Below are 60948 nucleotides of genomic sequence, written 5' to 3' on the forward strand. Positions count from 1 at the left end.
ACCAGTATGTTAGTACCAATCATCATTACGGCCCAGTTGGTATACTGCGGTCCTAATATAATTGATCACTTTTTTTGTGACATGGCTCCATTACAAAGCTTGGCGTGTTCTGATCCTTTCATTAGCAGTATGTCAACAAGCTTAGCGGCTCTCATGGACATTGTTCTACCTTTCCTCGTAATAATAGGATTCTATGTCTGTATTATAATGACTGTCAGCAAGATCAAGAGTAAAGATGGGAAACAGAAAGCCTTCTCCACCTGCACGTCTCATCTCACTGTAGCCAGTCTCTTCTTTGGCACGGCCATGATTGTGTATATCAAACCTAGAGGCAGCCATTACGAAAAGTACCTCTCTTTTATGTACACAGCATTCACCCCAACCATTAATCCTTTCATTTATACCTTTAGGAACAGGGATGTGAAGGAGGTTTTTACCAATTTAATAAACCGAGTCATGAGACCAACTTAAAATGATTTTGAAAATAGTTTTCTATTATTCAGTGATTTCAATTTCAGATTAATTTTTACATCTTGTTTATACTGTATAGTGTTGCTCGCGAATATTCGCAATACGAATTTTATTCGCGAATATCGCATATTCGCGAATTCGCGAATTTTCGCGAATATAGCGCTATATATTCGTAATTACGAATATTATGAATATTCGCTCTAATACCACTGTTTGAGACTGACGTGCAAAATTTCGATTATGCCAATTTTTGTTTATGCAAATTTTCGCATATGCTAATTTTCGCATGCGCGAATTTGCGCATATGCGAAAATAAAACGCGCATATTACGAATATGCGAATTTAGCGAACATATGACGAATATTCGTCCATATATTCGCGAAATATCGCAAATTCGAATATGGCCTATGCCGCTCAATACTAATACTGTATATACATTAGAACAGTACTATAAACACTAATAAACTTTTAATTCCACCAAGATTATTGCTTTGACCTTTCTGCTATGATTCTTTAGATTTTTTCAGATTAATAGTTAAAATGGTAATTTCACCTATATTATTTCTAATATTATTACTAAAGATGAATAAACTTTACGAGAACAGGTTTTAAGAAAATCATCAATAAAATAACCCTCAAAACATGTATACAAAACTGCCAAATTGCTCTAAAGCCCTACGGTCACCTAGGAATGTATTCACATAGCTTTAAAGTGGTTTTTAGGTAATGTCAAGGTTTTGGTGAAACTAACAGCACGTTTGAAAACATACTGTGCTAGGGGATATAAATGCTTTTTAACACTAAAATAAAGCTGCATAAGATATTCCTTTTTGTTGGCTTGTCAGTGTTGAAATGCACACAGAGGTATCAGAAGACCCAACGTGTTATCCAAGCATTCCAACAATCCTCCCTTTTTGAGAGTTGCAACAGGACAGGAAAAATAGCTTTTGTAAATATTGAAAAGTTGAATAAATATAAAAAATTCTCCCTTTTAGGGAGGTGCAAAAGGATTGGTGATGGTGTCTCAAAATATTGAAGAGCTTGTTGATATTTAAGAAATAGCTTATGTATATATAGAAAAGTTTGAAAAGTTGCAACAGGATTTGTTTTCTGGAATGGTAAGAAGAAATAATTTTGTATGAAAACTCAAAAGAAACATTTTCCCTTTTTTATAATTAGAGGTTGTCCAAAAATTCTCTCATTATGGGAATTGCAACAGGATTTGTGTCCAGAAATGGTGAAGACAAAATAGTTTTTGTATGAAAAGCCAAAAAATCCTTTTTTTAGGATTATGGGTTGTTTTTATGTGTAGGCCTGACTGGTAGTAGCAGCAGCTATGGTGGTGGTGGACTGATGTTATAATTAGTAGCTAGCAGAAATCAGGGGGTGGTAGACTAGCGCTAACTGTAGCCAGTGGACAGCAGGCAGTGGTGGACTGGTGTTTGTGGTAGTAGCCAGCAGATAGGTAGTGGTGGACTAGTGATATTTCTAGCTAGGCCTTGGGATGTTGCTCCATGTGCTTATGTAGTTTCTTAATTCCTAAACTTGGAGCCTGGCTATGCCTTACTTTCTTTTTGCAGTTTATCCCATTTATACATTATATATATATATATATATATATATATATATATATATATATATATATATATTGCAGTTTATCCCATTTCTTTTTCCCATTTATACCCCTGCAGCCCATACATCCCCAGCCTGTGCACCTTGTCATCCTACCCTTCAGATAACACACTTATCTTCTCTGTGTTCCTTCTCCTGTGCAGACCTGCGTCCTCAGAAGACAGGGCAGGGGGAGGGGAGGTGAGGAGCTGTGTATTATGGCTTCTCATGCAGACCTCCTGGAGGAGTGAGATGAGGGGGCGTGGCTTATTTCTCTTATGCAGAGAAAAAAAAAAGCACTGACGTCTTGTCCACAGCAGACTCAGAACTGTGGACAACAGTAAAAGAAAACACTCTGAACTACAGAACTTCCTGTCCAACAAACAGGTAAGCAAAACACACAAATGCTGCCAAAACATATAACACATGTATATTGCAAAAAAAACAAAACTTACAAAGAAGATGCAACATAGTCAAAAAAATTAACCACCGGAGTACCCCTTTAAGCACAAAGTAGAAATACTATACGTTTGATTTAACCCAGAAAATACAAACAACTTGGCCTTAGATGGCAATTTGGCATTTGCTCTCAATGCTTTTAAATGTGTATTTATGTTAAACCTAGGTAGAAATACTATATGTTGGTTTTCTCCCATCATTCTTCACTTAGTACCCTATAATGACATATTCTGAAAACAGAATGTTAGAAATCTTTGCTGTTTATTGAAAAGAAAAAATGAAAATATTGACATAAGTTTCCGAACCCTTAACTTACATGAAGCAGCAATTACAGCCTCCAGTCTTTTTGGGATGATGCCACTAAGTATGGTCACCTGGATTTGGGGATTTGTTTCTTCTCTGTTGATTCTTTCAAGCTCTAACAGGTTGGATGGGGACCATCTATAAAAGCCATTTTCAGGTCTCTTCGGAGATGTTCAATTGAGTTTCAGTCAACGCTCTAGATAGGCCACTCAATGACATTCACAGAGTTATCTCCAAACTACTCCTGTGTTGTGTTGCCTTGGCTGTGAGTTTTGGGTCATTGTCTTGTTGGAAGGTGAACCTTCGGCTCAGTTTCAGTTCCAGAGCACTCTGGATCAGGTTTTTATTAATGATATATTTTTACTTTTATCCATTCAGTTTTCCCTCAAATCTGACCAGTCTTCCTGTCTCAGCTGCTAAGAAAAACTCCCACAGTGTGATGCTTCCCCACTATGCTTTACTGTAGGGATGGTATTGGGCAGGTGATGAGCAGTGCCTTGTTTCCTCCAGACATGACACTTAGGATTAAGGGAATCGGGAATCAGAATGATTGATGAGTAAAGCTGTGGAAAAGGTGAAAGGGTATGAGGACCTTCGGAATGCATTGTATATTTACATACTCTTAATTGTTTACATCAATTCTTCTAGGGGCTGGATAGTAGGTTGCTGCCCAAAGAGTGGTCACAATATGGGTCATGATTGGCTAGGCAGGCCAGACAGGCCTAACGCCAGGTACCAGGGATACAGGCAGAGGTGAGGCTGGTGCAACAGGTCAGCAGCTTGGTGGTAATTGCAGGAGACACAGCGCAGTCCAGTGTGGGTTAAACAGGCAGTAAGCAGTTCCAATAGGTGATGATGATTAGCAGTAGGGGATTAAGAACAGCAAGGGTTAAGCAACTTCAAACTTAAATATGTATCAGAACTAAACATATTCTAGTAACATCAGGATGAATAACTGAATAGATACAAGCTGTTTAATGTATTGCTTTTACAAAATTATACAACTTGGTAACTAACTTTTATAAAAATTTTGCACATATTCTTGTTGCTACTATATTCTCTCAGGTGTACAGAGCTCCGACACTGTCTCTCTGATGCCCCCCTCAGACTTATCCCCACAGCTTCACCTAGGCAAGCTTGCTACTGTATTTGAATGATGTAAATAAAACAAAAATAAAACAAAAACAACACACACCCCATCACCCCTTAATTTCTCCTTAAAGGAGTTCTCCGGTGCTTACACATCTTATCCCCTATCCAAAGGATAGGGGATAAGATGCCTGATCGCGGGAGTCCCGCAGCTGGGGAAGCCCGTGATCATGCACGCGGCACCCCGTTTGTAATCAGTCCCCGGAGCGTGTTCGCTCCGGGTCTGATTACGGGCGACTACAGGGCCGGCGGCGTGTGACGTCACGCCTCCATCCCAGTGTGACGTCACGCTCCTCCCCTCAATGCAAGCCTACGGGAGGGGGCGTGATAGCTATCATGCCCCCTCCCGTAGGCTTGCATTGAGGGGCGGAGGCGTGACATCACACGCCGCCGACCCTGTAGTCGCCGGTAATCAGACCCAGAGCGAAAACGCTCTGGGGACTGAATACAAACGGGGTTCCGCGTGCATGATCACGGGCGTCCCCAGCTGCGGGACTCCCGCGATCAGGCATCTTATTCCCTATCCTTTGGATAGGGGATAAGATGAGTAAGCACCGGAGAACCCCTTTAATGACCAAGTATTGCTGAAACGTGTTTTTTTCCTACATTCTTTGCTTCTGCATTTCTCGCATAACCTAACTTTATCGACCAGGTAAAGCAATGCCCCTTTATCAATTTCTCAGCACCATCAATCATGCAAGGAAAAGAAGATTAAGTAATAAACCATTACATTTCTGTCCAATATTCATATTCCTCTGGATGACTGCTGTTTTTAGCTGTGCTACTTGCTGATACCCTGCAGGACATCAACTTGTAGCACAGTTGAAGGATAGCAGAAAAATATATCACCGCAAGCTTGCTAAGGGGACTTATCTAAAAAACATGAATAACCCCCACATAAGATATCCACGTGGAAATGTAGAGGACAGCACAGGAACAATCCTCCGTGCCCATTGTCAACCGGAGCTCCACTCCAGCATCAATACATATCCAAGCAACAGGCCAAAGTACCAACAGACAGAAGACTCCTCTTGTTCATGCAAAGGGCAGTGATTTATTGTTTCCCCACATTGCATGTGGGGAACCAATACATAATTGCTCTTTGTATGAACATGAGGTGTCTTCCATCTTTTGGACCTATGGCCTGTTGCTTGGATATACCCCATATAAGAAAATTACACTCTATCTGGATCTCGTGTGAAACTGGTCCACAGACCAGCAAGAACTCATATGACTTATTTGGATATAAAAGCAGAAATGACAATGCAATAAACCAAGCTCTCGACAAAAATGCACAAATTAGAGATGGGGAAAAGTTAAAACAAGTTTCAACACCTCTACAGTTGGCACCAGTGCGGTATAAGGGTAGGGTCACACGCGGCTACTCCGCAACGTTTGACTACAAGCGTCGTCTCGCCTCCTTCTCATTTTTTTTTTATATTATTATTATTTTATTATTTATTTATTATTTTAATATATGATGTTATATATTTTTTTTACATATTTGGTATTACCACACACAGAATCACCCAAACTATTATAGAAGAGGAATATGCAAAGCAGCTCATTAATATGCCACTGCTCCTTGTGACCTTCCCTTAGAATTAGTGTATCTATTCACTATGGTGTCTGGCTACCTTAGTGGGATTTCGCCAAGCTTAACACTAGAGATGAGCGAACTTACAGTAAATTCGATTTGTCACAAACTTCTCGGCTCGGCAGTTCATGACTTATCCTGCATGAATTAGTTCAGCTTTCAGGTGCTCCCGTGAGCTGGAAAAGGCGGATACAGTCGTCCTAGGAGACTCTTTCGTGACGAATCGAATTTACTGTAAGTTTGCTCATCTCTACTTAACACCTTTCCAAAAGTAAAGATTGCAGTGTGAGAGTCATATCGAGGTAGGTAAGGCTGGGTTCACATATCTCCGGCATCCGAAATCTCGATGCAACTTATGACAACCTGCATCATTGTTTCTGGATGCCAGACAGCGGTACGCAAGCTGCGTTGCCCTGTATGGTGCTGTCCGGCATGTCCAACCATCCAGCATCAAAATTGAGAAGCTGGATCATTGTGAACTGTCCCATTCAAATGAAATGGGATCAGTTCTACCATCTGTTTCCATCCGGCGCACACCGAAGGGAAATTATGCCGGACGCCTGATATATGTGTGAACCTAGCCTTAGCATGTGTGTGTTCATCTTGCAGAGAGCACGAAGTGTGGCATAAAATTCTTCACTCTTCGTGCTCTCTGCAAGCAGAACACCCCCCACCCCCTTACAAAATATTATATTCATTCATATTCCTGCAATAAAAATGCAATAAAATTCCAAACTCCAAAATCACTGATTTTGGTCACATCACATCTCATTAAAATGGAATGAAAAAGTGTCCAAAAAGTACAAACTACAAAAATGAACTCGCATGCAGATCAGTAAATGCAAAAAAAAAAAAGTTACAGGGATCAGAATATAGCAATGACAGTTTTCCTGTAAAACAAACAAAAAAGGGTTTAGTTGGAATTACACTGACCCATAGAATAAATTTAGTAGGTCAGTATAACCACATTGATTGCATATGATTTCTCCATAAAATTGTGTAAATTCAAAACCCCAAAAGATCAACTTTAAAGGGGTACTCCACCCCTAGACATCTTATTCCCTATCTAAAGGATAGGGATAAGATGTCTGATCGCAGGGGTCCCGCCGCTCGGGAGGCCCGCTATCTTGGCCGGTGCACCCCAGACATCCGGTGCACGGAGCAAACTTGGCTCAGTGCCGGATGACTGGCAACGTGAGGTGGAGGCTCGTGACATCATGGTCACACCTTCTTGTGATGTCACGGCCATGCCCCATCAATGCAAGTCTATAAGAGGGGGCGTGACAGCTGTCATGCCCGCTCACATAGACTTGCATTGAGGGGGTGTGGCCATCACGTCACAAGCCTCCGGGGCTGCACCCAACGCTCTAAACGAATGCTGGGTGCTGCAGAGAGATCGAGGGGGTCCCTAGATCGGGGATAAGAGGGCTAGGGGCACAGTACCCCTTTAAGTCCTGGTGGTAACATAACAAAACAGGAAATACACATAAAAGGGGGGGGGATATTTTTGTACCTAATGGTGGGTGTTTCACTGTTTCTATTTTCTCTGTTCTCACACATACAGTACCCTGGGCACTGGGCATCAGGTCATCGCAAAGATGCTGGCATAAATGGTAACAACAGTCACTATAACAAGGAATTTTTCCCTTTTAACTGTTGCAAAATATAAAATACTTAAGTAAAAAAAAGAAAGTTCCATTAGTTCCAGAGCATTGTGGGACACGCAGTTATGTGAATGGTTATAGGTGCGATGATTAGATACTGGGTTTTGCCACAAGAGGATGTCAAAGAGGTTTTCCCGCTGTCCTATAAAAGGCTATTAGAGGCTACTTTTGGGTAGTGTAGTTCTTGATGAGACATAGTTGAGTGCTAAAAATGTCTTAAGACATTTTGTCAAGTTGACAGACTTTGAGAGCGTGCGCGTAATTGGACTGAGAGAAGCAGGATTGGGGGTTTGACAAATTGCTTTCCATCTAGGCCATATTAACCAAGCTTGTTTGTAGGAAAATGTGCCGTAGGATGTCATCCAAACCTGTATGCCTCCGTGTCCAACCATATCTCATCTTCTATCCAGGCTAAAGGTGGAACAAAAGGGTACTGGAGCCGCCGTATCTTTTTTTTTCTTTTCTACTTTTTGCAAATTTAGAAATATAACACATCTGTTATCCATCTTTGTTATCCATCTCCTTAATTCTTCATTAGAAATTAGCGAAAATACCAAAAGTTTCAAAGTTTCGAAAAGTGTTGGATTTACAGTGGGCTATCAGCAATGAAAATGAGTTTAAAAGGAAGTCTAGTATCAAAAAACCTATCCCCTATCTGCAGGAGTCACATCACAGGGACACCTGCAATCTCCTACTGGCTCTCTGCATGAATGCAGTTTTTTGGCCACGGTACAAAGCTCCCCCTTCATGTATCTCTATGGGAAAGCCATGATCTGACACTTATCCCCTATCCTACATGTCTTTTGATACTGTATAACTCCTTTAAGTTGTGCTGCTATGCAAAGCAACTTAACTTTTATCTGTATAGTTTCCTGTTTTACTCTTACAGTGCTGAGCTGAGTGCTTTGTGCCCCCAGCATGGAAAGAGTGAACTAACGCTATAAACAAAGTTTTACATACCCACCTTGTTCCTGCTGCAGCCTCTTCTTCTGTAGTCCATCCTCTAGTGATGACATCACTAGAGGCGGAGCTACACAAGAAGAAAATCACAGCCTGGAACAAGGTTGGTAAGTATTAGTCTGTTCACATTATGCATTTTAGCATGCCTTTTTGTTTTAAAAAGGCATGTTTAAATTTATAATGTGATAAGACCCTTTCTGGCAGTGTATTTCCAGGGACAGGGTATTTATTAGGGAGCCTCCAGCTGTTGCATGCCTTGGGCTGTCTAGGAATGATGGAGGTTGTAGGTTAGCAACGCTCCCCATTTGGGAAAACACTGCTTTATGAAACCTCTCCCCAGGAGACAGTGCCAAAAATGTACTAATCCATTTTTTGTGTTTTTCTTTTTTATTATTTTCATCATGCGTATGCGGAAGACTTCTTTAGATTCAAGGACTAAGTTGATGACCTGCATTTTAAAAAAATTAAAATTAAATGGTTAACAATGACTTGTGAGGGAGTGTTTTCTGTAATAATTTTTTTCTTTTAAATATACTTTATAGGCTTAGTAGTGGAAGCCATCTCATAGATTGAGTCCATTACTAAGCCTTGGCTTAGCGCAAGCCCCAAATGCAGCTAGCGCTATCCTTCAAATAATATTCTGGTATACAACACCACTGGGGTACTGAGAAGAGCCTGTAAGTACAGGTCAGGAGTGTAAAAAATGGCACTTCTGAGCCTTGGCGGTAACAGGCAGGTGTTATTTAGGCTGCGGAGGGCCAATAACAATGGTCATTGCTTATTAGGGTAACATCAGCCTGTTGCTGCTTGGTTGGTATCTGGCTGTAAATGAAAAGACGGGGAACCCTACATGTCATTTTTTTAATATAAATAAATAAATAAAAAATGTGTATGATAAACGAACCTGGCAATGTACAGAGTCCAGCAAGCCCTAGTTTTTCCGAAGTTAATTTTTTCATTTTAGTATTTGATTAAATATAAATAATAGGCCACAACTAATTCTCAATAGAATGTTAATATAAAGTCACTAAGGGCCTTGTTGGGATTGTACATTGCCGAAAGTAAAAAAAACACATTATCGTTAAGAAAATGTATATATAATTAAAATAGAAGTTTTCCCTTGTGTAAATTATTATTATAACAGTGGGGTATATAAGATTGAATGACTGCACCTAATTGTAACATTCTCAAGACAAAGAAATAAAAGAATGAATTGTTTGCATTTTTCCCGATACATATATAGAGGTACAGTGTAAAGGTGCTGTAGTAACTGTAAATGGATAGACAGGTAAATAGATAAATAAATAAGGCGAGCGCTGCAGTCTTTTTTTTTTTTTTTTTTGGATAGATAGAAGATAGATAGATAGATATGAGATAGATAGATAGAAGATAGATAGATATGAGATACATAGAAAGATAGAGATGAGATAGATGATAAATAATAGATAGATAGATGAGATAGATAGATAGATAGATAGATATGAGATAGATAAATATGACACAGACAGATAGATAGATAGATAGATAGATAGATATGAGATAGATAGAAAGATTGATAGAGATGAGATAGATATGAGATAGATACATAGATTGATAGATAGATAAATAGATACATAGATAGATATGAGTTAGATAGTGAAATAGATAGATAGATATGAGATAGATAGATATGAGATAGATAGATAGATAGATAGAAGATAGATAGATATGAGATAGATAGATAGATATGAGATAGATATGAGTTAGATAGATATGATAGGTATGAGATAGATGATAGATATATAGGAGATAGTTAGATAGACAGATAGAGGAACGCCCCCTCCCATAGACTTGCATTGAAGGTGCAGGGCCGTAACGTCACGAGTCCCTGGCGCCGGCTCTAAGCGTTTGGAACATTTTGTTCTGAACGGTGAGCAGCGGAATACTCCTTTAAGAATAATATTATGCTTATTTAAATTTGAAAGCATCCATTGCTATACATGATCTGTTTTGACAGTCTGTGAAGAGATATCACATTTATACATTACTATAGCGCCATCTATCCACCTATGGTTTCAGGGCATATTCCCACAGTATGTTAACCTTACTAAGTATTTAAAGTTGAGCACACATACACTGTTTCTCTACTTTTTTCCATTAGCTCAGTCTTATTTTAAGTAGTGTGATAGAATCTCAGCTAATGCAGGCTGTCCCATAATCTTCAGTGTCTTCTCTGCTTGTCAGAGGAGAATGCCATTGTGCATGCTTATTGTCTCTTCTGACAAGTAGAGAATATGCTGACAATAGCATTTTCCATCTATAAGAGCAGAAAATATACTAAGAATTGTAGAAAACCTGCAACCAGTAGGGATCATTGAATGCTGCCAAAGATGATGGGTCAAGGCAGAAAATGTGCTATTAGGAGAAGCACTGAGATACTAGGGGGCACTTTAATAAGCTTATTTTGTCACATAAATATTTTCTTTTTCATGAGCATCAATTCAAAGTTTAGTTTTATTTTTTTTACTAAACATATTATTATTAACAATATTTTTATCATTAATAATATAAACATGTTTTATTTATATATTAACTTGTAACAACATTTTCAGTACAATGCCACAGAAAAATAATTCCGCGGTTGAAGAGTTTGTGTTTTTGGCTTTTGCTGATTTGCACCGTGTCCAGAATTTAATTTTTGTGTTTTTTCTTCTGACTTATACCACTTGTATTATGGCAAACATTGCTATCATCACTGTTGTTAAAATAGAACATTCACTCCATAAACCAATGTATTTCTTCATCAGTGTGCTCTCCACTTTAGAAATCATATTTGTCTCGGTCACTGTCCCGAAGCTCTTGGCCATTCTAATTGCAGCCAACAACAAAATATCCTTCAGTGGATGTATAATCCAGATGTATTTCTTAAACTCTCTTGGTGTCACCGAATGCTATCTACTCATGGTGATGGTGTTCGATCGACATATGGCCATTAATAACCCTTTACGTTACCATATTATCATGACTCCTACAGTTTGTGTTGGACTAGCCATATTCCCATGGATCTTTGGATTTAGCTCTTGTTTCGTACTGGCAATCCTTACGGCACAGTTGGAATTCTGCGGTTCTAATGAGATTGATCACTTTTTTTGTGATTTGGCTCCGTTGCAAAGTTTAGCATGTTCAGACATCTCCATTAGTAGTATGTCAACAAGCATAGCTACGGCCATTAATGTTGTCCTGCCTTTTCTGATCATCATGGGATTTTATATCCGTATTTTAAACACAGTTACAAAAATCAGGAGTAATGATGGGAAACAGAAAGCCTTCTCCACCTGTACGTCTCATCTCATCGTAGCCAGTCTCTTCTATGGTGCGGCCATGATCGTATATGCTAAACCTAAAACTAACCATTATGATAAGTACCTCACCTTTATGTATACAGCCTTTACGCCAATGATTAATCCTTTTATTTATACCTTTAGGAACAGGGAAGTGAAGAAGGTTTTTATGAATTTAATAAACCGAGTCATGAGACCAATGTTAAATGATTCTGCTTATGGTATTATGTGTCATTCAACTTAAGAAAAGCTGGAAAATATGAAAAATATTACTTCATCATCTGATTAATTGAACAACCTGCTCAAATGAATGATCAGCACTCAGCAGGATAAGAGATTGACTAAAGTATCTATTCCTTATGTATAGAGCAATACTGTTATTAACTTCTTTAGGACCAGGCCTGTTGTCATATACATACCTGTCTGTGTGGTGCAGGAGGGTCCGTTATTGAGTCACATGGTCAGCATAGTCAAAGTTGGGAGCATCAGGCCAAACAGCTGTTGCTCCAGTGATAACGCCTCCTGGCAGTGGGAGATTTAGAATAGTATGCAGTGATTGTTAATTCCCTCACTCACGTTCCTTGTACTATTCCATGTACAGTGTATGCCTTGCTGCTTAGTAAGTATAGAGCAGGGATTTCTTTCTTTGTTAGGACTACCGTCTCCTGTACATACTTTCTGTTATTTCACAGAAACTACTTCAAGTGCAGGGACTCCTGTCAAAGAAAGGAGTCCCTGTTGCTGAACAGGAAGCCGTGAAAGCATTGCCACTTACTAAGTACAATGTATGCCTTACTGCTCGGTGTACTTCTATTTTTTACTGGAGTCCCTGCTCTTTAAACCCTTACGGAGGGACCTATTTTTTACCTTAATGACCAGGTTTTTTTTTTTTTTTTTTTTATGTGGCTGGGTCTCTTTAAATGGTAATAACTTTAGAACACTTTTTCTCAGCGGAGCAATTTTGAGATAGTTTTATCGTGACATATTGTACTTTATATAAGTGGTGCATTTTTGTTGACACATGCAGCATTTTTAGTGAAAAACTCCAAAAGATTGTGACAAACTGGAAAACACTGTGCGGTAAAAGTGATGTTATATTTATTCTATAGGTGAGTACGATTATGGCGATACCCATTTTATATATTATTTATGTTCTTTTTCCTTTTCTGAGAATTTTTTTTTTCTGTCATTTGTTTTACAACAGCCGTAACTTTTTTTATTTTTTGTCTGACGCCATTGAGTGAGGGCTTATTTTTTGCGTGATGAGGAGTACTTTTTATTGGTACCATATCATTTTTGCGATATGTGCTACCCTTTGATCTTATTTATTCCGCTATTTGTACCCAAATTGGCGAATTTTGCGTTCTTTTTTCGCAGTTCTTTTTACAGCGTTCACCGTGCGGGATAATTTACATTATAGTGTTATAGTGCACATCATTACGGACATGGCAATACCTATTATGTTTAGGATTTGTGTTTTTGATCTTTTTTGTTGATAATTAGAGATGAGCGAATCGAATCTGACGAATCCGAATTTGTTACGAATTTCATGAAAAAATAGCAATGAATGTGAATATCACCGCGATTCTATCACGCAAATTGCTTAAATAAACTCCATTTAGTGCAGTTCAGGCTCCAGGGCACCTAAAATGGCAGATCCACATGTGAGGACATGGGGCAAGGAAATCTGGGAAAGCGGGAAGGCAAGGCAGGAATGCAGGTAGGCGAGGTGACCCTGATTCACATGCAGGATGCAGCCTATCAGCAGCCAGTCACCCCTGTGATGTCACTGCCCTATATAATCGACAGCCATATTCCGGCTCTTCACTTCATCCTTTCACTGCAGCGAGATAGGACAGCCCTGTGTGTTACACAGACAAGCTTTTTACAGCAGTGTTTCACCTCATAGTCACATCAGCATTCTGGTGGACAGAGAGCAGTGCATTTTTCACAGAAAATAATTTTTACTGCAGTCATTAACCTTCGAGAGGGGGGCAGAGAGCTGTGTGTTGCTTCATACATTTGAACAAGCTGGCTAAGCTTGAGAAATAGCAGAGGATGGAGGAATAATTTTTCTTCACAACTCTGTGTCTTTGTTCCACAACAAATGGTCTGCTGGTTAAACTAGTCTGTAGACGGTATAATACCCAGCAGCCCATTCCTAATAGTCTTTGAAAGGGTGAAATTTTAGTTTAGTACACAGCGACAGTGTGCTGCAGCACTGTTGTGTAAGTGTGCTGTAGAGCATTTTTCTGCCCTCATAAGTGCAAACCACATACGTACATCTAAGTAGTGTACTATTTTGTACCTTATAATCTGTCAAGGGCCTAGATTATGTGAAAAGCCAGACAAAAGTTATCACCGGCTGGTGTTTTACCTCACTAATTCTTTAAGTGTACTGTAGCGAGTTTTTGTGCCCACATAAGTGCATGCCACATACCTACATCTAAGTAGTGTACTATTTTGTACCTATTAATCTGTCAATGGCCTAGATACTGTGAAAGGACAGTCAAAAGTACTCACCGGCTGGTGTTTTACTCCAATTTTTTTAAGCGTACTGTAGCGCATTTTTCGGTCCTCATAAGTGTATACCACATATGTACATATAAGCAGTGTACTGTTTTGTACCTTATAATCTGTTAAGGGCCTGGATACTGTGAAAGGCCAGGCAAAAGTAATTACCGGCTGGTGTTTTACTCCAATACGTTTTTTAAGCGTACTGTAGTGCATTTTTTCTGCCCCTACAAGTGCATACCACATACCTACATCTAAATAGTATACCATTTTGTACTTGTTAATCTGTCAAGGACCTAGATACTGCAAAAGTCCAGGCAAAAGTAATCACCGGCTGGTGTTTTACTCCACTAATTCTTTAAGCCTACAGTAGCGCATTTTTGTGCCCACATAAGTGCATAGAACATACCTACATCTAAGTAGTGTACTATTTTGTACCTGTTAATCTGTCAAGGGCCTAGATACTGTGAAAGGAAAGGCAAAAGTAATCACCGGCTGGTGTTTTACTCCAATAAGTTTTTTAAGCGTACTGTAGCGCATTTTTCTGCTCTCATAAGTGCATACCCCATACGTACATCTAAGTAGTGTACTATTGTGTACCTTATAATCTGTAAAGGGCCTAGATACTGTGAAAGGCCAAGCAAAAGTAATCACCGGCTGGTGTTTTACTCCAATACGTTTTTTAAGCATACTGTAGCGCATTTTTCTGCCCTCACAAGTGCATACCACATACCTACATCTAAATAGTGTACTATTTTGTACCTGTTAATCTGTCAAGGGCCTAGATACTGTGAAAAGGACAACCAAAAGTACACACCTGCTGCTGTTCTAGACAAATACTGTTTTAAGCCTAGTGAGGCGTTCTGTACTCCCCCTCATATACGCACTAAGTATGTCAGGCAGAGAAGTGCCAGGACATGCTCCCTGTATCAGCTTACAGTCATGTCTCGACCAGAAATCCATCTGCCGTCATCGATCGGTTAACAACATGGTCATCAACTTCATCACAAGTGACATATGCTACTCCCAGTCAACAGTCGGTGGGTTGCTCAGACACAACCCTCAGTTGGCATGGCCTGGGAGCAATTCCTGTCCTCCCATTGCCTGTCCTATGCTGTTCCCTCCAATAAATAAGTATCTTAAGCTGTGGGTTCAGCTCCACTATTCAGTGAGGATGATCTAATAGAGGACAGTCAGCAGCTACTACCCAGCCAAGAACTGGAGGAGACATCCGCAGCTTCCTCCGCTAGATGGGCAAGTAGTAATGAGGAGAGTGACATCAGTGAGCCTGAGGAGGACATCAGTGACGTGCAGACACTTGTTGATGATGAAGCCGATTGCAGTTGGGAGACGTGTGCAGAAGGGGCTTCACCATCATCAGGAGAAGAGGGTTGCAGGTTGCCTGTGAGGCAGCAGCTGAGCCAGCAAGGTGGTAGCATGGTTGGCAGTCAGCATGGTGGCAGAAGTGAAAATTCTGGAACCAAAAGTACCCAGGGGAGACCACCTGCTTTGTGGCACCCTACCTTCCCGGGAGGTAGTGGAACAGCGGTTCCTGGAGACGGCGGAAGTAGCAGTCAATTAGTGCGGACTGTTGGTGGGAAAATCAGCTACTCAGCGGTGTGGCAGTTTTTCATGAAGCATCCGGAGGAGGTTAACAGAGCCACATGCATGATATGTCAGCAGAAGGCGAAGTGTGGTCAGGTTCCCAATGTTGGCACAATGGCCCTGCGTCAACATTTGCTGCCCCACCATAAAGTGGACTGGGAGAACCGTGGCTCTGATGTAGTGGTCCAGCCTGCCATATAACCCAGTGGCACGCCGGTCCCTCTTTCAGTCAGCCAAGGCTCCATCACCTCAGCCGAAGGGAGCAGTGTGTCATACCCACTTCTGTCCTGCTCCTTCTTTTAGTCAGTCCACCAGCAATCCATCGGCGAAGCCATGTCCAAGAGATAACAGTATGCGCCCATTCATCCAACGGCGCAAAAGCTGAATGTGCTCCTGTGCAAGTGGCTGGTGCTGCAGTCCCTCCCTTTTCAAGTGGTTGACTCTGCACCTTTCAGAGAACTGATGGCTTGTGCCGAGCCGAGGTGGAGAGTGCCAAGCCGTCATTTCATTGCGAAGAAGGCAGTACCAGCCCTGCTCAATTTTGTGGAAGAAATGGTGGGCCAGTCCTTGAGTCTGTCGGTGTGTACCAAAGTGCACGGCAGTGCCGAGAACTGGAGCTGTAACTATGGTCAGGGACAATACATGTCCTTTACGGCCCACTGGGTGAAAGTGGTTCCTGCACAGCCACAACACCAACTTGGACAGGTCAAACCGCTTCCGCCTCCACGCACTCAGGCCGTTGGTCCTGTGACAGTGTGCGACTCTGCCTCCTCATCCTCCACCGTGTCCTCAGCCTCCACTGCACAGACAAGTCTCAGTATCCCTTTAGCATACCATGTGTGCAGGGCACGGTGGTCTTATTTGTGACATTGCCACATGTTGGAATTCCACCCTCCATATGTTGGACCTACTATATGATCAGAGAAAAGCCATCACCGATCTCTTAATGATCCAAGCGGATATGGGGACTCCCCTGTGTAATCTTAATGTCAACCAGTGGCCGCTCATACATGACACTTGCCGTTTGCTCAGGCCCTTTGAGTAAGCCACATTATTAGTCAGTCGCCAGGATTACAGGATGAATGATGTAATTCCACAGTTTCATCTACTACAACACATGTTGGAAACGATGGCTGGTCAGGGCACTGAAGACAGGGCGCCTACATCTTACTGCCACATGAGCCCTGTGGGGGCTGAACCAGAGGAGGAGGGGGAGGGGTACAGTGGAGTACAGTTTAAGTTACAAGAGATGGGCGGTTTTTCTAGTCATCTGACAGGAGAAGCAGGAGCAGCTAGAGGAGCTAGAGGGTTATGAGCAAGGCGAGACACAGGACCCAGAAACACTGTGGCAGTATGCAGTGGAGATGGAGGCAGGAAGTCACTCCGAGTCACTTGCACAAATGGCATGATGCATGCTCACTTGCTTGAGGTGACCACCGAATTGTCACCATTCGGCAGCGGGATGACTTCTGGCTCTCCACCTTATTGGACCCTCGCTACCAGAACAAAATAAGGGCCTTTTTTACACCCACTGAGAGGGAGGACAAACCGACCTATTCCAGAGACATCCTATGTAGTCAGTTGACCAATGCCTATCTGCGCCATCGTCCATCCTCTCGCAGGACTGACTCGGGGGGCCCTCTGGGCTCACCTTTCACTGCCAGGGTCAGTATCAGCTCCATCAGCAGCAGTCTGAGTCTACAGTTGCTGATGAGTAGCTCTCATCACCCGCATAGTGAAGCAACTCATCATCAGCAGCAGGTACACCTGGAGCAGGACCTGAACCAGCAGGTGGTGGCATACCCGGACTTCTGGGCAGCCAAACTTGATTTGTGGCCACCCGGCCAGAGTTTAACCTGGAAAAGCTGTCCTGCCCGGCCAGTAGTGTGCCATCAGAGTGGGTGTTTAGTGCGGTGGGGGCCATAGTAACCCCAAGGAGAATTTGTCTGTCCACGAAAAATGTGGAGAGACTGACCTTTGTGAAGATGAATCAGGCATGGATCAGCCAGGATTTTCACCCACCAATGCCTGATGCATCAGAGTAGATTGACCATGGTGCCACACTAACACATCACAATTATGGATAGAGCAAAACATATTTAAGGTGCTGCTCCCATGTTACAGACATTCCTAACCATCAGACCACAAGTAAGTATTAAGGATATTCATTAGCTAAAACTTAATTTTTGTTAGGATAAAATGTATTTACTCAATTTTTTTTTAAACAAAAGGAAAGGTGTGCAAAAACACCATGTGCCACCTTCACCACCAAGTATTGATGTGATGCAAAGACCTCTAAAAGGTGGAAGGTAACAACGTATGGTCCATTGTAACCGCTGGGGGTAAAAACTTCCCCTGTAAGGCCCTACTCTCGCATTATTAATTCCCTTCTTGGCAAGTGTTACTCGCCCTAAAAAGGGCAGCAACACACATGAAGCTCTCCCTATTTCCCCATAAAAACACTGCCATTTCCCAGGGTTTTTAGGGGAAATAGTTAGAGGTTCCTGTGTGGGGCCACCCTTTTTAGGGTGAGCAACACTTGCCAAGAAGGGAATTAACAGGAAATAATATATTTTATCCTAAGCATATTATTAAAAGTTAAGTTTTACGTAATGCATATCCTCAATACCTACTTTTGATAACACTTTTAAAAAAGAGACCGTTTTCTTCTGCCTATCTGCCTCAGCTACTATTTATTCACCCACCTTCATCACCGGGTACTGGTATTGCCACCCACCACACCACTCTGTCACTGGGTCACTTTCAGGACTCCTGATGCTGCTGCTGTCACCTCGAGGCGATCTCATTCTGCCACCATATGTTCTCCTCATGCTTATGCCAACTCCAGGCTGTCTAATTCTGCCACCATATGTTCTCCACATGCTGATGCCAGCTCCAGGCTGGCTCATTCTGCCACTATATGTTCCCCTCATGCTGCCGCCAACTCCAGGCTGTGTCATTAAGCCACTATATGGTCTCCTCATGCTGCCGCCAACTCCAGGCTGTGTCATTTAGGCACTATATCGTCTCCTCATGCTGCCGCTACCTCAACGCTATGTCTTTCAGGCACTATATTGTTTCCTTATGCTGCTGCCACCTCCACGCTGTGTCATTCAGCCACTATATGCTCTCCTCATGCTGCTGCCAACTCCAGGCTGTGCCATTCAGCTATTATTTGCTGCTGCCAACTCCATGCTGTGTCATTCAGGCACTATATGGTCTCCTCATGCTGCCACTACTTTTATGCTGTGTCATTTAGGCACTATATGGTCTCCTCATGCTGCTGCCACCTCCGCACTGTGTCATTCAGCCACTGTATGTTCTCCTCATGCTGCCGCCAACGCCAGGCTGTGCCATTCAGTCACTATATGCTGTCGCCATCTTCACGCTTTGCCATTCAGGCACTATATGGTCTCCTCATGCTGCCGCCACCTCCATGCTGTATTATTCGGCCACTATATGGTCTCCTCATGCTGCTGAGACATTACTTAAAATATTTTATGGTAACACTGGCTACCATAAATCTTCAATTACAATTTGAAAATGTATCTTTTAATCTTAGAGATTGTGATGCTCTATGGTCTCATCATACTGCTTTGGACATTACCTAAAAATGTTTATGGTAGCACTAGCTACCAAAAATCTTCAATTAAAATTTGAATATGTATCTTTTAGTCTTTGGAAGTGTGAGGCCCTGTGGTCTCATCATGCTGCTGCCACCTCCAGGCTGTGTCATTGTGCCACCATATGGTCTCCTTATGCTGTTGGCACCTTAGATTAAACTTTAAAAAATTTACTAAATATCTTTAATCTTTTCTATTGTGAGGCCCTATGGTCTCGTCTGGCTGCTGCCACCTCTAGGCTCTCTCATTGTGCTGCCATGTGACTCCTTGTTAGATTGGGTTTTGAGGTCATATTAGTTCAAAGTAAATGCTGGGACATTAAACTTGGGAATCTAATATAAATCTTACATTTAAATAAAAAAATCAATGTAATCTTTTCATGACTGAGGCCCTATGGTCGTCAATGTCATATTACGTGTGGAATTACCACAAGAATCCAATTAAACAACTTGGAGCGATAATAGTGAACCATAACTGATTAAATGAGACATTCACACTTTCAGAGTCATGGGGCGCTGAGAGGCAGGGGCTTGAACAGTTGGTATCTTGCATGTCATACTGAATAACATTATTATTTCACTAACACAGCACACACCCTATGCGTGTTACAGCAAGGCAAAGTGTTCTACACCCCTATTGAGGCTCCCTGTAGGCCAAAAATATCAGTTTTTAATAGCGATTTGTCGCAAATAAATTCAGAGCGAACCAAATTTTTTTCGGAAAATTCGGCAAGTCAGCCGAATCAAATTTTTCAAAAATTTCCTCATCTCTAATAGTAAATAATAATATAGAACTTTAGAACTTGGCAATGTTATGGATTTAATGAATTTTCATTTTATTTAGGGGCTGTGCTTTAAACCTTATCAACCTGTCATACCTCCAAAGCTCTTCATCATTTAAAGAAAGCAATATGAAGGATAATACATAGGGTGCGAGTAGGTGTCAAATGCAGATTTTGCTCAGGGATTTCATTGAAAACCTTCAATTATGTGAACGGGAACTATAATTATATAATTATACCGTCAATGGAAAATGTTACATGTGCCAAGAGAGTCCTACCTTCAACTTCTTATAGTTTAAAAACATTTCTGAATGGGTTGAACATTTTTTTGCCTTAATTATTTCCTTAAAACCTAATTCCACTCATAAAAATGTTGGTATTTATGCAGGTATGAGTCTAGTAAGCTTAAATGTTACAATCAAAAATCTATACATCAAATGGGGTATTGTGGGAGGTTCACTTATCTCTAGCACTAACCACTGAGACACCAGGCTCAACCTCCTGCATGTAGACAGCAGAGAGATTCCCGCCAATAGGAACCAGAGTATTAGAAGGTAAAGTTGTTGTTTTTTCCAGATTTCAAAACATATTTTATTGCAATAAAACTCCAGAACCTCAAATTGGCAAAAAAAAAAATGTAATTCTAAATAAGATGTGGTTTTTACACAAAGGTTATTCTAGTATTGGGGAATGGGCGAAACTAAGGATAAACAGGATAAACTAAGGGGACACTCTGTAATAAAAATGTTTTGTAAAGTATGGGACGCAGTAAAGAAAAGATGTAATATTCAAGGGAGCTTTATACACTCGACTATAGTTACATAGTTAGTTTGGCTGAAAAAAGACATACGTCCATCAAGTCCAACCAGGGAATTGAAGGGAAGGGTGTAAGGGGATAAGGGGAAGGGATGTAGTTTTATAATTCTGCATAAGCATTAATGTTATTTTGTTCCAGGAATGTATCTAACCCTGTTTTAAAGCTGTTAATTGTTCCTGCTGTGACCAGTTCCTGAGATAGACTGTTCCATAAATTCACAGTCCTTATGGTAAAGAAGGCGTGTCACCCCTTTAGACTAAACCTTTTCTTCTCCAGACGGAGGGAGTGCCCCCTCGTCCTTTGGGGGTGTTTAACCTGGAACAGTTTTTCTCCATATTTTTTGTATGGGCCATGGGATGATAGGAATTTTAAATATTTTTTTGAGAGCACTACCAAAGAGTTTTGGAATAAATTGTGTTTAGTTTATGTACATCGGTTAGTGGAGAATAACTGTCTTAAAACTTTTGAAAATATGATTAGAGATTTTGGGCTTATGGTCACATAGAAAATTTGTATTATCCAATTAGCAGAAATAGTTAGATACACAATGAAGGAGATTCTTTTCTTCATATTACTACACTCAATGATAGAATATATCGCACATGAGGACACACAAAAAAGCACGAGTAGCACTATATATAAGATGTTGATAACAGAGGCTAGATCTCTATATATTGAGAAGATAAAGCAGAAATTAGTAGACATACAAGAGGAGTCATGGGTAAGAATATTTAGAAATACAAAAAGCTGTACCTCAAACAAACAGTATCAATTTACCCAATTGAGGCTAATATACCGTTTATATTATACACCTAAACAATTAAAAAATATGGATTATATGAATTAAACTTGTTGTCCGAGATGTGGGGATGAGGGCGCAGGATTTTTGCATTTGATTTGGGAATGTGCACTTATTAAAAATTTTTGTGATAAAAGTGATCAAAAGTGTTTTTCTTGCAAGAATAACAATTTTGAGATATTGGTGTAAACCAATTCAACCTCGTAATGAAATGTGGTTTAATCTGAGTCAGAAGATTCAGAAATATGAAGGTCATAGGAGCAGGGAGTCTAAACGGAAAGCTAAATGGTTTCAAAATACTTGGGCATTGTGGGTTTAATTGTGACTGATATATATATATATATATATATATATATATATATATATATATATATATATATATATATATATATTTTTTTTTTTATTTTTTTTTCCTGGTGGGCACTAGGGAGGGTGGGAGGGTTGTAGGGCTGATATAATTATCGTTATATGGAATTGTATGTACGTAAATTTGTAATTGAAAATAAAATTTAAATATTGAAAAAATGTTACCTTTTAACCCCTTAAGGACTCAGGGTTTTTCCGTTTTTGCACTTTCGTTTTTTCCTCCTTACCTTTTAAAAATCATAACCCTTTCAATTTTCCACCTAAAAATCCATATTATGGCTTATTTTTTGCGTCGCCAATTCTACTTTGCAGTGACATTAGTCATTTTACCCAAAAATGCACGGCGAAACGGAAAAAAAAATCATTGTGCGACAAAATCGAAAAAAAACCGCCATTTTGTAAGTTTTGGGGGCTTTCGTTTCTACGCAGTGCATATTTCGGTAAAAATTATACCTTATCATTATTCTGTAGGTCCATACGGTTAAAATGATACCCTACTTATATAGGTTTGATTTTGTCGCACTTCTGGAAAAAATCATAACTACATGCAGGAAAATTTATACGTTTAAAAATGTCATCTTCTGACCCCTATAACTTTTTTATTTTTCCACGTATGGGGTGGTATGAGGACTCATTTTTTGCGCCGTGATCTGAAGTTTTTATCGGTATGATTTTTGTTTTGATCGGACTTTTTGATCACTTTTTATTCATTTTTTAATGATATAAAAAGTGACCAAAATACGCTTTTTTGTACTTTGGAATTTTTTTGCGCGTACGCCATTGACCGTACGGCTTAATTAATGATATATTTTTATAGTTCGGACATTTACACACGCGGCGATACCACATATGTTTATTATTTATTTTTTTTACACTGTTTTATTTTTTTTATGGGAAAAGGGGGGTGATTCAAACTTTTATTAGGGAAGGGGTTAAATGACCTTTATTAACACTTTTTTTTTACATTTTTTTTGCAGTGTTATAGGTCCCATAGGGACCTATAACACTGCACACACTGATCTCTAATGCTGATCACTGGCGTGCATTAACACGCCTGTGATCAGCATTATCGGCGCTTGACTGCTCCTGCCTGGATCTCAGGCACGGAGCAGTCATTCGTCGATCGGACACCGGGGAGGCAGGTAAGAGCCCTCCCGGTGTCCGATCAGCTGTTCGGGACGCCGCGATTTCACCGCGGCGGTCCCGAACAGCCCGACTGAGCAGCCGGGTCACTTTCACTTTCACTTTAGAAGCGGCGGTCAGCTTTGACCGCCGCTTCTAAAGGGTTAATACCGCACATCGCCGCGATCGGCGATGTGTGGTATTAGCCGTGGGTCCCGGCCGTTGATTAGCGCCGGGACCGACGCGATATGATGCGGGATCATATCGCGGGAGCCGGCGCAGGACGTAAATATACGTCCTGCGTCGTTAAGGGGTTAATAAAATTAATTATATATATTAGTGTATAAATAGATAAGAGATAGATAGGAGAGAGGGAGAGAAAGAGAGAGGGAGAGAGAGAGAGATTACATAGATAAGAGATAGATAGATAGATAGATAGATATGAGATAGATAGATAGATGAGATAGATAGATAGATAGATAGATATGACATAGGTATATAGATAGATAGATAGGTAGATGAGATAGATAGATAGATAGATAGATAGATAGATAGATAGATAGATAGGAGATAGATAGATATGAGATAGATAGATAGATCTGAGAGAGAGAGATAGATAGATAGATAGATAGATAGATAGATATGAGATAGATAGATATGAAATAGATATATATATATATATATATATATATATATATATATACATACATATATATAGATATGAAATAGATATGAGATAGATAGATATGAGATAGAGAGATAGATAGATATGAGATAGATATGAGATAGATAGATATGAGATAGAGAGAGAGAGATAGATAGATGTGAGATAGATATATATGAGAGAGAGATAGATTGATAGATAGATAGATATGAGATAGATTTGAGATAGATAGATATGAGATAGATAGATCTAAGTAAGATAGATAGATATGAGATAGATAGATCTAAGATAGATAGATATATTGACATAGATGCAGCACACCACGAAGATAGAATTAACATGAATAATTTATTCCCTGATGTATCACAGACAACATTTAAACAGCCTCACTCTGGTTTTCTCACTTGTAGGGTTGATATAATTATTGTTATATGGAATTATATGCACTTAAATTTGTAATTGAAATAAAATTTTTATTACATTTTTTTTTTCATTTTTGTTAAAATAAATTATATGTATGAGTGGATGGATAGATAAGAGATAGATAGGAGATAGATAGATAGATAGATAGATAGATATGAGAGAGGGAGAGAAATAGAGGGAGAGAAATAGAGAGAGAGAGAGAGAGAGAGTGAGAGAGATTACATAGATAAGAGATAGATATAAGAGAGAGAGAAAGATAGATAGATGATAGATAGGTAGATAAATAGATAGATAGAAGATACATAGAGATAGATATGAGATAGATAGAGAGATAAATAGATAGATAGATAGATATAAGATAGATAGATATGAGATAGATAGATATGAGATAGATAGATATGAGATAGATAGATATGAGATAGATAGATAGATATAAGATAGATAGATATGAGCTAGATAGATATAAGATAGAGAATGAGGAAGCCAGCGTGAGGCTGGTGAAATGTTGTCTGTGATACATCATGGAATAAACTATTCCCAATAATAAAAAATTTTTTGTGTGCTGCATCTATGCTGATATTTGGAGAAAGGAACCAGTGACCAAGGCTCCATTATGCATGCACCCCATTTCTACTTGGACTTTTTACTCCATTTGATGCTTATATTGGGACAGTAGATAGATAGATTTCCTTTGAATAGGTGTAAAAGGTGCAAGTGGGTCCTGGAGTTAGGGGCCCTCCACTTCAGACAGTGAACAAAATCTTCTGACAGCACACAAATTGGTGAAAATATTGTGGGTGTTAATTTCATGGCAAAAAAAAAAACCAGTGTCTAACCGCAGGCTAACTTTCGACCGGCTCACCCAATTATTTTGTGATGACCCAGAAGTTTTTGGGGTCTGGGCTCATGGTATCTGTCAGAGAAAGGGCACAGCTTATTTGGTGGCTGGCTTTTTAGATGGTGATGTACATCCTACTGAGGATGATTCATATCAGGGTGGAATACCAGATGTAAAAACTTCATTATGCTGTACTCCAATGTGAAGGTTCCGCTGCTGCAGCCTCTTGCATGGGTAGTGCCGGCAGAGGGATTGGAACGTTGACTTAGCAGGGAGAGGAGAGTGGACCCCTGTTCAGCAGGTCTTTGGTTCTGAAAGGAGGTGGTAAGTCTGGGCTGGAAATTAGACAACATTTTTAAGCTCAGCATACCAGCTGGTTTATGTCTGGTACATTTGACAGATGTTCTGGCCCTACCACTGCTACTCTACCCATGTCCTGTCCTAAGCTACATCATCATCAAACTACCCCTTCCTGACACTCCTTTCAACATAAACTTTTGATGACTGATCATGGGCTCTTTGCTCCTCCTCAGCATATTCACCATGGTGACTTACAGTATCTCAACCCCGGCCTACCACCACTAGTGACTAGCAGCAGCTGCCATATTTGAATTCACAATATTTCACGAATATATGGACGAATATTCATCCTATGTTCGCGAAATTCGCATATTCTCTATGTTTTTTCACTTTTTTCCATGAAAAATTTGCATGTGAAAAAAAATGAATATTCCTCATTACAAATATATAGCGCTATATTCTAAATGTCCGCAAAATCGTGAAGTGTCGATATTCACAATAAAAATTTGCATTTCAAATATTCGTGCTCAACACTAACCACCACCATCCCCACTTGTGCTATGCTCAGTATGCTGGGCAACAGCTTCTATCTCTACCAAAGGACATAGCAGGGGTACTCTTTCCGCTACCCCTTTTTTGTCAACCACTCCTTTAAGGGACATGCTTTTCTTTATAAAAAAAAAAAATGTAGGAGATTATTCTTATGTTTTGGCATAATTTGGCCCTCACCAAGTAGTCAAGTGGCAGAGAAGCTGTAAGTAAATTTTCACTGTCAATGCATATAATGCATATTTATGTTAAACCCAGATAGAAATACTATTTGTTTGAATAATCTCATAAAATACATGTAACTTGGTCTCAGAAGGCTATTCCCCATCCACTCTCAATGATTTTAAATGCATATTTATGTCAATGTCAGGTAGAAATACTGTGTTTTTTTAAACCGAGAAAATACACGTAACCTGGCCTTACATGGCCATTCAAGTTTTATTCTCAACTATTTTTAATGCATAGTTATTTTACACAGAGGTAGAAATGCTATATGTTTGTAATGTGACTATTTTATGGGCTCTATCTACAGTGATACTGATGGCTGGGTTTTATAGTGCACCAACTGGACATAGTATTGCAGATGACAAGAAGTCACTTTCTCAGGTCAGCACACTAAATAATGCTTTGCTCAGCTTACTTTCTTTTTTTCTCATTTTTTTTTTGGGTCAAATTTTTTTTCGGAATGGGCAAAAAAATAAGCAACAGCCCCCTGGGTGGGTCAGAAACAAGAAAGGTTAATAAAGATAACACATATACACACACAAAGTTGGTATCTCTATAAAAAGAACAACCCCTACACTAAAGTTAATGTGTTATTTATGGTGCACATTGAGCAGAATTGTGTATTAAATTCCGTAACAATCATCAATCATATTGGCAATATTATAATAAAAATTATCATCATCAATATTATAATTCTGGTCAGTGTAGCTCAGAGATTACATTTTTTTTACATGCTTTAGAGATCAGTAATGTTTCTAGAGCACTCTTTCCAAATGCTATGCAGTCCTATAGGAATGCAGTATGTCATCCTTAGGGCATCCCTGGATGCTTCAGTTACATGGGACTGCTTAGCTATGGAGAAATTTTCTCAGTCAGCACAGTGACAATTGCCATAATTAAAATTAACCCTGTCATTATATCGGTGCCTCTCCATCAGATTGTTACACCTGAAGAAGTGCTGATATATTTAATTATAATGATTATCTGTAATAACACAGTATAGGCTGTCATTGAACAAGGGTATAATCATGTCTGCTGATAGCTGATATGTGGATGTGAACCAGGTGGGGATATACATATATATATATATATATATATATATATATATATATATATATATGACCTTCTTTCCAGAGTATCAGGGTAGTAGAATTCATATAGCTGAGTGTATAGCTTAACATTAGAGAAACAGATAGTTAAAGAATTTAAACTGCTTTCTTTTTACTTACTGTAGAAATATTACAAATATAGATTATCATTGTTAAAGGCAGAAAATAACCAGGCAGTGTGTTAAACCCCATGTATTATCTATGAAGAGATTGGATTATGGAGATATTTTCCTGAAATATTTAACTTTTTATTAAGAGGTAAGCAGCATGAACCTAAAAATGTATATATATATATATATATATATATATATATATATATATATATATATATATATATAATTTTATCTATCTATCTATATATATATATATATATATATATATATACCTCTATCTTTCTAATATCTATCTGTCTAACATCTGTCTATTTAATATCTATCTCATATCTATCTATCTCATATCTATCTATCTCATATCTATCTATCTCATATCTATCTATCTCATATTTATCTATCTCATATCTATCTATCTCATATCTATCTATCTATCTCATATCTATCCATCTGTCCCATATATATCTATCTATCTCATATCTATCTATCCATCTATCTCATATCTATCAATCTATCTCATATCTATCTATCTATCTCATATCTATCTATCTCATATCTATCTATCTCATATCTATCTATCTCATATCTATCTACTATCTATCTATCTATCTATCTTTCTATCTATCTCTCTATTATCTATCATCTATCTAATGCTAAGGATATATCTGTTTACATATCTATCAGTCTATCTTCTATCTATCTATCTATCTCATATCTATCTATCTCATATCTATCAATCTATCTCATATCTATCTATCTATCTATCTTGTATCTATCTATCTATCTATCTATCTATCTATCTCATATCTATCTATCTGTCTCATATCTATCAATCTATCTCCTATCTATCTTTCTATCTATCTCATATCTATCTATCTAGCTCACATATATCTATCTACTATCTATCTATCTATCTATCTATCTATCTATCTATCTATCTATCTATCTATCTATCTATCTTTCTATCTATCTCTCTATTATCTATCATCTATCTAATGCTAAGAATATATCTGTTTACATGTCTATCTATCTATGTTTCAGTCTATTATCTATTTATGTTTAAAATATCAAATTCTGTTTCTTCACAGTAATCTCTATCCAATCGTTTGTTATCTCTCCATAGCTATATTTTATTATATATCTTTTTTGCATGTATTACCTTTTTTGACAGATTTCTACATTTTACTATGTTTAACACACACACACAAATACCTATTCATATACAATTTATTAATACAATTAAAATGATTAACACTATAAACTAGAATGTACCTTAGCTATTTCATTCCTTAGAATACAGCATTGTATTCCACTCATTTAGAAGAGCTGACTTGGCAGATACAGGTCTGGAAATAAGTGAACACATTTACTCCCGGTTCACATTATCATCTGTGAAGAATTAACCAGTGGGATTTGTCTGTGAAGTTACTAAGACAACAGGCACTGTAGACATCATACTCTTCGTACATTGACTTAGCACCAGGTCAGGATAGTAACATATTGTAAAAAGGTTGTCACTATAGTAAGTGAGGCAAAGGGGAACAAAATAAATGATATGGTTAAATTGCCGGAATATTATTGTCGCAGTGTGCAGTATTATGCAGTATTATTGGCGCAGTGTGCAGTATTATGCAGTATTATTGGCGCAGTGTGCAGTATTATGCAGTATTATTGCCACAGTGTGCAGTATTATGCAGTATTATTTTCGCAGTGTGCAGTATTATGCAGTATTATTGCCGCAGTGTGCAGTATTATGCAGTATTATTGGCGCAGTGTGCAGTATTATGCAGTATAATTGCCGCAGTGTGCAGTATTATGCAGTATTATTGTCGCAGTGTGCAGTATCATGCAGTATTATTGCCGCAGTGTGCAGTATTATGCAGTATTATTGCCGCAGTGTGCCGCAGTATAGTACTAAATAATGGTTTCAAACAGAGCCTACATATCTTAGAGTTTGGGTAGATATATAAATATATATATATATATATATATATATATATATATATATATATATATGTATATGACCTTCTTTCCAGAGTATCAGGGTAGTAGAATTCATATAGCTGAGTGTATAGCTTAACATTAGAGAAACAGATAGTTAAACTGCTTTCTTTTTACTTACTGTAGAAATGTACAAATTTAGAATATCAGTGTTAAAGGCAGAACATAACCAGGCAGTGTGTTAAACTCTCTCTCTCTCTCTCTCTCACTATATATATATATATATATATATATATATATATATATATATATATCCAAGAGTGATAGGGGATAATATGTCTGATCGCGGGGGTCCCAGAGATTGCGGGGTTCGCTGGGTATGGGCGGCTGAGGTCGTGACGTCACTCCCTTGTGATTTAAAGCCACACCCCCTCTATTCAATTAAATGACAGTAAATGACTCATAATCTCATAATCTTGTTAAATTATATAATCCTCACTGCCCACATTATGATAAACCACCTCCTGCCTTTATTTTTTATTATTTTTTAGTTTTCTACATTGATATGGTTCTGTATTTTCTGCTCAGTCAGATTTACAGACTGGGAAGGGGCATTCCCCAGCAGGCGTGACATCATCTGAAGCCATACAGGGGAGAACTTCCTCCCTCACTCTGCTACACGCAGCCCAGAGCAGTTCATTGTGTGAGATGAGCTATGATTGGCTAAGGCTGCATACACACCCCTCAGCACTCCAGACTGCATTTCCTGATTTTGGAATTCTGCCAGGCCAGCAGGAGTCCAAAGTCTAGACAAGAGATGGGGGGAAATGTGCTCTGGACAAGTATGAAGACACCTAGTGGCAGCTTGTTTAAACACAAATAAAACATAGAAAACTAGAAACTAGAAAATTAGTTTTAACCCCTTAAGGACCTAGGGCGTATGGATACGCCCTGGCTTTCTGGTACTTAAGGACCCAGGACGTATCCATACGCCCGTGGGAATTTTGGTCCCTGCCGCCCGCCGGGCGGGGACCGGACCGGGATGCCTGCTGATATCGTTCAGCAGGCATCCCGTGCAAATGCCGAGGGGGGTCATCAGACGGCAGATCGTTAGTGAATTCACACTAACGATCTGCCGGGATTCGGGTCATACGGGTCACGTGTGACCCGATGACCCGGAGATACAAGGTGATCGGGGGTGTACAATACACCCCCTATCACCCACTGTATCTATGGGGAGGTGGCGATTTCGTCACCCCCCCAGGAGCGCTGCTATTGGCTGGACGATCGCCTAGCCAATAGCAGCCGGCAGGGGAGGGGTTAACTGCATCTTCTTGCAGCTCTGCCCGTTAACTGAATTCAGTCAGCGGGCAAAGCTGCTCGAAGGTGCCAGGAACCCCCCCTCTGTGCGATCAGTGCCCCCTCAGGGAAGAAGATCTGCAGGGACAGAGCAGGGAAAGAATATACTTCAGGGCAAGGTAGGAGTGAGTAAACCCCCCCCCCTGACCCCTAATATGTCCCCAAGGATCCACCACAAATTTTTCAGTGTGACCCGGGCCCTATTAGGGGTTCAGGGCGTTGCATTTGCCCCCCCATTTTTTTTTTGTCCGCAATTTTTTTTCCTCCCTTATATAACGGTGTGTGATTTCTAATCACACACCGTTATATCTAATAGTTACACCAAGCACTCACTACATACATCTGTATGCTGGTCAGGTATAAGGATAAGAGGGATGTCCTTATACTGACCACAATTCATGACAACGGCAGCTCACCTGTCCCTGTGCGAGGTACCACAACAACGGTCCTCAAGCCCGATTGTATTCTGGACTACAATCGGTATATGGGGGGAGTTGATCTTTCTGATCAAATCCTGAAGCCATATAACACCATGCGGAAAACACGTGTATGGTACAAGAAAGTTGCGGTCTACTTGGCACAGGTTGCCATGTACAACTCTTTTGTACAAAAATAAATGAAAAGAACCCTGGGGGTATTTTTAAAAAAAACAGGTCATGGGTCACTGAGTCACTATCATTGGGGACTTTTTATGTTGCCTCAAATGCGCAGCACTCTCTCTCCACCTGAGCGGGGTGCGCATTTGAGGCAACAGGTTAGGGACGGCCACACACATCACATTCCCAGAATGATGATTCAGAGCATATGGTTGGGGGTGGGCATATTCTTTAGTTTTTGCTATGCTCTGGGTCATCATTCTGGGAACATAACCTGTTTTATAAATGTATGTCCCACTGTACCCCATTTTAGTAACTTACCCCATGTAACGTTTATTAATTACCCAATGTAATGCCCCTTGAGGGGGGGGGGGTCCCACTGCTCTGGCTCCACAGGCAGCGATTTTGAAGCTCAATGCCCCTTACTGCACTCCTGTTCTTCTGTGACCAGTCCAGATATGAGGTATGTCCGTATTCCAAAGAAATGTATTTACAAATAAAAATTTTTTTTTGCTGTTCTGGCACTAAATGCGACATGCCCCCCCATTTCAGCAAAATTAGCAAATGTGACTCCTTCTCTTCTGAACATTGTAGTATCCACACATGGGATATTACCATACTCAGAAGAGATGGGGTTACACATTTTGGGGGGCATTTTCTCCTATTACCCCTTCTAAAAATCTAAAATTTGGGGAAAAAACTGCATTTTAGTAAAAAAAAAAAAAAAATTATTTACACATCCAAAGTAGTCAAGCACCTGTGGGGTGGTAAGGCTCACTGGACCCCTTGTTACGTTCCTTGAGGGGTGTAGTTTCCAAAATAGTATGCCATGTGTTTTTTTTGCTGTTCTGGCACCATAGGGGCTTCCTAAATGTGACATGCCCCCCCAAAAACAATTTCTGCAAAATGTGCTTTCCAAAAGCCAAATGTGACTCCTCTTCTGAGCATTGTAGAGCGCCCGCAGTGGACTTAAAGTCCACACATGGGGCATTACCATACTCAGAAGAGATGAGGTTACAAATTTTGGGGGGCATTATCTCCTATTACCCCTTGTAAAAATGTAAAATTTGGGGGAAAACCAGCATTTTAGTGAAAAATATTTTTTTTTTCATTTACACAGCAACTTTAACAAAAAGTAATCAAACACCTGTGGGGTGTTAAGGCTCACTGTATCCCTTGTTACATTCCTTGAGGGGTGTAGTTTCCAAAATAGTATGCCATGTGTTTTTTTTTCTACTGTTCTGGCACCATAGGGACTTCCTAAATGGGACATGCCCTAGAAAAACCATTTCAGCAAAATGTGCCTTCCAAAAGCCAAATGTGACTCCTTCTATTCTGAGCATTGTAGTGCGCCCGCAGTGCACTTGACGTCCACACATGGGGTATCACCATACTCAGAAGAGATGGGGTTACGAAATTTGGGGGGCATTTTCTCCTATTACCCCTTGTAAAAATGTAAAATTTGGGGGAAAACCAGCATTTTAGTGAAAAATATATTTTTTTTCATTTACAAATCCAACTTTAACGAAAAGTCGTCAAACACCTGTGGGGTGTTAAGGCTCACTGTACCCCTTGTTACGTTCCTTGAGGGGTGTAGTTTCCAAAATAGTATGCCATGTGGTTTTTTTTAACTGTTCTGGCACCATAGGGGCTTCCTAAATGCGACATGCCCTAGAAAAACCATTTCAGCAAAATGTGCTTTCCAAAAGCCAAATGTGACTCCTTCTCTTCTGAGCATTGTAGTGCGCCCGCAGTGCACTTGACGTCCACACATGGGGTATTACCATACTCAGAAGAGATGGGGTTACAAATTTTGGGGGGCATTTTCTCCTATTACTCCTTGTAAAAAAAAAAATATTTGGGGGAAAACTAGCATTTTAGTGAAAAAAAATTATTAACACATCCAACTTTGACATAAAGTCGTGAAACACCTGTGGGGTGTGAAGGCTCACTGTACCCCATGTTATGTTCCTTGAGGGGTGTAGTTTCCAAAATAGTATGCCATGTGTTTTTTTTTTTTTTTTTTGCTGTTCTGGCACCATAGGGGCTTCTTAAATGTGACATGCCCCCCAAAAACCATTTCAGAAAAACTCACTCTTCAAAATCCCATTGTCGCTCCTTCCTTTCTGAGCCCTCTACTGCGCCCGCCGAACACTTGAATTACACATATGAGGTATTTTCTTACTCGAGAGAAATTGGGTTACACATTTTAGGAAGATTTCTCTCCTTTTACCCCTTGTAAAAATTCAAAAACTGGGTTTCCAAGACCATGCAAATGTAAAAAATGAAGATTTTGAATTTTCTCCTTCACTTTGCTGCTATTCCTGTGAAACACCTAAAGGGTTAACACACTTACTGAATGGCATTTTGGATACTTTAAGGGGTGCAGTTTTTATAATTGGGTCATTTCTTTGGTATTTTTAATATGAAGGCCCTTTAAATCCACTTCAAAACTGAACTGGTCCCTGAAAAATTCCGATTTTGAAAATTTTGTGAAAAATTTGAAAATTACTGCTGAACTTTGAAGCCCTCTGATGTCTTCCAAAGGTAAAAACATGTCAACTTTATGATGCAAACATAAAGTAGACATATTGTGTATGTGGATCAATGTATAATTTATTTGGAATGTCTATTTTCCTTATACGAAGAGAGCTTCAAAGTAAAAAAAAATGCAACATTTTCAATATTTTCATCAAATTTTGGAACTTTTTACGAAGAAATGAAACAAGTATCGACACATTTTTACCACTAACATAAAGAAGAATATGTCACGAAAAAACAATCTCGGAATCAGAATGAATGGTAAAAGCATCCCAGAGTTATTAATGCTTGAAGTGACAGTAGTCAGATGTTCAAAAAATGGCCGGGTCCTTAAGGTATATTTGGGCTGGGTCCTTAAGGGGTTAATGATAGTGCCCATTTAAGAATGGAGAATTTTTCAGTACTTTTATGGGTGAAGACAATGTGAAGATATGGACACATAGAAGAAGGAGAGACTGCTTGTTACAGAGTGCTGAGTGTATTATATTAAGCCAGCAGCAGATATTTAAATTAGGGTCCCCAAAGCAGTCAACATTGTGACAGGTGGATGCAGCAGTTATGACAGCACAAAGGTATGGACATAGGGTTGGAACATGCCACAAGACTGGATCATGCTCAGACATAAACAGGTGCCAGGAATGAGAGTAGAACTGCAAATTCCTGACCAGATACCCAAAGGACAAGGCAGGAACATAGTCATGTGAAGGCCAAGATCAGTAGTGTACAGCTACAGGAACCAGTTAGACAATCCAATGGGTTACGCAATAGGCAGAATACAGGAACAGAGCAAAGTCAAACAGTCAAACACAGGCAATCAATATGCAATATATCTGATGAGACAGAGACTTGCCTGAACGGATGCTAAGGCAAGGGATAGATTTACTAGCTGGTTAAACATAGGAGATCCTTTTACACTCATTAGGAAAGCTGCAAGACAACAGGGCTTTTATTAAGGTACTCCACTTCCCAGTGTTCAGAGCATTTACTTCCGAACGCTGGGTTCAGGCTTCAGGGGTTGCCACGTCCCCTTGTGACGTCACACCCTGCCCCCTCAATGCAAGTCTATGGGAGGGGGTGTGATGGCCATCATGCCCTCTTACATAGACTTGCATTGATGGGGTGGGGCATGAGATCACGAGGGGTCGTGGTGACCCCGATGCCCACACCCAGCATTCGGAACTAAATGTTCTGAATGCTTGTGAGTGGAATATCCCATTAAAATAAAATAAAAGGGATGCGGTCATCATTATCACCCTTACTAACCTTGGTTCAGTCATGTAGTGTGGGTCACACTGATGATAGTGATACTTACCTATTCCTGATCTGTGGTCCCATTCACTGGTTTTCCTTCTTATTTGGGTGGCAGCCTAGGTATGCAAGTGGTATTCCAGGAGCTGTTACTGTTACTTCTTCAAGCCTGCTCAAGGCCGAATGAGAAAGCTTCAGCGGTGAGGTCAGCATGGAGTGTCCCCCAAGTAAGGAGAATGGGTAAATGGGACCACGGATTGGGTTAAGTATCATCAGTGTCATCTGCACTACCAGCCTATACCAACAGGTTAGTGAGGGTGAGAGAGAGATTCCCCTCACCCCAAATAACATTTACAAGCTTGTCTCTAAAATAGATGTATTTTCTCTCTTAAAACAGAATGAAGTGGAGTCTGCATGTTCTTTGCTCTTTCTTTTCCTCCATCTGTCTTTTGCTATTAAGAAACTGTCATAATATAAGTGGAAAAACTCTAGATGGATGCCGACTTACTCATGAGGATGTGACTGGTTACTCGCTGGAAGGTGACATCATCCTTGGAGGACTCCTTGCTATTCATCTGGATGTAGAATATCCAAAAGTAACATTTCAAGAACAACCACCATCACTTAAATGCCAAACGTAAGTAATTGTGGGGCCGTCAAAAAATTTAGGAAAAATAACTGTAACAAAATAGAATATTAAAAAGTTGGTTTCCACTACCGCTATTAATCCTTTCCCCTGGCATGACTTTGGGGCCCCAGTGGTAAAAAACTTTTTTTATCCAAATATCCTTGGTAAAATGAGGATGCGTGTTATAGGCCGGTGCGTGGTATACCCTGATAAATACAGTGTATATATATATATATATATATATATATATATATATATATATATATATTTTTTTTTTTTTTTTTTTTTTTTTTACTACATTGCCATAATAGAGATATTATAAAATAAAAAATGATTAGTGCTGTTGGACCCACAAGACATCTTATCCGGAAGCGTTCTCTGAAATGACGGGTTAGTTATAGAAGTTTTGCCGTACAATCAGACAGGAGCTCTTGATACATTTTGAATAGTGCTATTTAGGCAATGATTGCTGTATATACTGCAAAATGTAACTCCTTATGTACATTTGTAGTACTGTAGCTCTTTTTTCCCTGTCTGCATTCTAAACAAGAAGTTTTATGATACAGTATATGTTTATGTTTATCTATGCAAACACGGCAGGAACTGTAATTAGTAGATTATGTTATGAATTGGCATTTGCACTTGGTACATTTTCATTGTCTGTGTATTTGCATATTTAAGTGCATGTTCATATTAGGTGCGGTTTTCCTCGGTCCTTTTAGAATGGTATTAGGTTGTTCTTTATTGTATTTTAATCCACATATGTGTAGTAATGACATAATACACTCCACCTCTTCCTTTTCCTTATTTAAGGAGGACGAGGTGTTAGTTTTTGTTATCTGTGATAAAGAGTGGTGATCTGCTGGAAACGCGTCCGGATGGTTCTGTCCTGTGCATATTGGTGTTAACTTTGATTTTCATGGATGAAAATAAAGCTGGAATTTTTACTCAAGCGCTGGGTCAAACTTTTTTGCTTTCATATAGAAGCTTTGTCCATAAAAATGTAGTAGTACAGAAATGCATAAACATCCTCATCTTTTATAGGACATTTTGTTCTTTTGTGCAGATTTCACATACGGTATTACCGCTACCTCCTAGCTGTGGTTTATGCTATACAGGAAATCAACCAGGCATCCGACATTCTACCAAATATCACTTTGGGTTTCAAATTGTATGACTCCTGCTATCATCAAGTAAGGTCTTTGATGGGGACAACCTGGATCTTATCAGGAAAAAAGCAAACTGTGCCAAACTTCAGCTGCTATAAGGAAAGAATGCCATCTGCAATCGTTGGTGACATGCCTTCAAAGGCATCTATACCAATGGCTAGGATTCTTGGCTTGTATAGATATCCTCAGGTAAGTTTATAAAAGAAGAATTCATTTTTTTTTTTTTTTTTTTTTAAGGTTCAGACTAGTTCATTCTACGTTTAGATTGGGTTAGAAAAAAATTTAAATGTACAAATCTTTGGTAGAAAGTTTTACTGTGTCCATAGCAAAGTAAATACAGCTACAGAGATTGAAGTGTATAGTAACACCCCAACGGGTGGGAACACTCTGTGTAGTTTACCAGTTTTACTTTGTGCAAGTATTTACCCTTTATCTAGCGCCAGGATGTTACTGCAAGAGTGGTCCCAGTTAGGGGGTGGCTGACCTGACAGGCCAGAATACCCTAGTGCCAAGCCCCGTAAATAAAGGCAGAAGGGGTAAGCTGATGTGGTAGGTGGTATTAGTGCAACAAAGCAAAGTAAAATTTAGCAGAGCGGAGGTTGTAGAACAACAGAGCTTAGACGGTCAGTTGCGCCCAGGTATTGCAAGCTTGATGACAGCACAGGCATGGTCAACAGTGCAGGTTGTTAACTGAAGAAGCAACAAGGTACAGAAGGATCAGGCAGAGGTTTGGTTGAGATATTACACTTACGGCAGGTACAGGAACACAACGCAGATAAGATACTTTTGTAGAAACTTCAATGTTGCTTTGACACCAGCGAACGGGTGGATGAGAGTTATATAGGTGTGTCTGGTAAGGGTTGGAGGAGGGCAGGTATCAGGGATGTCCATGAACACTACAGGATGCACCAGAAACTGTTGGCAGCAGTACAAAGAAGGAATTATGGAGCCCGCAGCAGAAAGAAAAGCTAAGCATGTGGCTCAGTGGGACACAGAGGGACGCACTGCATGCCAACAGCTACCAACCACCATGTTACATGTATTAAAAGGGTACTCCAGTGGTGAATGTGTTTTTGCATTCCTAACTTACCCTTTCTGTGTTGTTTCCTTCTTCTTCTTGGTGTCTTGGCTACTCTCTTTCCGTTCTTTGTGGTCTTTATTTCCCCCAGTTTGTTTTTGTACAGCAGCTTCTATTTCCTTTTTCTGCCTGGGCTGCAAACTACAAATCCCAGCAGGCACAGTGTGCACAAGGAAAGTGATAATATGTATGAGAGAACCGAGTCCCATGCCCGAACACGCCTTCTACAGTGTGATTGGATGGCCATCCAGTGCGTCACTACGGACAGAGAGAGAAGCACGTATGCATCCGAAAATAACAGCCATCTGCGCCGGAAGCTGATGGGAGTTACGAAACTAATGATGCGGCAGACAAATCAAACCAGTCCCAGCAAAACAAACTCTATAAATATTAAGGAGGATGGTGTGGAAAAAGCCACCCACTCATGAAGGCTGGCAATTGTCCACATCATTGACAGAACATGGCAGACCAGGTAGACAACAGTCACAACAACAATTCAAAACTATTGAATTTCCTGGCCAGCAAACAGGTAAGTAAAAAACACACTGCACAAACATCTAACATATGTAAATTACAAAAGGCAACGCAATAGCAAAAAGACGCTACATCCGCAAAGAAATTAACAACTGGAGTACCCCTTTAATTCAAGAATTGAAAATGTAGAAATATAGCTTTTTACAGGAAAGTACTATAGTAAGAGATTGTTAATTTAACAGTGAATTATCCCGGCCGTAATGTTCACACCGATTATTAAAATTAAGCTAACACTCATCTGACCGATTCCCTGAATTGTCCTCATATCTCTGTAAAGGGAAGGTGTATCAAGAAACTGTAAAAAGATGTATGATCTGGCCCTCCTTAGCTATTTAACTAACGTCTACATTTTTTGGGCTTGGCCACAGGTCCTCTTCAAAATGAGTTGGAACACTACTAAAATTGCCTACTGACATTTGTTCCCTTCTTCTAGATAAGCTACGCTTCAGCTCATCCAATCCTGAGTGATAAATTGCAGTTCCCATCTTTCTTTAGAACTATACCCAATGATGACTATGAAGTTATTGAAATGGCTCATTTGGTAGCTTACTTTAACTGGACCTGGGTAGGAATCATAACTACAGACAATGAATTGGGAAGATCTGGTTCACAATTACTAACAAAGAAGGTTGAAGAGAGTGGAGGTTGTGTAGCCTTTTTAGAAATTCTTCCCATCCACAACTCTATAGAGTCAGTTTTACGCATCATAGATGTTATCAAGAACTCAAAAGCCACAGTCATTGTTGTGTATTCCACAATGGAGAACCTTATTCCTCTCATGGAGGAAGCTTCTTATAACAATATTACAAGTAAAGTATGGTTCGCCTGCTCCAGTTGGTCCATAACTTCAGATTTCCCAAGAGTTGACATTTTAACAACTTTAAATGGCAGTATAGGCATAGCCCAACCCAGTGGGGAAATTTCAGGTTTTAAAGAATTTATTCAAAGCATACATCCGTCTAAATTTCCCAATGACATTTTCATCAAAACATTTTGGGAAAAGGCTTTTGGTTGTGTTTGGCCGACAGGAAATCCTTCTAATAATTATTCCTCTACAAATGCTTCTCATGGTCAAAGTGTTTGGTGTACTGGAGAAGAAAAGTTAGACAGTATTGATCCTAATGTATATGATGTTTACAATTTTAGATATAGTTACAAAATCTATAATGCCATTTATGCTATTGCCCATGCGTTGCACCAGATGCATACATGTATACCAGGACAAGGGCCCTTTGTCAATGGATCATGTGCAGATGTTTTACAACATAAACCTTGGCAGGTAAGGCTTCAAATATATGACATTGTTTGCTGATGTTATGTTTGTAAGTCTTTAAATTTAACAAAGAATCTATAGAAAAAGGTGCATCAGAAAACTTTGGGGACCATCAATGTAGTCACATATCAATTCCTATTGCCAGGCATGTAAACACTATACACAAATTTTCTAAGTATCTAACAAGTATCGATACTGCAGAGCACCACTATTATAGCAAATATTCATTACCTAGTCAAGACATCTTATTAGCACCCATAAGCACTCCATTATCACCCTGACATGTGTTTGGTTTTTAGTGGGTAGATCCATCTTCACTTTTATATCGCCCTGCTGTTTAATAGTCTATGCAGAGGCTTCAGGACAGCATCCAGGATCTGGAAGTGATAGATCAGATGGCCAGAGGAAGGTAAGGGGACACTCCGCTGCCATGTGAGCTCATCAGACCTCCGCAGGGGTCTGATGTGCACCCTAAGCTGACTAACAAGTGGGAATTGATACTTTGGATGATGTGATTGTCATTGATCATGTTGTCTAAAGGGTTAATGGGGTGTCTAAAGGGGTCTGATGTGCACCATATGCTGACTAGCATGTGGGAATTGATACTTTGGATGATGTGATTGTCATTGATCATGTTGTCTAAAGGGTTAATGGGATTTCTTTACAATAGCATTTTTGTTTGAACAGGACTTTTTGATCAATTTTTTTGTATTTTTTTTCTGGTATATAAAGTGAACCAGAATCTGCAACTCTAAACTTATTATTATTATTTTTTTTTTACATTTATGCCATTCACTCTCCGATTTAATTAATATTATATTTTAATAGATCTGATGTTTATATATGTGGTTAGTTATTTACTTATAAATATATGGTTTAGGAACATCATGATAACTATGTATAAATATATCAGTGGGCAGTACAATTTTGAACTGGACTGATCTTAATCCTGCTACTGCCAGCTTCCAATGAATTTTGGACCAAAAAAGGACATAAAGGGGTAAATTTTGTTCCAAACGCTTAGAGCGGGTGAGGAAGTTGACATCACGGCCACGCCCCTCATGGCCATGACGTCATGAGGGGCATGTCCGTGTCGTCACGACCCCCGGCGCCCGTGTTCTAAATGAACGGCAGGTGCTGCACAGAGATCGCGGGGGTCCCAGCCACTCCGCCGAGTAGCTGATTTTCCCACCAACAGTCAGTACTGATTGACTGCCGTCGAATTGAGGAACCCCTGTTCCACAACCACTCGGGAGGATAGTCTGCCATGAAGCAGGGGGTCTACCCTGGGCACGTTTGGCTCCAGACTTTCAAATTCTGCCACCATGCTGACTGCCAACCCTGCTACCACCATGTTAGCTCAGCTGCTGCCTCAGGGGCAACCTGCAACCCTCTTCTCCTGATGATAATGAAGCCCCTTCTGCACCCGGCTCCCAAGTGCGATCGGCTTCATCATCATCAACAAGTGTCATCACATCACTTATGTCCTCCTCAGGTTTCTCAACAGTGTCTGCTTCAGGAGCCTGAAAGTTGCAACACCACCTCCCACGCCACTCTCCTCATCACTACTTGCTCGCCTAGTGTACGAAGCAGCGGATGTCTCCTCCACTTGTTGGCTGGGCAGTAGCTGCTGACTGTCTTCTAGTAGATGGTCCTCACTAAATAGTGGAGCTGAACCCACAGCATACAATACTTTTGTGGGGGAGGGAACAGCATAGGACAGAGGCAAATGAAGGACAGGGACTTATCCCAGGCCATGCCAACAGAGGGTCGTGTCTGAGGAACCCACCGACTGTTGACTGGGGTGTCATTTGTCACTTGTGATGAAGTGGAATGCCGAGTTAAGCAATCAATAACGGCATATGGGTTGCTGGTCGAGACATGACCGCTAGCTGATACCGGGAGCTCAGGCCTCTCGCTGTGACTCCTGCTGCCACTCACCCCTAGTATGCTGCAACCTCTGCCTGATGAATTTAGGCCTCTGCCACTTCTCTGTGCACGTCCCTGCACTTCTCTGCCTGACATACTTATACACCAGCTTTGTGCGTATATGTTACACTTATGAGAGGAGGACAATATGCTCCACTATGCTTAAAACTGTATTTGGCTACAAAAGCAGGTGTGTAGTTTTGGCTGGCCTTTCAGAGTAACTAGGCCCTTATGAATTTAACAGGAAAAAAAATCGTACACTGCGTATGTGTACGTACAGTATACACTTATGAGAGGAGAACAATACACTCCACTATGCTTAAAACTGTATTAGACAACAGAATAAAATGTATGTAGCTTTGGCTGGCCTTTCACAGTAACTAGGCCCAATTTAGTTTATAAGGAAAATATATAAAGGACTCCATGTAGGTGTACGTACAGTTTACACTTATGAGAGGACTATGCACTCCACTATGCTCAAAACTGTATTTGAATAGAGAAACAAGTGTGTAGCTTTGGCTGGCCTTTCACAGTAAGTAAGTCCACATTAGTTTGACAGGAAAATAAAAACGTAAACCACCTATATATGCACAGGTTACGCTTATGAGATGACAATACGCTCTGCTACGCAACCTGTATTAGGCACTGAAATCAGGTGACTATTGTCACGATGCCGGCTGGCAGGAGGTGGATCCTCTGTGCCAGAGAGGGATTGGCGTGGACCGTGCTAGTGGACCGGTTCTAAGTCACTACTGGTTTTCACCAGAGCCCGCCGCAAAGCGGGATGGTCTTGCTGCGGCGGTAGTGACCAGGTCGTATCCACTAGCAACGGCTCAACCTCTCTGGCTGCTGAAGATAGGCACGGTACAAGGGAGTAGACAGAAGCAAGGTCGGACGTAGCAGAAGGTCGGGGGTAGGCGGCAAGGTTCGTAGTCAGGGTGATAGCAGAAGTACTGGTACACAGGCTTTTGGACACACAAAACGCTTTCACTGGCACAAGGCAACAAGATCCGGCAAGGGAGTGCATGGGAGGAGATCAGATAAAGGCAGGGAGCAGATGGAAGCCAATTAAGCTAATTGGGCCAGGCACCAATCATTGGTGCACTGGCCCTTTAAGTCTCAGGGAGCTGGCGCGCGCGCGCCCTAGAGAGCGGAGCCGCGCGCGCCAGCACATGACAGCAGGGGACGGGAACGGGTAAGTGACCTGGGATGCGATTCGCGAGCGGGCGCGTCCCGCTGTGCGAATCGCATCCCCGACGGCCATGACAGTGCAGCGCTCCGGGTCAGCGGGACCGACCGGGGCGCTGCGGAGAGAGAGACGCCGTACGCGCTCCGGGGAGGAGCGGGGACCCGGAGCGCTAGGCGTAACAGTACCCCCCCCCCCCCCTTAGGTCTCCCCTTCTCTTTGTCCGGTAACTGCCTCCCCTGGGATGAGGACACCGGGAAAGGATGGAGGGATTCCTCAACGGCAGGCAGTACCGCAGGAGTGGGAATGGGGAGGGAGGGCAGAGGGCGAGGCCTGGCACGGGGCAGTGTGACACCAGGACGAGGGCCATGAGGAGGCACCGAGGCTTGCCTGACTGGACTGGGAGGGGGGGAGAGGCACTTCTTAAGGCGGGCAGAGTCCATAACGACCTTAGGGAGACCGGATACAGGAGGAACCACAGGGTCACGGCAGGGAGTACTGGGAACCGGTTTAAGGCAGTCCTTGAAGCAAGAGGTACCCCAGCTCTTGATCTCCCCTGTGGACCAATCCAGGGTTGGGGAATGGTGTAGAAGCCAGGGTAGTCCAAGGAGAACTTCAGAAGTGCAATTGGGGAGGACCAAAAACTCAATTTTCTCATGATGAGGTCCGATGCACATTAGGAGGGGCTTCGTGCGGAAACGCACGGTGCAATCCAACCTGGCTCCGTTGACCGCGGAAATGTGGAGTGGCTTGACAAGACGGGTCACCGGGATGCGGAATTTATTCACCAAGGACTCCCGAATAAAATTCCCAGAGGCACCAGAGTCCAGGCAGGCCACGGCTGAGAGGGAAGAGCTGGCTGAAGAAGAAATCCGTACAGGCACCGTGAGACGTGGAGAAGCCGACTTAGTATCAAGAGGCGCCACACCCACGAGAGCTGGGTGCGAGCGTGCGTTTCCCAGACGTGGAGAACGGATGGGGCAATCCACCAAAAAATGTTCGGTACTGGCACAGTACAGACAAAGATTCTCTTCCTTACGGCGATTCCTCTCTTCCAGGGTCAGGCGAGACCGATCCACTTGCATGGCTTCCTCGGCGGGAGGCCTAGGCGCAGATTGCAATGGAGACTGTGGGAGAGGTGTCCAGAGATCTAAGTCTTTTTCCTGGCGGAGCTCTTGATGCCTCTCAGAAAAACGCATGTCAATGCGAGTGGCTAGATGAATGAGTTCATGCAGGTTGGTAGGAGTATCTCGTGCGTCCAGAACATCTTTAATGTTGCTGGATAGGCCTTTTTTAAAGGTCGCGCAGAGGGCCTCATTATTCCAGGAAAGTTCAGAAGCAAGAGTACGGAATTGTATGGCGTACTCGCCAACGGAAGAATTACCCTGGACCAGGTTCAACAGGGCAGTCTCAGCAGAAGAGGCTCGGGCAGGTTCCTCAAAGACACTTCGAATTTCCGAGAAGAAGGAGTGTACAGAGGCAGTGACGGGGTCATTGCGGTCCCAGAGCGGTGTGGCCCATGACAGGGCTTTTCAAGACAGAAGGCTGACTACGAAAGCCACCTTAGACCTTTCAGTAGGAAACTGATCCGACATCATCTCCAAATGCAGGGAACATTGCGAAAGAAAGCCACGGCAAAACTTAGAGTCCCCATTAAATTTGTCCGGCAAGGACAGGCGGAGGCTAGGAGTGGCCACTCGCTGCGGAAGAGGTGCAGGAGCTGGCGGAGGAGATGGTTGCTGCTGCTGTAGCTGAGACTGAATCTGCTGTAGCTGGGACTGGAGTTGCTGAGTCATGGTGGTCAAGTACGACAGCTGGTGATCTTGTTGGGCAATCTGTCGGGCTTGCTGGGCGACCAGTGTGGGGAGGTCGGCGACAACAGGCAGAGGAACTTCAGCGGGATCCATGGCCGGATCTACTGTCACGATGCCGGCTGGCAGGAGGTGGATCCTCTGTGCCAGAGAGGGATTGGCGTGGACCGTGCTAGTGGACCGGTTCTAAGTCACTACTGGTTTTCACCAGAGCCCGCCGCAAAGCGGGATGGACTTGCTGCGGCGGTAGTGACCAGGTCGTATCCACTAGCAACGGCTCAACCTCTCTGGCTGCTGAAGATAGGCACGGTACAAGGGAGTAGACAGAAGCAAGGTCGGACGTAGCAGAAGGTCGGGGGTAGGCGGCAAGGTTCGTAGTCAGGGTGATAGCAGAAGTACTGGTACACAGGCTTTTGGACACACAAAACGCTTTCACTGGCACAAGGCAACAAGATCCGGCAAGGGAGTGCATGGGAGGAGATCAGATAAAGGCAGGGAGCAGATGGAAGCCAATTAAGCTAATTGGGCCAGGCACCAATCATTGGTGCACTGGCCCTTTAAGTCTCAGGGAGCTGGCGCGCGCGCGCCCTAGAGAGCGGAGCCGCGCGCGCCAGCACATGACAGCAGGGGACGGGAACGGGTAAGTGACCTGGGATGCGATTCGCGAGCGGGCGCGTCCCGCTGTGCGAATCGCATCCCCGACGGCCATGACAGTGCAGCGCTCCCGGTCAGCGGGACCGACCGGGGCGCTGCGGAGAGAGAGACGCCGTACGCGCTCCGGGGAGGAGCGGGGACCCGGAGCGCTAGGCGTAACAACTATGGCTTTTCGTGCTCACCCTAACTGGCCCCTGTTAGCTTTGAGTTGTAGTACACACTAGTTATGCAGCACAGAGTCGCGTGTAGTACATCCCAGTACAGTATTATTATGCACTAATAGCAGGTGACAATGGCTTTTAGTGCTCAGCCTAACTGGCCTCTATAAGCTTTAGAGTTGTTCTACACCCCACTGCAGCAGTACAGAGTCGCTGTGTAGTACACCCAAGAGTGTACTTTCTCTCTCTCTCTCTCTCTCTCTCTCTCCATTCCCTGTCAGTGCTTTTCTGCAGTGATTTGGGCTTGTAGTGAATCGCTGCTGTGGAGCTGTTTTTCTGTGCAACAAACACGCACTGCTCTATCTCTCTCTGCAATAAAACGCTGGAATGGCTGGCCGCAAGATGGTTGCCAATTATATAGGGCTGTGACATCACAGGGCTGGCTGGCTGCTAATAGGCTGCATGCTGCATGGGATTCAGGGTCATCCTGCCTACCCGCATTCCCAAAGTTCCTTGGCCCATGTCCTCACATGTGGATCTGCCATTTTAGATGGCCTGGAGCCTGGACCGCACTAAACAGAGTTTAATGAAGTGAATCATTTCATTGTTGCGAATCGAATTTTTCCTGAAATTCATAACGAATTCTGATTCGTCAGATTCGATTCCTCATCCCTAGTTATCGTCGCTAGATTTTGGACAAGGGTTAATGATACAGGGATTTATTTTGGTCACCAGATTTTTCACCCTTAAAGAGGAATATTACCTTCTACTTCATGCTTTTTTGTTGCTGCCTTCTTCTGGATCAACACTATAAGATAATAGGCTGAACTGCATGGACACATGTTTTTTCATCCTTACAAACTGGGTGATGAGGTGATATTTACTTTTCGGTATGTATGCGGATATTTTCAGTTTTTTTTCTTTTTTTCTCTACATAGTCTCTATGATTTTATCATATCAAAGTCAATGCTACTAGTCAAGACTACCCCAGTTGATTGTACAGGTACAAAGTATGAAGGTTTGTATCCCTAAAATAAATTACTGAGACAAAAAATCTATACAAAAATTACTACACAAAAATCATAAGTTGGGTAAGTAACCAATGTACTAGAGAATCCTCTGACACCCCCAGCCACCTAAATTATAAAAGTAAAATAGTAAAATGTCAGAGATTTTCAAGAATGGTGAGTGGTGCACAAATTGGGGTTTGGGATCTCAATCTCCACTAGAGTTATCACCAATTCGGGCTGCACTAAAGTAGTTTAAGGCTATACAACATGTCCTCCCCTTCCTCCATGAGTCTCTGAGAAGTCACCATCTACCACAGGCTACACAGCCAATACACCTGCATGTTGGTGTCACTTTTTGGTGAGTTTTCTGTCCTCATGTTGGCTGTATCACAAGTATCTTTTACAAAGCCTATCTTCCTTCAGCTTCAAGCATGCAGCATATGCTTTGTATGTTCTTCCGCATAGCAATTGATAGAATGATTCTCAGCCAAACATTGGCACATAAACTTTTAATCCAAGTTCATGACGTCAAACCCGCCCCCTCGATGCAAGTCTATGGGAGGGGGCGTGACAGCCGCCATGCCCCCTCCCATAGACTTGCATTGAGTGGGCGGGGCTATGACATCATGAGCTCCTGGCGCCGGCTCCAGCTTCGGAACAGTTTTTTCCAAACGCTGAGCAGTGGAGTACCCCTTGAGGCAACGAGGTGGCGGCGGCGATGTGCGGGAGGAGTGGCCGGGGAGCCAATGTGCTCACTCCCGCCTGTCTGATTGACAGGCAGGGAGCAAGTGCAGCCTAACTGAAAAAGGACTGATTGCCACTCCAAAATCTGTCCTTTTTCAGTGGCCGGTTTTTAAATGTAAATTAAACCTTTTTAATGAAAAAAATAAAAATAAAAGTATATTGGAGATATGTTGTAGTACATAAGTACTACAACATATCAAAAAATAAAGTTGGTGACAGTGCCCATTTAAGGACTAAAGTTTCAATATGCAATATAGCAAGTTTTCCAACTTTCCAAGTTTTCTAACAAGGTATGCAAAACTTTTACAAAAGCTCTCTCTAGTCAGAAGGAGGAGAAAGGTTTATGGGTATTCACCTAGTTGCCACACAAACAAAGACCACAACGAGGGTTGATTTTTTGGGCTTTTCTGGCCCATCCTCTTCAGAGTCCCCTACCATTTTACATTAGAGGGTTGTGCTTAGCCCGCTAACTGATTTAATGGGGTAATACCAGATATCTGATTACCCTGCATCACACATGATCACTGACACACTTATCTTGTCTCCTAAATCCTCATTTCCTCAGTGTCATGGTGCACCTTTGGGTGCTTAAAAATTTGCCATAACTTCATTCTGGGGCTATACATCAGCTCGGCTGATGTTTGACAACTTCTAATTCAAAGCGGTGAAACCCAGTTTCTTGTCAACTAGCAATGTTTCCTGTGATCAGAGATGTAGTACCTCCCTGTACTGTAGGAGTAGCTACCGGACAGCCAGTCAGTGCATACACTTCAATAATACAGGTGTTTTACCAGTAAATGCCCATTTCTACTTTGGAAGCTTTAAGTAGTGGAGTAGATGTTGAATACACAAAAAATATATATTTTTTCTTTCAGCTGTCCTATTACATCAAAAGAGTAAACTTTATCAATACTGCTGGGGAGCAAATATACTTTGATAAAAATGGAGATATTCCGCTTTCATTGGATATTCTTAACTGGCAGCTCTATCCCAATGGCAGCAACCAGTACATTAACATTGGCAAAATTGATGACCGTGCGGCAAAAGGAAATGAACTGCAGGTTGAAGAGGAAAGGATTGTTTGGAATGGTCACAGTCATGTAAGTTTGGGATACTGGTTTTAAAGGGTACTCCACTGCCCCAGCGTTCAGAACATTTTGTTCCAAACACAGAGTGCGGGCTGTGGGAGCCGTGACATCAGGGCACGCCCCATCAATGCAAGTCTATGGAACTTGCATTGAGGGGGCATGGCGTGATGTCACAAGGGGCATGACCATGACATCCTGACCCCCACAGCCCGCACCCAGCAGCGGAGTACCCCTTTAAACTCTGACATGTCTATGGTCACATCCAGTCAATATTTTGTATTTTGTGTGTGTGTGCATTGACAACATCTGCAAGGAGTTTGTATGTTCTACCCTTGCACATTTGAGTTCTTTTCATGTACTCTGGTTTCCTCCATAACACACTGATAGGCACATTTGGTGTTTAGGTTGTGAGCCCCAGTAGGGACAGGGATTGATGTGAGTGGTGGCTCTGTACTGTGCTGATTAATATGTTGGCACTTTATTTAGCATTCTGTGTTCCCCTAGATCAGTGTTTCCCAACTAGTGTGCCTCCATCTGATACTGACCGAGACAGTAAAACTAAAACATAGAGTAAAATTTGTGTCATTTGTGAAAACTTTAACCTGTTAAGGACGTAGGGCGTACCTGTACGCCCTGCTCCCCTGCTATGATGCGTGGTTACAAGCTGACAACACGTCATAGCAGGTCGTTCCCAGCGTTCCGATCGCGGTGAAGTACGGTATTAACTTTGATCGCCACGTCTAAAATGGAAATCTCAGCAGTGCTGATTGGGACCACCGGGTGTCCCGATCATCTGAGAGGATGCGAGGAGGGTCCTTATCTTCCACCTCAACATCCGATTGGTGATCTATGGCTCCATGCATGAGATCCAGGCTGGAGCAGCAGAGCGCTCATTAGCAGCAAAGCGCCCATCACACTGATCAATGCTATGCTATGGCATGGCATTGAACAGTGTATGCAATCGGAAGATTGCATGTTAGAGTACCCTATGGGGACTACAATTGTGTAAAATAAAGTAAAAAAAAAAAAAAGTTCATAAATGTGATTTAAGCCTTTCCATAATAAAAGTTTGAATCACCTCACTTTTCCCATAAAAAAAATGTAAACAAAAACAAATGTAAACATATGTGGTATCGCCACGTGCATAAATGTTATAAATACATAAACTATAAATTGTTAATTAAACCACATGGTCAATGGCGTACACATAAAAAAATTCCAGAGTCCAAAATTGTATATTTTTGGTCACTTTGTATACCCTAAAAAAATGTTTACAAAGGAATCAAAAGGTCTCATCAAAACAAAAATGGTACCGATTCAGATCATGGCACAGAAAATGAGCCCTCATACCACCCTTTATGCGGAAAAATAAAAAATGTATAGGGGTCAGAAGAGGACATTTTTAAAGTACTAATTTTCGTGCAAAAGGTGATCATTTTTTAACAGTAGTAAAAATAAATCAAACCTATGTAAGTTGGGTATCATTTTAATCATATGGAACTACAGAATAAATGTAAGGTGTAATTTTTACTGAAAAGTACACTGCGTAGAAATAGAAGCAGCCAAAATGTACAAAATGGCATTTTTTTTCTATTTGGTCCCACAAATCAAATTTTTTTTTTGGTTTTGCAGTAGTTTTTTTTTTTTGCTAAAACGACTGATGTCATTACTAAGTAAAATTGGTATCACATAAAACAAGCCCTCATATGGGTCTGTAGGTGGAAAACTGAAAGCGTTATAATTTTTAAAAGATAAGGAGGAGAAAAATGAAAAAACCCTGAGTCATTAAGGGGTTAAAAAGGTCATCCAGGCAGGTCAAAAGTTTAGACTGCAGCAGTCCTGGGACCTACTGTGGTTGTTAGTTATAACCAGGCAAAGCACACAGCTGTTCGCTTCACTCCTTGGCCATAGGACAGATCTAACTAAATACAGGAGGCGGGATCCATAGACTATAATGTAAACTCTCCAGTACAGGTCACCTGTCTAATCCAGGAAGAAGTACAGTGCCGCTTACAAAAATCTAAATAGACAAATCACCAGGTCCAGATGGCATACACCCCCGTGTTCTGAAGGAATTAAGTAATGTGATAGACAGACACCTATTTTTAATATTCAGGGACTCTATAGTAACAGGGACTATTCCCCAAGACTGGCACATGGCAAATGTGGTGCCAATATTTAAAAAGGGGTGAAAAAGTGACCCCGGGAATTATAGGAATGTTAGTTTAACCTCCCTTGCATGTAAGTTGTTTGAGGGTTTTCTATAAGATGCTATTTTGGAGTATCTTGATAAAAAATAAATGTATGACCCCATATCAGCATTGCTTTATGAGGGATCGGTCCTGTCAAACTATCCTGATCAGCTTTTATGAGGAGGTGAGCGCCAGACTGGATCAGGGGCAACCGCTGCATGTCGTATATCTGGATTTTTCCAAAGCATTTGATATGGTGCCACCTAAAAAGTTGCTGCATAAAATGAGAAGGATTGGGCTGGGGGAGAATGAGTGCAAGTGGGTAAGTAACTGTCTCAGTGATAGGAAACAGAGGGTGGTTATTAATGGTACTTATTCTGATTGGATGACTGTTACTAGTGGGGTACCACAGGGGTCAATCTTGGGTCCTGTTCTATTTAATATATTTATGAATGACCTTGTAGAGGGGTTGAATAGTAAAGTAGCAATCTTTGCAGATGATACTTAATTCTGTAAAGCGGTAAACACTATAGAGGACAGGGCACTGTTACAAATGGATCTGGATAGGTTGGAGGTTTGGGCTGAGAAGTGGCAGATGAGGTTCAACACTGATAAATGTAAGGTTCTGCACATGGGGAAGAAAAATCCGGACTGGGATCCTGTATTAAATGGGAGCACACTTGGGACGACTGACATGGAAAAGGACTTAGGAGTCTTAGTTAATAGTAAATTTAGCCAGTGTCGGGAAACTGCTGCCAAAGCAAATAAAATCATAGGGTGCATCAATAGTTATGCTCCAAGGTTTTTTAACAGCATGCAAAATGAGTGTCATCGAGTTTTTCCCAAGTTGCAGTGCAGTTTGAGACATTACATCACTATTCATGTGATCAGAGGGAGCCTGTCTTTGCTTGAAGGGGTGGAGCGACCGCTGGGTAGGAGGTAGATAATTCTCCAGTGAATTGTAGGTATAGATGCCCACGACAAGGAAATAATTCTACCACTGTACAAATCACTAGTCAAACCACACATAGAATACTGTGTACAGTACTGGGAACCAGTGTACAAGAAAGATATAATGGAGCTGGAGAGGGTTCAAAGATGGCAATCAGGGTAAAACGGGGAATGGGAGGACTACAGCACCCATAAAGATTATCAGAATTAGTGTTATTTAGTTTAGAAAAAAGAAGGCTTAGGGGAGACCTAATAACTATGTTTAAATACCCAGGACTGTATCTATAACAAGAGGGTTTCTACACAGGCACAGACGGGGGTTCTTTACTGTAAGCGCAGTGAGACTGTGGAATTCTCTCCCAGAGGAGGTGGTCATGGTGAACTCGGTAAAAGAATTTAAAAGGGGTCTGGATGCATTTTTGGAGAATAATCACATAGCTGGTTATTGATTCTAGATCTATAGGTACAGAACATTGATCCAGGGATTTATTCTGATGAAATATTTGGAGTCGGGAAGGAATTATAACCTCGAGTATAAGTTTTTTTTTTGTTTTTTTGCATTCCTCTGGATCAACTCAGTAGCGACTTGAGGGTTATAGACTGAATTTGATGGACTCTGGTCTTTTTTTCGATCTTATGAACTATAATACTGTTACTATCATCAGTCAGATCGGGTGGCCTGGCCAGGAAGTGAACTTCATCCAAATATAACCAACAATCCCAGCAGAACTGAGACATGGTGCAATTTAAACTTTAGACTGGACAACATGTAAAAAGTTTTCACAAATAACATGCACACTTTCAGTGGTAAATAGAACAAATGTGATGAGGTTAGAGGGGTATTCTAGGATTAATTTTTTTTTGACTAGTTACAGGGGCTGTAAAGCTAGTGTAGTTCATAATATAGTGTTTGTACCTGTGTTTGATGGTGGTCTCGCAACTTTTTTTTTTTTTTAGTTATGCTCCAAGGTTTTTTAACAGCATACAAAATGAGTGTCATCTAGTTTTTCCCAGGTTGCAGTGCAGTTTGAGACATTACATCACTATTCATGTGAACAGAGGGAGCCTGTCTTTGCTTGAAGGGGTGGAGCGACCGCTGGGTAGGAGGTAGATAATTCTCCAGTGAATTGTAGGTATGCAACAGCTGGAGGCACCCTGGTCAGAAAACATTGGTCTATTGCATTGAAGGGAGCACAGGTGCGTTTCAATGGATGAAGTGGCTGATGTGTGGGAGGGAGAAAAGTAACATCACACTTACAAAAAAGCAATTATGGGATTTGTAGTTTGGTGAACAAACAGGAAATAGCCAGTTTACAAAAAGATAGCCTCAGCATTATGGTAACCTCACAACATAGCCATTTAGTCTCAAGACAAGAGCAGATCCTTCCTAAGCATGCCCATTACTGACACCTTATGGTGGATAAATCCTTTAAAACTCTTTTAGGCATCCAAATATTTATATTAAGATCCAGGAAAAAAAAAATGTACTCCCAAATACCTTATACATGCCTTGACTAACATATTACTATTTGTTTTTATTATATTTTAGCCCCCAGTTTCTTTATGCAGTGACCCATGCCAAAAAGGATTTAGAAGAGTCACCAAACAGGGGCAGAAGATTTGTTGCTTTGATTGTGTCCCATGCTCGGAAGGAGAGATCTTAAATCCAGATGGTATGTCATTCTTTTCAGACTCTTTACTCTGGGGTCAAAGACTCCACTGTATATCTGAAACCCTCTGAAATACATCAGGTCACCTAAGTTTCCACCCTCTTATATATTTATTTAGACTAAAACTACATGCTACTATGTCTTCAAAACTAGTTTTGTTTTATTTTTTTTCACAGCCCTGTATACAGAAAAATGAGAAAGTTATAGGGGGTAAGAACAGGGCAATTTTAAACATATTTATTTTTTAACAAAAAAAAATAATTTTTTAAAGCAGTAAAATAACATAAAAGCATATAAACATGGCTATTATTTTAATCGTATTAACTAGTGTTGAGCGGCATAGGCCATATTCGAATTCGCGAATATTCGCGAATATATGGACGAATATTCGTCATATATTCGCGAATATTCGCATATTCGTAATATTCTCGTTTTATTTTCGCATATAAATTCGCGTATGCGAAAATTAACATATGCGAAAATTGTCATATACAAAATTAACATATGCGAAAATTCGCGTATATGAAAATTCGCATATGCGAATTTTCGCATATGCAAATTTTTGCATGCCAATCTCACACAGTAGTATTAGAGCCTTCTTTACATCACACAAGCTGGAAGCAGAAAGGGATGATCACTGTGATGTGTACTGTGAAAAAAAAAAAAAGAATATTCGTAATTACGAATATGTAGCGCTATATTAGCGAAATTCGCGAATTCGCGAATATGCGATATCTGCGAATAATATTCGAATTGCGAATATTCGCGAGCAACACTAGTATTAACTAGAGATGAGCGAATGTTTGAAAAATTTGATTCGGCCGATTTGTGGAATTTCCCAAAAAACTTTGTTTTGTTCCAAATTTATTTGCAGCAAAGCGCTATTAAAAATTATTATTTCTGGCCTGCAGAGAGCCTCATTAGGGGTCTAGAACACTTTGCCTTATCCCAACACGCATAGGGAGAGTGTTGTGTTAGTGAAATAATACTGTTATTCAGTATGATATGCAGATTACAGGCATTGCTATTAGAATCACTGCCATAGAGCGTCTGGATGTGGCAGCAGGGAGACCATATGTCGTCAAAATTTAAGAGAATTTTTTATGTAAATTTTATTTAATATAATTTGAATTTATTTTCATTTTTAGAGTGCCCATTCTGGTGAGCATTTTGTTGGCGATCCACCACGAGGCGAGCTATCACCTGTTCCAGCCTGTGCCTCTCAGCAGGAGGTAGCGGCAGCTTGAGGAGAACATATAGCAGCTGAATAACACAGCGTGAAGTTGATGGCAGCATGAGGAGACCACATAGTGGCTGAATGATACAGCCTGGAGTTGGCCGCAGCATGAGGAGAAGATAAAGTGGCTGAATGACAAGTGGCTGAATGACACAGCCTGGAGTTTGTAGCAGCATGAGGAGAGCATATAGTGGCTGAATGACACAGCGTGGTGGTGGCGACAACATGAGGAGAACATATAGTGGCTGAATGACACAGACTAGAGTTGGCGGCAGCATAAGGAGACCATATAGTGGCTTAATGACACAGCGTGGAGTTTGCTGCAGCATGAAAAGAACATATAGTGGCTGAATGACACAGCCTGAAGGTGGCAGCAGCATGGGGAGAACATGTGCGGGCTGTATGAGACAGCTTGGAGCTGGCATCAGTAAGAGGAGAACATATGGTGGCAAAATGAGACAGCCTGGAGGTGGCAGCAGCATCAGGAGTCCAGAAAGTGACCCGGTGACAGTGGTGGGTGAAGTTGGTGGCAATACCAGTACCCAGTGAGTGGTGCAGTTGGTGGCAATACCAGTACCCGGTGACGAAGGTGGGTGAAAAAAGGAGAACATCAGATGTGTGGCATCAGGCGCATGGCAGTTTCAGAATAGTAGCTTAGGCAGGCAGAAGAAAACGGTCTCTTTTGTAAAAGTGTTAGTGTGCACAAGTAAGTATTGAGGATATGCATTACATAAAACTTAAATGGGCACTGTCAGATACAAAAACTTTTGATACGTTGTAAAACATGCATAACCAATAGGTTTTGCAATTGCTTTCATTAGAAAAATTTCTGTATTTCATACTGAGAAAGCCAAACAAATGCCCCCCTGCCTGCTTGGACACATACTAGTCCTGCTGTGTCCATGCGTCATGGTCCTACTTCCTTGATTGACAGTTGTGAGCGCAGAGCTCACAGCTGGAGGAAAGATCCTCCCACTCTCAGCTTGTGTCTGCCGTGACACCGCCGTGCCCTGCACTCATGATATGCTGGAGGGGCACTGCAACTTGTCAATGCAGTGGAGGCTGAGGACATGGTGGAAGATGAGGAGGCGCACACTGTAAAAGGACCAACGGCCTGAGAGCCTTGAAGGCAGAAGCGGCATTACCTTGCTGTTGTTGTGGCTGTGCAGGAACCACATTCACCCAGCTGTAAAGGACATGTATTGTGCCTGACCGTAGTTACAGCTCCACATGTTGGCGCTGCCGTGCACCTTGGTACACACCACCAGGCTCAAGGACTGGCCCAGCTTCTATTCCACAAATTGTTCAGGGCTTGTACTGCCTTCTTCATAAAGAAATGACAGCTTTGCACTCTCCAACTTGGCTCGGCACAAGCCATCTGTTCTCTGAAAGGTGCAGAGTCCACCACTTGAAAAAGGAGGAACTGCAGCACCAGATTCTTCTGCGCCGTTGAATGAGTGGGCGCATACTGTTGTCTCTTGGACATGGCATCGCCGATGGATTACTGGCGGAATGACTAACTCGAGGATGCAGGAGCATCTGGAGCGACAGAAGATGGGTATGACACACTTGGTGAGAAAGCAGGCTGGACCACTACATCAGAGCCAAGGTTCTCCCAGGCCGCTTTATGGTGACACTGCATATATTGACACAGGGCGGTGGTGCCAACATTGGGACCCGACACATCTTGCATGTGGCCATATTAACCTCTTCCAGATGCTTGATGTCAAACTGCCACACCGTCGAGTAGCTGATTTCCCCACTAACAGTCCTCACTGATTGACTGCTACTGCCGAAAACTCCAGGAACCCCTGCTTCACTACCTCCTGGGAAGGTAGGCTGCTGAGAAGCAGGTGGTCTTCCCCGAGCACGCTTGGCTCCAGACTTTCCACTTCTGCCACCATGCTGACTGCCAACCATGCTACTACCTTGCTGGCTCAGCTGCTGCCTCAGGGGCAACCTGCAACTCTCTTCTCCTGATGATGATGAAGCCCCTTCTGCACCCAGCACCCAAGTGCAATCGGCTTCATCATCATCATCGAGATGTGTCTACATGTCACTGATGTCCTCCTCAGGTTCCTCAACAGTGTCTGCTTCAGAAGCCTGAATACTCGCAACACTACCTCCCATGCCACTCTCCTCATCACTACTTGCCTCCATAGCGTAGGAAGTGGCGAATGTCACCTCCAATTCTTGGATGGGTTGTAGCTGCTGACTGTCCTCCAGATCATCCTCACTAAATAGTGGAGCTGAACCCACAGCATAAGATACTTCTGTGGGGGAGGAAACAGCATCGGACAGAGGCAATGGGAGGACAGGGACTGCTCCTGGGCCATGCCAACTGAGGGTTGTGCCTGAGGAACCCACTGACTGTTTACTAGGGGTGTCAGATGTCACTTGTGATGAAGTGGATGACCATGTTAACCAATGACGACAGATGGGTTGCTGGTCGAGACACGACCACTAGCTGATACCGGGAGCTCAGGCCTTTCACTGCGACTCCTGCTGCCACTCACCCCTAGTCTGCTGTGACCTCTGCCTGATGAATTTATGCCTCTGCCACTCCTCTATGCAAATCCTGGCACTTCTCTGCCTGACATACTTAGTGCGTATTTGAGAGGAGTACAATACACTCCACTACTCTTAAAAAAGTATTTTTGTACAACACCAGCCGGTGAGTACTTTTGCCTAGCCTTTCACAGTATCTAGGCCCTTAAGAATGGAAATATAAAAGAAGTATGGCTCTTGAAGGCGAGAAGGAAAAATGAAAAGGCAAAAATAAAATTGGTTCATTCCTTATTGCTCAAATGGGCTGTGTCCTTAAGGGGTTAAATGGAAGTTCTGGTGAAAAACTTCTTATTCCTTATCAACAGGGCAGGGGATAATAGTCTGATTGCAGGGAATCCTGTTGCTCATTCCTATTGATAGGATACACAGTGGGGAAAAAAGTATTTTGTCAGCCACCAATTGTGCAAGTTCTCCCACTTAAAAAGATGAGAGAGGCCTGTAATTTTCATCATAGATATACCTCACCTATGAGATACATAATGAGAAAAAAAATCCATTAAATCACATTGTCTGATTTCTAAAGAATTTATTTGCAAATTATGGTAGAAAATAAGTATTTGGTCAATAACAAAAGTTCATCTCAATACTTTGTAATCTACCCTTTGTTGGCAATAACAGAGGCCAAACGTTTTCTGTAAGTCTTCATAAGGTTTTCAAACACTGTTACTGGTATTTTGGCCATTCCTTCATGCAGATTTCCTCTAGAGCTGTGATGTTTTGAGGCTATTGCTGAGCAACATGGACTTTCAACTCCCTCCAAAGGTTTTCTATGGGGCTGAGATCTGGGGACTGGCTAGGCCACTCCAGGACATTGAAATACTTCTTCTGAAGCCACTCCTTTGTTGCCCGGGTGGTGTGTTTGGGATCATTGTCATGCTGAAAGACCCAGCCACGTTCAATGTCCTTGCTGATGGAAGGAGGTTTTCTCTCAAAATCTCACGATACATGGCCCCATTCATTTTTTCCTTTACACGGATCAGCCGTCCTGGTCCCTTGGCAGAAAAACAGCCCCAAAGCATGATGTTTCCACCATCATGCTTCACAGTAGGTATGGTATTCTTTGGATGCAACTCAGCATTCTTTCTTCTCTTAACATGACGAGTTGAGTTTTTACCAAAAAGTTCTATTTTTGTTTCATATGGTCAATATGACATTCTCCCAATCCTTTTCTGGATCATCCAAATGCTCTCTAGAAAACTTCAGATGGGCCCGGACATGTCCTAGCTTAAAGGGGTTATCCCCCATAAGGTTATTTTAGTACGTACCTGGCAGACAGCAATGGACATGCTTAAGAAGGATCTGTGCTTGTCTTGGGGCTAAATGGCTATGTTTTGAGATTACTATAACACTGTGGCTAGCTTTTTGTGAACTGGTATTTCCTGTTTCAGTTTTCTTTTTTTGACTACAAATTCCATAATTACATTGTCCTCCCTCCCTCACATCAGCCACCCCACCCATTAAAACATAAATGAGCTGCATCCATTCAAAAGACCCTTGATTTTCAATCAGGGTGCCTACAGCTGTTGCATTAGTTACAGATTGTTTTCTCTCCCACCAAGCCATCCCTCCACTCATTGAAGCAGACAGGCTCCCTGTCATCAGCTGACTAGTGAGTCAGGTCTCGGCCACATTGCAACCTGGGAAAAATCTGAGACAACAATAATTTTGTATGCTGTTAAAAATAAATATTGGGGTGAAAATCAAATAAGAACTGTGAGAAAACCATCACACACAAGTACAGACACTATATTATGAACTACACTAACTTTACAGCTCATGCAGCATAGTCAAATAAAAAATAATCCTGGGATACCCCTTTAAAAAGGTGGACACGTCTGGCACTGCATGATTTGAGTCCTTGGCGGCGTAGTGTGTTACTGATGGTAGCCTTTGTTACTTTGGTCCCAGCTCTCTGCAGGTCATTCACTAGGTCCCCCCTTGTGGATCTGGGATTTTTCTGAGATTCACCGTTCTTGTGATCATTTTGACACCACAGGGTGAGATCTTGTGTGGAGCCCCAGATCGAGGGAGATTATCAGTGGTCTTGTATGTCTTCAATTTTCTAATAATTGCTCCCACAGTATATTTCTTCACACCAAGGTGCTTGCCTATTGCAGATTCAGTCTTTCCAGCCTTGTACAGGTCTACAATTTTGTTTCTGGTGTCCTTCGACAGCTCTCTGGTCTTAGCCATAGTGGAGTTTTGAGTGTGACTTGTTTGAGGTTGTGGACAGGTGTCTTTTATACAGATAACAATTTCAAACAGGTGCTATTAATACAAGTAATGAGCGGAGGACAGAGGAGACTCTTATAGAAGAAGTTACAGGTCTGTGAGAGCCAGAAATCTTGCTTGTTAGTAAGTGATCAAATACTTATTTTGCCAAGGAATTTACCAATTAATTCATTAGAAATCCTACAATGTGATTTCCTGTAGTCTTTCCCCCTATTCTGTCTCTCATAGTTGAGGTACACCTATGATGAAAATTACAGGCATCTCTCACCTTTTTAAGAAGGATAACTTGCACAATTGGTGGCTGACTAAATAATTCCCCCCCCCCCCCCCACTGTAACTATGTAAGAATTAGTGCACAAGAAGCAGCTTAGCTTGAACACATTCCAAGAATGTTACCTCAGTATCTGCAGTATGTTTTGGGTCATCTTACAGCAAATAATTATACATTTATGGAACACTTCCATGCTTTTGGTTGAATTTGTACTCATCCTATGCCAGATACCTACATAGTATGTGTCTACAGTTAATGACATGACAAAGAAAACCTACACCTATAAATAACTTTACCAAGCTCTAAATATTTGTTTTCTCTTTACAGATGGTACCAAGTGTCTCAAGTGTCCAGAAGACCAATGGCCAAATTCATTTAAAGAGAAATGTATGCCAAAATCCATTGAGTTCCTTGCTTACAATGAGTTCTTGGGCTCATCCCTAGCTTGCATCTCCATTATTTGCTGTGCTCTCACATTTTCTGTTCTTTGCTTGTTTATTATGAAACATAAAACCCCGATAGTTAAAGCTAACAACAGAGGACTAAGTTATCTACTTCTAACATCCCTGATGTTTTGCTTCTTAAGTTCGTTAGTATTTATCGGATGCCCCAATATGATTACCTGTATGCTTCGTCAGGTGTTGTTTGGCATCATATTTTCCCTATGTCTGTCAGCAATATTGGCCAAAACCACAACTGTCATCATGGTGTTCAGTGCCACATGTCCAGACAGTCGGATAAAAAGACTTGTTGGGCTGAGGATTCCAATATACATTGTCCCATCATGTACCATCATCCAAATAGTCCTGTGTTTGGTGTGGCTGTGTAGTGCTGCTCCTTTCGAAGAGTTCAACATGGTGGCCGAGAGTGGAGTAATCGTCCTTGAGTGCAATGAAGGATCCAAAGTGTTTTTTGCTTGCGTCTTGGGCTATATGGGACTATTGGCATCTGTCAGCCTTCTTGTTGCCTTCCTAGCAAGAAATCTTCCCGACACATTCAATGAGGCCAAGTTTATTACCTTTAGCATGCTGGTATTTGCTAGTGTTTGGATAACATTTGTTCCAGCGTATCTGAGCACCAAAGGAAAAAATATGGTGGCGGTGGAAATATTTGCCATTATATCTTCCAGTGCTGGGCTACTTGTCTGTATATTCTTTCCAAAGTGTTACATTATTTTACTACAACCAGAAAGGAATAACAAGAGAAGCATAACTGGTAGGAAAGGCAGCTCAGTAAAGTAATCAATGGTAAAAAAAAAAAAAATATTGATTATACCAGTTCTCGTAGAATTTTCATTAAAGGGGTACTCCGCCCCAGAAAATGTTATCCCCTATCCAAAGGTGTCCAGCTGCTGGACCCCTGCAATCTCCACCGTGGAACCCCAGTTATCCGGTGCACATAGCGAACTCCGCTCTGTGCCGGATGACTGGCAACCACAGCTGCCACGCCCCCTCCATTCATGTCTATGGGAGGAGGCATGACTGCTGTGTACTATGGACAT

At 41.4% G+C, this 60948-nt stretch overlaps 3 protein-coding genes across 3 annotated transcripts in view; all 3 read left to right on the plus strand.

The window, feature by feature from the left end:
• The window catches only part of LOC130294937 (olfactory receptor 6N1-like), a 930-nt gene extending 459 nt beyond the window's left edge, over positions 1-471 (plus strand). Inside the window, exon 1 of the mRNA XM_056545091.1 lies at positions 1-471. This exon is cut by the window's left edge and continues 459 nt beyond it. Within this exon, the coding sequence (XP_056401066.1) occupies positions 1-471 (471 nt within the window).
• Positions 472-10809: 10338 nt separating this feature from the next.
• On the plus strand, positions 10810-11778 carry LOC130294938 (olfactory receptor 6N1-like). The gene has a single exon (XM_056545093.1). It carries the CDS (start codon positions 10810-10812, stop codon positions 11776-11778), a length of 969 nt encoding a protein of 322 aa, XP_056401068.1.
• A 23497-nt stretch (positions 11779-35275) lies between these two features.
• LOC130294939 (extracellular calcium-sensing receptor-like) lies at positions 35276-60688 on the plus strand. The gene is made up of 7 exons (XM_056545094.1): positions 35276-35304; positions 35462-35701; positions 36759-37050; positions 38907-39752; positions 48114-48338; positions 53019-53142; positions 59775-60688. Exons 1-7 carry the CDS (start codon positions 35276-35278, stop codon positions 60686-60688), a joined length of 2670 nt encoding a protein of 889 aa, XP_056401069.1.
• The last annotated feature ends 260 nt before the right edge of the window (positions 60689-60948 follow it).

Source organism: Hyla sarda, chromosome 11, assembly GCF_029499605.1.
Source record: "Hyla sarda isolate aHylSar1 chromosome 11, aHylSar1.hap1, whole genome shotgun sequence".
Classification (NCBI taxonomy): Eukaryota; Metazoa; Chordata; class Amphibia; order Anura; family Hylidae; genus Hyla; species Hyla sarda.

Coding starts and splice junctions, on each gene's coding strand:
- LOC130294938 (XM_056545093.1), top strand. CDS start 10,810: ATGCCACAGAAAAATAATTCCGCGGTTGAAGAGTTTGTGTTTTTGGCT.
- LOC130294939 (XM_056545094.1), top strand. CDS start 35,276: ATGGAGTGTCCCCCAAGTAAGGAGAATGG. Junction 39,753..48,113: donor TACAACATAAACCTTGGCAG/GTAAGGCTTCAA, acceptor TTTTTCTTTCAG/CTGTCCTATTACATCAAAAG. Junction 53,143..59,774: donor AGAGATCTTAAATCCAGATG/GTATGTCATTCT, acceptor TTCTCTTTACAG/ATGGTACCAAGTGTCTCAAG.